At 62.7% G+C, this 50707-nt stretch overlaps 2 protein-coding genes across 2 annotated transcripts; one reads left to right on the plus strand and one right to left on the minus strand.

Moving 5' to 3' along the window:
• The first annotated feature begins 5764 nt into the window (after positions 1-5764).
• CCR6 (C-C motif chemokine receptor 6) lies at positions 5765-19746 on the plus strand. Its single transcript, XM_081093603.1, has 3 exons — positions 5765-6017; positions 18163-18233; positions 18330-19746. Exons 2-3 carry the CDS (start codon positions 18225-18227, stop codon positions 19422-19424), a joined length of 1104 nt encoding a protein of 367 aa, XP_080949729.1. The 5' UTR covers positions 5765-6017; positions 18163-18224; the 3' UTR covers positions 19425-19746.
• Positions 19747-28072: 8326 nt separating this feature from the next.
• Positions 28073-29017, minus strand: GPR31 (G protein-coupled receptor 31; the record flags this gene model as incomplete). Its single annotated transcript, XM_081094928.1, has 1 exon — positions 28073-29017. One exon carries the CDS (start codon positions 29015-29017, stop codon positions 28073-28075), a length of 945 nt encoding a protein of 314 aa, XP_080951054.1.
• Positions 29018-50707: the final 21690 nt, after the last annotated feature.

The following is a 50707-nucleotide window of genomic DNA, read 5'->3' on the forward strand; positions in this document are numbered from 1 at the left end:
CAGGCTCGATCCCTGCCCTGGTTGGGCATGCATGGGAGGCAATCAATGGATGTGTCTCTCTCACATCAATGTTTATCTTTCTCCCGCTTCCTCCCTCCCTTCCACTTTCTCTAAAAAAAATAAAAAAATAAAAAAGAAATCAATGGAAAAGAAATCCTCAGGTGAAGATTAATCAAAAATACAAAAGAAAGACGAAGCAGGAAGTCACAGTACTACAATACTTTGTTAACAGATAGCCATTGTAAAAAGATGCCAATTGTGAGATAAACATGTGGGGCAGGGATCTGGTGTGTGTGTGTTCAAAGCTGAGTGATTATCAGCTCAAAATAGACTGTTATAAATATACGGTGCTTTAGGTTTCATGGTTCCCACAAAACAGAAGTCTACAGCAGATACACAAAAGATAAAGAGAAAGAAATCTAAGCGTACCCGTCATGCAATCGTCAAATAAAAGAGACAGAGTGAAAAAGGGGAAGGAACAAAGGAATGCAAATCAACCAGAAAGCAGTTTCAAGAGTTATTAGCCGCAAGCACAGCTATTTCTGTCACTGTCTACAATCACTTTAAATGCAGATGGAGAAATTCTTCAGCCAAAGTCATAGAGTGACAAATGGATAACAAAATAAGACCCAATTCTATGTTGCCTACAGCAGACTCACTTCAGCTTTAAGGACAGAGGTAGACAGCGTGGAGGGGTGGGAAAAGATGCCCCATGTGGATGGAAATTTAAGAATAAAGCAGCCCTGGCTGGTGTGGCTCAGCTGGCTGGGCATCGTCCCTGCACCAAAAGGTTGCTGGTTCAATTCCTGGTCGAGGGGCATGCGTGAGGCAGCCTATCGATGTTCTACTCTCGCATTGATGTTTCTCTTCCTCTTTTCCTCTCCATCTTCTCTAAAAATCAGTAATATATATAAAAATCAGTAATATATATAAAATCAGTAATATATATATATATATATATATATATATATATATATATATATATACAGAGATAGCTATAATTATATCAGACAAAATAGACTTCAAGCCAGAGACTGTAACAAGAGACAACGAGGATTATTATATAACTATAGGCCCAGGGCACGAATTCGTGCACCAGTGGGGTCCCTCGGCCTGGCCTGCGGGATCAGGCCGAAACCGGCTCTCCGACATCCCCCGAGGGGTCCCGGACTGTGAGAGGGCACAGGCCAGGCCGAGGGACCCCACTGGTGCATGATTAGGACTGGGGAGGGACCGTGGGAGGGCTCCAGGGCATGCCCGGCCTGTCTCACTCAGTCCCAATCAGCCAGACCCCAGCAGCAAGCTCACCTACCAGTTGGTGTGTCTTCCCCCTGGTGGTCAGTGCACGTCATAGCGAGCAGTTGAGCAGCTTTAGCATATAATTAGCATATTATGCTTTGAGTGGCTGAATGAACAACCGGACGACCGGACACTTAGCATATTAGACTTTTATTATATAGGATAACTAGAGGCCCAGTGCACGACATTTGTGCACTGGGGGGCGGGATCCCTCAGCCCGGCCTACGGCCTCTCACAGTCCGGGAGCCCTCAGGGGATGTCCGACTGCCATGGAGGCGGGAGAGGCTCCCACCACCACCACTGCACTCGCCAGCCACGAGCCCAGCTCAGGGCTCTAGCTGAGCGGCACTCCCCCTATGGGAGCGCACTGACCACCAGGGTCAGCTCCTGCATTGAGCGTCTGCCCCCTGGTGGTCAGTGCACGTCATAGCGAGTGGTAGTTCCACTGTTCGGTTGACTTGCATATTAGCATTTTATTATATAGGATAAAGGGGTCAATTCAACAAAAGGATATAACATTTATAAATATTTATGCACCCAGCATAGGAGCACTTAAATATATAAAGCAAAATTAACATATCTGAAGGGAGAAATAAACAGCAAGACAGTGATAACAGGAGATTTCAATACTCTGCTTTTAACAATGGATACCTCATCCAGACAGAAAATCAATGAGGAAAGTGAGACTTGAACTGCACATCAGATCAGATGCACCCGAGAGAGAGACATACTCAGAGCCTCGCACCCCAACAGCAGCGGACACACAGCTCCCGGGTCACATGGAGCGTCCAGAACGGGTGGGCAAACTTTTTGACTCGAGGGCCACAATGGGTTCTTAAACTGGGCCGGAGGGCCGGAACAAAAGCATGGATGGAGTGTTTGTGTGAACTAATATAAATTCAAAGTAAACATCATTACATAAAAGGGTACGGTCTTTTTTTTTTTTAGTTTTATTCATTTCAAATGGGCCTGATCCGGCCCGCGGGCCGTAGTTTGCCCACGGCTGGTCCAGAACCTGAAATCACATCAGGCCCTGCTCCAACCACAAGCGCAGCTCTGAGAGGGAAGTGATCCACACACACATTCAGAAAAGAGAAAGATCTCGAATAAACAGCCCAGCTTTACACCTCAAGGAACGTTACACCTCAAGGCCCTTTACACCTCAGAGAACTTTACACCTCAGAGAACTTGAAAAGCAGAACAAATGAGACCCCAAGTTAGCAGAGGGAAGGAACCGGGGCAGACGTAGTTAAATAGAAATGAACAAGGAAATAGAAAAGACCAGTGAGACTAAGAGCTGTTTTTGAAACAATAAGTAAAATAGACAAACCTTTATCCAAACGCACACAAAAAAGTGGAGGGGGTGGGGTGGGGGCTGAGAGAGGACTCACTAAATAATATCAGAAAGAAAGAGTTGTTACAACTGATTCTACAAAATTACAGAGGATCCTGGGAGACAACTGTGAACAATTATTCACCAAAACCTTGGACACCCTGGAGGAAATAGATAAACCCTAAGCCGCGCCCCCCTCCCAAGCTCACAGCGGCATTATTCACGTGGGGCGAGGCCGCAGGGCGTGGACACACCCAGGCTCCCTCGCCAGGGGCGTGCACACGGGATTTACAGGAAGGAAGTCCCGTCATTCGCTCTCGGAGGCCCTGTGTGAAGTGCGGGAATCCACAGAGACCAGCACCGTGGCGTCACGCACACATGGGTCTAAACATGCTTCTCACACACAAACGCCACAGAAACCGTAGGAACGCGGCTGCCGGGGGTGGGGCTGGGGAATGGGAGGCAGTTTCCAATGCCAGGAACTTTCCGTGAGAAGATGGACAAGGACTGGGCACGGGCGCGGCGTGGCCACGCAGCCGGGTCTCTGCTGTTCCGCTGAAGCTGGCGGGAGGACTCACCGAAAAGAGAAAAGAAGCTGGTGTGTGAGGAGGCGGAGCGTTCCCGCTGGGACGGGCCCTCACAATCACAAACTGCAGATGGCGTCTCGCCCTTCAAACATCTCACCGTCTGTCCGTCTGTCCGTGAGGCCGGGGAGGCCGGAGGGACAGGGCATGGAGCTGGCTGCTTGCCGGTGCCGCTCCGAGCAGTTACCTCCCCCCCCCACCCCCCCAAATGCTCAGGGAAACATGTACCAAACGGTACGTCCTACGATGGCGCTGGGGTGCGCAGTCCTGACCCGTCTTGTCCCCGTTTCCATTCTTTCTCGCTGTTTCCTCGGAGCCAGGACACGTGTCATTGTTCCTTCTGTGGACACGCTTCCCCAGAGTGTCTGCGTGGCACCCGCCCGGGCGGGCAGGACGCTGGGACCCCCGGGGCGCCCCAGCAGGGAGCCCGTCCCCGTCCCCCGCCCGGCCCAGGCTCTCCGTGGAGGTCACATTCTGTGAGGCCAGCTGTGGTCTCGCTTACGAAAGGGAGGAAAGGTTTTGCTGGAACGTTCGGTAAAGGCCAACCCCTTCCCCTTGCCCATGAATCAGACCGGACCCCTGCACCCACGGGCCCCCTCTGCCCAGGTCTGCGCCCCAGCCCACCTGCCATCCCGCTGCCTCCGATGGACTCACCACGCCCTTCGTGCCGTGACCTTTGTGGCCACGGTCCGGAGGTGGCCTTCTCCGCCTTCTCCGCCCACAACCGCCCGGCCCGCCTCCCTGCTCCCGGTTGCATCATGGGAACGGGCGCGGGCAGGACGGCTGTGCTGCGTGTCCGACGCCAAATAGTGATGGAGCCTCAGTGAGCTGGGGGCTGGCTCTCCTCTCATATGAAGCCCTGTAGGCAGCCCGGCCAGCGTGGCTCCGTGGCTCCGTGGCTCCGTGGCTGAGCATCGACCTAGGAACCAGGAGGTCACAGTGCAATTCCCGGTCAGGGCATGTGCCCAGGTTGCAGCCCGATCCCCAGTGTGGGGCGCGCAGGAGGCAGCCCATCAGTGGTTCTCTCTCATCATGGATGTTTCTCTCTCAGTCATTTTTTTGTGCTTCCCTTTCTCTCAAACCCCATCTCTAGTCTGGTAGCACATTCTGTCCACTTGATCTCCAAAACAGACCATCTCCTGCCAGGAGGGTCCTAGCTCCTCCTGACCCACCTGAACACGCCACCAGAGGAATCGCCTTGAACGGAAGGCAGAGGATGCGGCTCGCGCCCTCCACGGCCCCCCACGGGCCCTGGGGAGAAGGGAAAGCCATCCTGAGGGACGGCAAGGCCCCCAAGCCTGGCCCCTGCCGCCTCCCTGACCTCAGTCCCCCTTGCACTCCCTCTGGCTCCCCGCAGCCGCACGGGCCTCGAACATGCCTCGGGGACGCCGCCCTTTACCTGAATGTTCCTCCTCCAGGTGCCCGTGGCTCACTCCCACCTCAGGGCTCCACCTAAACTTGCCTCAGCACCACCCACCCGACCTCCCGCGTGACTTCTCTCCAAAGCCCTATCACCGTCTACCATGCTGTACATCTTTTTGTTTATGTTATTTGTGGCCCAGCTCCCACGACTGGAATGTAAACCCCTGGGGTCAACGCTTTTGTCCATTTTGTTCACTCCTGTAATGCTTTTGCCTAGAGAAGTGCCCAGCGCACAGTAGGTGCGCAGTAAGTTTTGCTGCAGGAACAAATGAACGGGGGGCGGGGGGGGGGGCGGGGAAGGTCTCATGGTGGCACCCCTGTCTGATCCAGGCACCCCTGCCAAGTGACGTCACCTCTCCATGTGCTCGTTTCCTTTCAGCTGCAAACGTTTTACCAGAACCGTCTGTCGGTGTTAAATGAGATGATCGATGTGAAAAGTACGTTTTCATTGGTATCACCAGGGTTGATGAGCACCAACAACGCTGCTTCCGATCATGAGACAAACCACAGACGTGTGCAGCTGTGGGGGTGCTGTGCCGAGGGCCAATGTGGGACTTTTCTTGGGGGCCTTTGTAGCTTGGCTCGGGCTTATGTGGGACTTGGGTGGCGGAGGTGACCCAGCGTCCTTCACAGCACAGGGCTGTTCCCCGAACCAGGCAGACGGTGCCCGGGGCCCCGGACACTCGCTCAGCACCCCTGGAGGGGTCAGCTGACTCCAGTGGCCACGGCTGCGCAGCTGCTGAAAGCAGCAGCCGGACCCCAAATGCGCGTTTCTCCCTCACAGCCGGCTCGGCCTCCACAGGGTCGCGGGCCTGCCTGACGGTGGCTCGGCTCCTGTTCTGTCACCTACAAAAGCCCCAGTCCGGTCGCTCTCCGGCTTTTCGCCCCTTTAAGGACTAGAAATGGGGGAGCTGGCGATCGAGTGGGCTAGGGAAGACGGGGAGCTTTTCAGAGAATCTCATTATCATTCTAGTGATTTGGGAATTTCCAAGAAGCAGCAAAAAAAAACACATTCCACAGACGCATAATTCTGAAACATACAAAAAAATGTCTATCGAAATTGAAATGATCGAGTGACCTAGTTACATAAACCCGCCTTCCTTCCTCCGCCTCTGAGCCCCGCTCTGATCTGAAGAGCGTGTGGAGGCACTGACGCTGCGGCGAGGCAGTTCCCCGGCCCAGCGTGTGGGCGCAGGACCAGCAGGCTCACGGCGGTCGGGCAGGCGGGCGGCGTCCGGCCAGGAGCCCTGCGGGCAACACCGTCCACCCCGGCAGCCAGGGGGACCCGGGGCCACCCTCGGGGAGAGAACCTAACGATTTTGTCTCTGAAGCTGGAGGAGAGCTCGGTGCCGCGTCTGTGACGACACCTGCTTCCCAAGGTGAGTGTGGGCTTCGCCGGGACCTGGCGGTGCGGCCCCTGTCCTCTCCCTGCTGCTTCGCCGCGAAGGCCAGACTGCGGCCGGGAAGGCCAGACTGCGGCCGGGAAGGCCAGACTGAGGCCGGGAAGGCCAGACTGCGGCCGGGAAGGCCAGACTGCGGCCGCGAAGGCCAGACTGCGGCCGAGGCAGCCGCCAGCCCGACCGGCTGATGCTTCTCTGCTGGGCCTCCTGGGGTCCCGGGGGCGGCAGGGCTCACCCCTGGGGGCCTGTTCCATGGGACCCGGCCGAAGTCCCAGGAGGCGGTGTGAGCAGTTAGAGGGACGCGTCGCCCACCTGCGTGGAGGGTGGAGGGTGAGTCCAGCCCGTGGGAGGCCTGCAGGCCTGCCTCACGCAGCCATGAACTCCGACCTGCAGCCCCTGTGGCCTGAGGCGGGCTGACCGCGGGGGAGAAGCCGTAGGGACGCTGCTCACAGGGCGCCCGGGGGGCCGAGCCGCTGGGAGCAGGTGTCTGTGTGAGGCTCGGCGACAAGGGGGAGCGCAGGTCCAGGAGCCCAGCCGACACGTCCCCGGCCCCACTGGTCGCTGTGGGGGCGCCTGCGATCGTGCGAGGGGCCGCGGCCTGAGTGCCCGGGACACAGGGAGGTGATGGCTGGGGGTGGGGGACACATCTGGGTGAGCAGAGCGGGTGGGCCGGTCCCCGCGGACAGGCCGGGCTCGGACAGCGGGGACCCATGTGGGGCGGGGGGGACGGCCAGGAGCCCGCTCAGCGAAGGTGCGAATCCCACGGAAATGCCCCCGGCTGTGCTCTCTGCGCGGCTCATGCTCGGGCTGCGTCCACGGGACGTTCTGGCGACACCGCCGTCTGGCAAGTGAAAGTGCTAGAAGGTAACACCTCACTGTGTGCGGCTTGTCGCAGGCACAGCGCAGGCACCAGGCCGGTTAGGAGTCGCGTCCCCCCCACCCCCGCGCCCTCACCGATCCGAGTCTGTGTCTGTGACGTGAGGACAAACCGAGAAAGAGGAACCGGCCACGTGGACCCCACGAAGCCCGCACGGCCCCGAGCTTCAGGGGGCGGGGGCTCAAGGACACCTCGAGGTGCTGACCCCTCTCCTGGGGGCTCCCAGTGCCCAGGGGAGCGGGGAGGAGGTCAGCCCGGGGTCAGTCTCGGGGAGCCCAGGCAGGACGGAGGCCCCGCCCTCAGACGTTGGGAAGGGACCCCCCGCCCCGTACAGGTGGATGCAGTGAGCTCCCTGGGGCAGGAACGCAGCCCGAGCAGCCGGCGTCTGCGGCCCTGGGTGGGTGGGGGGCTGGTGCCGTGGTGACCGGGCTGCAGGCAGGCCCGCGAGGGACCGAGCAAGCTTTTCATCAGCCACGGCTCCGGTTTTAAAGGATCCAACGTGCCAATGCTCAGCCTCAGTGGCAGGAGCCCCGGGGACTCTGTCCCACGAACGAGCCGGCTCCCTGGCTCTGCTCCCCTGACGTGTGCGAGCGCCTGGGCGGGCCGGGGCTCAGGGCCCATGACAGCTAACGGGGACCCCACGTCAGGGGCTGCTCCCCCACACCCTCCGCGTGGTGGAGCCTTCCCACTGTGGGGCGAGAGAGGAGGTGGCACAGGCAGGGGGAGGATGGGGAGAGGGGAGAGGGGAGAGGGTCCGAGATGGGGGAGGGAGGGGGGAGGGAGGGAGGGAGGAGGGAGGGAGGGAGGGGGGAGGAGGGAGAGATGTGAGGGCGACCAGCAGAGAGGGGGGAGAGGGCGGGGGGGGGCAGCTCCGGGACTGAGGAGGGGCCAGGCCGCCCTGTGACCGTGGCCCTGGGCTCAGTGGACTCCCACGTGGCAAGTGGGCACCACAGCCTGGGATCCTAGAACTGGGGTGGGCCAGGCCCTTGGCCCTGCAGGTCGGTTGGCACCTTTCTCATTGGACGGAGTTGCGGACCCGTGTCCGGCGCTGCCCCTCCTACTGGCCACGCCCAAGCACCCCGGGTGCTGGGGGCGAAGGGAGGATGAGCTTAGGGGTTAGAAGTGGCGTGCACTTTGCTGAGGCCTTCGAGGCCCTTCTGCCCAAGGCGGTCTCTGAGCGGGGCCTCGGCGGCCCGCGCCCCCGGGAGGGGTCTGTGTGCACCGGCAGCGTGGACCCCCCTCCAGGCTGGGGGCCGTCCAGGGAGGCCCGTGCTCCGCGCGTTGTCAACCGGCTCCGGGCCGCCCGCCGTGGCTGCCGCCGCATCTTCACACCCGCATCCCTGTGGCGCCTTTATCGCTGCCACAGGCTCCCGTGACACAGAACGAAAGGACCCACATCTGGGTCATGGGAGCCACTGAGTCAGCGGGCGGGCCCTCCGCTCGCCACCCCGCCCCCCCCCAACCTGCCGTCACGGGGCGCGTGGATTCGCGGTGGGTTATCTCTCAGCCATCGCTCAGTGGGCCCCAGCACCCACGGAGTGCGGCTTTCACATCGCTTTCCGGGAGGTAAACAGATACTTTGGTGACTACAAATCACTGCTCGTGTGTGTGACCGAGCGCAAGGAACACGCCCGTGTCTCTGGGTCTTGCTTGTCACTGTGAGCCGCGGGCTCCGCAGGGCGGGGCAGGGCGGGGCAGGGCGGGGCAGGGCGCTCAGGCCCCCCCTGCGCCCCTGAAACGGGCTGACCCGCGAGGCACCCCCCTCCGCCCCGCTCTGGTGACGGCAGCCGTGCCTCATGGGAGAGGCTGAGATGCCGCAGTGGGTCCGGGAGAGCCACGTCCACGAGGGAGCGGGCTCGAGCCTGGAGCTGTTTTACTGATGCAGCAGCCGGTGGGGTCAGCCACGCGGACGCCGGGGCCTGGCTTCTGTGCTGAGCAGGGCTCCCCCCTCCCATTTCCTGTATCTGCCTCTGAGGCGAGAGAATGTGTTCTCCGTTCTGGAAACTGAGAGAAGGAAGTGGGGGGCCTGGGGCCCCTGGGGGGACGGCCAGGAACGGGCTGGCAGGGGTATGTTTCCGGCCGTGAACACAGGCGACCCCGGAATCCGCCCGTCGCTGCTCTTAGAGGCTCCGCTTGGTCCCACGGTGGCCCCGGCGTTCAGCGCCCGGGAGGCAGGAGATGGGACAGAGCAGCTCCCCCCCCGCAGCCCCCCCATCGTGTCCACTCAGCCCCCTGCTGCCTCGGAGCGCCCATCCGGCGAGTTTCACGTTGACTTTTAAATTCCGGTCGCACTGAGGCCCGTCTAGCGTCGCAGGGAGGCGGGGTCACAGCTTGACCTGGGGCCTCGGGTAGGACTGGCCGAAGGGACAGCCCCTTTCATGGCCGACTCACCACCTGGACACGCTCCCCCGCCTCCGGGCGGAGGCCCCGCAGGACAGCACGCGGGCACCGCCGCCCCCACTGTCGCCTCCATCACCGTCCGCTGCTGGTGCCCAGCACTGTGGGCGATGCGCGTGGGGCGTCTCCAACGTGCACACGCGTCCTCCCAAACCTCCAGTCCTCACTCTGCCGATGAGGGGCAGCCGCCCGGAGGGAACCTGAAGGACAAGTGTCCGACTCAGCTCTGAGGTCGCATCAGGAGCCTCCACGCACACCGTCCCTGTCCCCTCGCATCCGTGAGCCTCCACTCACTCCGTCCCTGTCCCCTCGCATCCGTGAGCCTCCACGCACACCGTCCCTGTCCCCTCGCATCCGTGAGCCTCCACTCACTCCGTCCCTGTCCCCTCGCATCCGTGAGCCTCCACGCACACCGTCCCTGTCCCCTCGCATCCGTGAGCCTCCACTCACCCCGTCCCTGTCCCCTCGCATCCGTGAGCCTCCACTCACACCGTCCCTGTCCCCTCGCATCCGTGAGCCTCGGAGGGAGCGCGTCTCCTTCCCCGTGGACCGGCCTCGACGGCCCCTCTGTGGACCCCTGTGCAGAGGCCCAGGGTGCGCCCCCAGTCCCCGCGGCCCCGTTCTGTCGGGACGGGAATCAGGCATCGTCTCCTCCTCCTTCCCCGTGACCTTTCTGGGCCGGGGACGTGGCTCTCCAGGCGGGTGGAGTTGAGGAAGTTGCTTTCCCTCTGAGTTTCACAGTGAGGACACCGACCTGTCAGGGGTTAGTGAGGCAGAATAAGGGGAACCCCAAATGTCACCCCCAGGCCCCCAGAGAAGCCTGCCGCCAGCCCGCCCACGGCTGCGACCCCCGCCCCACGCCCTGGCCGCTCCTCGTCTGTCTCCTGTGTCTCCCCGTGTTCCGTGAACCTGCTGCCCGCCAGCCACAGCCCCGGCCGCCCGCGTCCAGCCCGCACCTGCTCGGTGTGGCCGTGTCCCCACTTCCCTTTGGTCACGCTGCGGCCTCCACCCCTGCCCACTGGCAGGTTCCTGCGTCTCCTGGCTGAGCCACCCCGCCCAGCCGCCCCTCACAGTCCCAGTGCGGCTTCCCAGCAGCAGCCCCGGGCAGCCCGGTGTGGCCGCCTGGCCTGGCCCCGCGTGTGCTGGCCCTCCCACCGTGTGGGTCCCTCAGGCCGAGGCGCGCTGCCCGCTGTGGAGCCGTGTGGGGAGCGGAGCACGGGGTGGTGACTGAACCATCGCTGTATAACGGGGGGTTTCACCTTGAAATACAGAAGGAATATTGGGACATAGAACATTCCAGACCCCGCGCAGGCCAGTGAGTCCAGAGCAGCAGCCTCAGGCGTAGAAGGGACAGCAGCGCGCAGGGCAGGGCTGGAAGCCTCTCCCCGTCTCTGAGGCCCTCCCTCTGGCGGCAGCGAGGGCGCAGGTGGAGGGGGTCACCCCTCTGAGCCCCCCGCCCCCGGTCCCTGGTCGTCCAGGGGAGGACCGGCCACTGGGCCGCTCAGCCCGCCCTCCGCCACGCGGCCACACAGAACTGCTCGCGGGCCGCTCCCGTCTGCTTCTCTTCTCTCGGGCAGCGCCTCCTGGGCCGTCATTCCTGCCACAGGCTCACGTCCCGCCGTCACGCTAAATAAATGGGAGGGGGGCTGGGGGGCCGGGGAGAGAGGGGTCTGGACTGTGTGGTGTACCCCTTCCTCCCCCCGCATCCCTGGCGGCACCCCTGCTGGCAGCCTCCACCCTCAGCCCAGGCCGGAGCCCAGAGGAGGGTGGAGGTCCCGGCCACAGTCCCTAAGCCAGACAGGGGCCAGGGAGGGCAGATGGGGACCCGCGGCCAGTGCGGGGCGGCCGGTGCGGGGTGGCCGGTGCGGGGCGGCCGGTGCGGGGGCGGCCGGTGCGGGGCGGCCGGTGCGGGGGCGGCCGGTGCGGGGGCGGCCGGTGCGGGGTGGCCGGTGCGGGGGCGGCCGGTGTGGGGGCGGCCGGTGCGGGGCGGCCGGTGCGGGGCGGCCGGTGCGGGGTGGCCGGTGCGGGGGCGGCCGGTGTGGGGGCGGCCGGTGCGGGGTGGCCGGTGCGGGGGCGGCAGGTGCGGGGCGGCCGGTGCGGGGTGGCCGTGGGTCTGCCTGGAAAGGCCCGCTGTGGTCACCGGGCCCAGAGCAGCGACAGGGGACGCCGCACCTGTGCTTGGCAGGCGTGGGGGCGGCCGGGCTGGGCCCGTGGGAGGGAGGGAGGAGGGGGGCGGCGTGTGAACACCGGTCCCCGGCGGGAAGGGCAGTGGCCTGAGCAGTGAAAGCTGGCGTCTCGGTCGCTGGTCCCTCGGTGGTGACACTTTCGGTGTTTCCGGGCCTGTCCCAGCCACACGCTGCTCTGTGGCAAAGCCTCTCCTCCACCGTCTTTCCGCTGACAGTTCTTGGAGGCCTGGCCCTGAGCACGGTGCCCGGGGGGCTCCAGCAGCTGCTCCCCCACCGGGGGTGCCATAGGGGGACCAAGTCCCCGCTTTGGGGCTTGCGTGTGCGTGTGTGTGCGTGTGCATGTGTCTGCATGTGCGTGTGCGTGTGCATGTGCGTGTGCGTGTGTGTGTGCGTGCGTGTGTATTGTGACGTGACTGTGTCCGACATGGACGCTGCAGCATTCTAGGCCACAGCCTGCGGGAGGGACACCTGCTGTGACACGGTGGCCGCCCTCAGGGAGCTGTGCACTCAGAGCCGCGCAGGTGCTGTCTGAGCCGCCCCGCCCGCCCCCGGGCGCCGAGGCTGGGACTGTCCCGTCTCCAGCGCAGGAGGAGGGCGCGGTGTGGGGAGGGTCGGGGACCAGCTCGGGTGGCCTCGGCTCAGCGCTTCCTCGCCGCCCAGACAGCCCGCCAGGTGCCCCTGCTGACAGGACACTTGGGGGGAAGGGCGGGCCCCCCAGGCCCCCACTCCTGGCTCTGCCGGAGTCACATGACTAGGCTACCCCCTCCGGGTTGCAGATGGTTAACATCTGCATTTGGGCAGATGGGCGTTGCTTCTAAGTAGGAAGTGGTCTGTGCTCGGGCCAATGTCAGTCTCGCCCCGAGGTTCCCTCAATGACCAGGAGCCCCGTCCTGTTCTCAGTCCGGGCGGCCGACGTGGGAGCCTGGAGCGTCGCCGGGCGCGTGGCCGGAACGCCCTGCGGATCGCGGCGTCGCTAAGGTAAGCGGGCGACCGGGCCTGTCCTTTCCGGCCTCCTGGCCTCCGCGCGCTGCCCCTGGTCTGAGGGACCCGAGACAGAACCGCTCACTCCGGCTCCGGGTGCGGCGGCCGACCGTGCGCATCGGCAAACGCCCGCGACAGACGTGGGCCTCTGGTCTCAGCGACCTCCGTCCTGTGCCCAAGGCCACGCCTGGGAGGACGGGGACTGCTCCGTCCGCTTCGCCCTCCCCGGAGCCCGGTGGTCCGGGCCCTGCTTCTGGAGGGACGCGCGGTCTCTATTCAGCTGAGCGCAGAGTTGGCCAAGCTGACAGCTGAGCTCGGAGATGTTGGGGCGATGCGAACGGTGCCCTGTTCACCGCCAGGCACGGAGCCCGCCTGGGGGGGGGGCGTGGCGGGCACCAGGGGGAAGGGGCTCCTCGGGGAGGCTGTGGACCAGCCGATCGGTGGGCGTGTTCTAGGCTCAGTGATCCAGGAGCAGCTCTGCTCACACGCAGGTGCCCCAACGAGGCGCCAGCACCTGCGGCCGTGAAGCTACACAATGATGACCCCTGAGAGCCTGGCAGCGTCCCCCACGCCTGTGGGGGCAGAAGTGCAGGCCGGGGGCTCGTGCTGTGGAGATAGACGCAATGTCCGAGTTAGCGCGACTCTGAGAGGGTCACACAGATGGTTTCTGTAAATGAAAAAGAACTTGCAAAAGCAGCATCCGAAGGAGCCGAAGGAACCAGCAGGAAAAAGAGAGAGAGCACACAGCCCTCGACCCAAGTCGCGGAAAACACCTTCTGGCCGCGGCCGCACTCACCCAAAAGCAGAAGGAAGCAGCGAGTTTCAGCCCCGCCGCCGGGTCTAAAAACGGCCGCGGCCGAGCCCGGCTCAGAGGCGTCGAGAAAGCACACGCTCCCCGAGCACAGGCGGCGGCCGGGGGCCCGGCCTCAGAGCCAGGGTTTAAACTGCGCTCCGTACAAGGTCTCGGGCGCCTCGCAGCCCCCGGAGGCCCTTGGGCACAGGAGGTGGGTGGGGATGGCAGGAGCCCTCGGTCTCTCGGAGGGGATGGTGTCCTGGCTACAAGGCGGTGCACTGCCCACCTCAGGGGGGGTGCGAGGTTCGAGACCACGGTGAAGAGCAGTGGTTCCCGGTGTCCAGGATGCACTTAGAATGTATGCACACACGCATGCACACACATGCACACACATGCACACACAGGCACACATGGGACATGCACAATCCACACAAACACATGCACACTGCACATGCGTGCATCGATTGATGTACAACACACGTGCGCATAACTCATATTCTTTCCCAGTCTTGTCCCTTGCCCTGCAGGCTTCCCTATTTATGAAAATAAGCACAGATTTTAAGTCTCCGCTTTGATTTAATTTTAACGAACTTAACCTTGTGACTAGATTTGTTTGAGTTAAACTGTTAGCAGTTTTCCTGGCTGGCAGTCTCTCGATGCTGTCACGCACGACGCTTTCCCGCGTCAATTGTCTTGGGTAAGTCTGCCCTGGCCAGTGGCCCAACGATCGGAGGGCCCGTCGGCCTCCCCGCCTCTCCAGCCTCCTCTGCTCTGGGATCTCGCTGCCCCTCCCCTGGCCCCACCGGGACCGGCCACTACTCCCTGTGGGCTCACTGTCTGCTGCCCGATACCGGCTGGGACGCCAGTGCGGCCCACCTGTCCTGGGCACCTGATGAGGCCAGAGACGCCCAAAGCCTCCGCGTCGAGCAGCGGTTTCTGAGGAGGCGCTGAGGTCTCTGCGATGGGTGTGGGCGTGTGGGTGTGGGCGTGTGGGTGTGGAAGGCCGGCACCGCCTGGCTCTCCGGGAGCTGCTGTGGACGCCATCCCCTCCGTGGCTCCCTGCCTGGCTCTGTTTTTTTGTTTTTGTTTTTTAAATATATATTCTATTGGATTTTACAGAGAGGGATAGAGAGTTAGAAACATCGATGAGAGAGAAACAGCCGTCAGCTGCCTCCTGCACACCTCCTACTGGGGATGTGCCCACAACCGAGGTACATGCCCTTGACCAGAATCGAACCTGGGACCCTTCAGTGCCCAGGCCGACGCGCTATCCACTGAGCACACCGGCCAGGGCCGACGCTCTGGTTTGTAGGGCACCTTCTTTTCGCTGCTAGTGTCTGAGATGTGTTTTGCTCGTGCTGCCTAAACAAAAACGGGACCAGGAAGCCACATTATTTTATTGCAAAGTGTACGTTAATATTGTAACATGTGACTCTAAGTAACGCCGAGTGTTTCTCCAAGTAACACTTTCCACGTGTGGCAGCACAGTCGGCAACGTTGAGTCGAAGGGCAGAGGCCTGGCCGCCGGCCGCCGGCCTGCGTTTCGCTCGGGTGCTGCGTGGACTTGCTCTCCAGCCCGACCTGCAGTCCCAGGAAGGGCCAGTGTGGCCTGTGTGCGGGAAGGGAGAGCCGCGGGGTGCAGCGGGGGAGGGACCTGCAGGAGGCCAGCTGCTGCCTGAGCGCCGGCACCTGTGCTCCTGGCGTGGCACCGAGTGGGTCCTGAGCAGCCCCGGTCTGGCTGTCCCGTGTCCAGGCTGTCCCGTGTCCCGGCTGTCCCGTGTCCCGGCTGTCCCGGTCCGGCTGTCCCATGTCCCGGCTGTCCCGGTCCGGCTGTCCCGTGTCCCGGCTGTCCCGTGTCCTGGCTGTCTCGGTCCGGCTGTCCTGTGTCCCGGCTGTCCCGGTCCGGCTGTCCCGTGTCCCGGCTGTCCCGTGTCCTGGCTGTCTCGGTCCGGCTGTCCCGTGTCCCGGCTGTCCCGTGTCCCGGCTGTCCCGGTCCGGCTGTCCTGTGTCCCGGCTGTCCCGGTCCGGCTGTCCCGTGTCCCGGCAGCTCTGGGCGGGGAGGGACGGGCCACCCTCGAGCACAGCTCTCAGGGCACTGGCCTCGGCTCTGCTAAACGTCCAGGAAGAGGAAACCCTCAGCGTTTCCCAAACTCACCTACCCCAGGGCACGCCTCCCCCTCCGCCACAATCTTCAGGACAGAAACAGTGTTTCTCCAAAGAGCTGAGCTGGGCGGTTCACGTGAGCAGGCGTGTGCAGGCCCCCTGACGTGTCGTGGTGGCATGTGTCACCCACACCGCTTCCCTGAAATGGTCCACGGGATGTTTGTGGTGACACAGTGGCCTGGGCCGGTGAATCACCTCCAGCAGCGGCAGGTGCCGGGAACACACGGACGGGCTGCGGTCTGGGCTGCGAGATTCTCAGCCACATGCGCGGACTGGGCCTTGTCCGCAGGTGTGTGCCCTTTGAACCCCGCGGGTCCCGGCCACCGTCCCCAAGCAGCACGGAGTCACACGCCAGGGTCCCTGTGCTGAGTCCTGAAATCCTAATCAAAGTAGGAATCAGAGGGGATTAAACAGACACCCTCACCTCGGAGCGCTGACCAGCAACTCCCGCGGCCCCACCTCCCGCAGGCCCCTCCCCGGCCCGCAGGCCCACCCGCCCCGCCCGCCTCCCCCAGGCCCCCTGCCTCGAGCCACGATAGGGAGGCGGCCACAGGTGCCTGCAGGTGCCAGCTCCCGGCAACAGGAGGGAGGGGTGAGGCCACCCATCGTGCGTTCGAGGGACAGAGCGGGGGGGCACACGCGCAGGAACCCGTCAGGCTCCCTCCTCACACGCGGACACACACTGGCTGCAGGTGAGGACGGACTGGCAGGTGGGAGCCGTGTCCCTGCCAGGCACCCGCCACCTGCCTCGACCGTGTCTCCCTCCTGACCTTTCCTGGCCACACGGCAGGGGCTCGGCGAGAGGATGAGAACGAGTGAGTGGCAGGGAGAACTCCAGGCCAGGGGTTGAGCGGGGGTTGGGGGGGGGGCATGTGCGAGAGGAAGGCAGGATGAGGACACAGCGGAAGGCGGAGGATGGGCACGAAGGAGCAAAGCCCCTTCCTCCCGGTTTTGTCTCGGGATGGAGTCTCCTTCACTCCCAGACAGTCCCGCCCTCACTCACCTCCTGGTGGACCTCTGGAGCCAGGCTCCGCGCGGCGCCCCCTCCTGGCTTCCCCAGCACCTTGCAGCTCGGCGAGCGCTCTAACAGGTGGGTGGGGGGCTGGTGGCGGACACCCAGTGCTCCGAGCCCACTTCCCGCAGGCGTGCCCCTCCCTGTCGCCCTCGCTGCGTTCCCCACCACCAAGCGGGTCTGTCCACGAGCCTTTTACAATCACGCCCTCTGAACCTCCTCCACGGGCGAGTTCTGAGGGTCGTGCCATGTCTGCCTGGCAGATGAGTGGCTGTTAAGAAGTGTGAGCATTGGAGACACACACACACACACACACACACACACACACACACACACTCACACACTAGAGGCCTGGTGCATGAAATCCGTGCACTTGGTGGGGGATCCCTCAGCCTGGCCTGCAGCCCAGGAGCCTTCAGCTGGACATCCTTAGTGCTGCTGTGGAGGCGGGAGAGGCTCCTACCTTGAGCGTCTGCCCCCTGGTGGTCAGTGCATGTCATAGCGAGCAGTTGAGTGGCCTTAGCATATCATTAGCATATTACACTTCGATTGGTTGAACAGCCAACCAAACGACCGGACACTTAGCATATTAGGCTTTTAGTATCACTCAACTGCTCACTATGACGTGCACTGACCACCAGGGGGCAGACGTTCTGGTAGGTGAGCTTGCTGCTGTGGTCCAGCCAATCGGGACTGAGCGAGATGGGCCAGACACACCCTGGAGCCCGCCCACGGCCCCTCCCCGGCTGGCCAACCTCCCGCGTCCCTCCTTGGCCCGGATGGTGCACCGGTGGGGTCCCTCGGAATCCTGGATCCCTCAGGCCAGGCCACGGGACCCCACTGGTGCACAAATTCGTGCCCCGGCCTCTAGTGTCGATGTACGTATTCCTGCTGCCTTTCCCGGCCATGCAGGCTGTCAGCATATCCTGAGGACGGCCCTCACGTTCAGTTTAAAGAAACCCCATGGCCAGCTCTCATGTGCGGCGCGTGAGCACCCTGAGCTGCGCCGCGAGCGCTTTGCAGGCTAGCCCTGCGAGCTGTCAGTTCTCGGACCGATTCCTCTGCACAAAGCTCGCCAGGGGGCCTGGTTGCCTGCGCTTCTGCTGGGTTTGGCCTGAGGGGTTTTGTAAAGATCAGAGTCTGCGGTTTGCTGGCATCTTCCGAGTTCACCCTGTGGATCAGGAACCGGCAGGTCGCAGCCCACGGGCCACGTCTGGGCCAGCCCACTCGTGCGTGTGACTGTCCACAACCACTTCCAAGTCGTGTGGCAGAGCCGGCTGGCGTGGCTCAGGGGTTGAGCATGGACCCATAAACCAAGAGGTCACAGTTCGATTCCCGGTCAGGGTACATGCCCCGGTTTTGGGCTCGAACCCCAGTGCGGGGGGTGGAGGGGCGTGCAGGAGGAGGCCGGTCCATGATTCTCTCCCATTGATGTTTCTATCTCTCTCTCCCTCTCCCGTCCTCTCTCTCTAAAAAAGTAAATGAAAACCTATTTTTTTTTTTAAAAAAAAAGTATTGTGGCTGAGACCCTGTGACCTGTCGAGCCTGAGCCTTCTGTCTGGCCTCCCAGGAGAGGTGCTGCCCCCTGCTGGCGTGTTTGTGTGGTGCACCTGTGTGCCCTCCTGTCCTGGCAGGGCGGGCGATGCCCTGGACTGTCTGGCCCTCCCAGAATACTTGTCTTAACTCCCGTGTCTTTTGCTTCCTTTCCTGCCCAGGGTCCCTCCTCTCCTGTCACCCCCGTGGGCGGGCCCACGGCTCGGCGGGAACCGGCGGCACCATGAGTGAGGTGAGTGCCCCGGGTGTTGGCTGGGAGCACACGTTCCGTTCACTGTGGCTCCTTGAAAACTGCCCGGCAGCTAACTCTCCCTCCGCCCGTTCCCAGGAGTCAGGGAGCTACCCGGACGCCTACGACGACTACAACGCCACGGCGGACTACGCTGCGGACCCCACCGGCCCGTGCGTCCTGCAGGACGTCCGCGACTTCTCCCGGCTCTTCGTGCCCATCACTTACTCCTTGATCTGTGTCTTCGGCCTCCTGGGCAACGTCTTGGTGGTGCTCACCTTCGCGTTCTACAAGAAGGCCAAGTCCATGACCGACGTGTACCTCCTGAACATGGCCCTGGCCGACATCCTGTTCGTGCTGACCCTGCCCTTCTCGGCGGCGACGCACGCCACGGGCCAGTGGGGCTTCAGCGGCGCCCTGTGCAAGCTGGTGCGCGGCGTCTACGCCGTCAACTTCCACTGCGGGATGCTGCTGCTCGCCTGCATCAGCCTGGACCGCTACGTGGCCATCGTGCAGGCCACACGGTCCTTCCGCCTGCGCGCCCGGATGCGGGCGCACCACCGCGCCATCTGCCTGGCCGTGTGGGCCCTGTCCATCCTCATCTCCACGGGGACCTTCATCTTCTACCAGAAGTACCGGCTGCAGGGCCGGGAGGTGTGCGAGGCCCGGTACCTGGGGGTCTCCGAGCCCCTCCGCTGGAAGCTGCTGCTGCTGGGCCTGCAGCTGCTGTCGGGCTTCTTCCTCCCCCTGCTGTTCATGACGTTCTGCTACCTGTTCATCGTCAGGACCCTGCTGCAGGCCCAGAACTCCAAGCGGCACAAGGCCATCCGCGTGATCGTCGCCGTGGTCCTCGTGTTCCTGGCCTGTCAGGTCCCTCACAACGTGGTGCTGCTGGTGACGGCCGTGAAGCTGGGCAAGGTGGGCCGGTCCTGCCAGGGCGAGAGGGCGCTGGGCTACCTGGAGACGGGCACCGAGGTGCTGGCCTTCCTGCACTGCTGCCTCAACCCCGTGCTCTACGCCTTCGTGGGCCAGAAGTTCCGGAGCTACTTCCTGAAGATCGCCAAGGACCTGCTGTGCGTGGGGCGGCGGCGCGCGCCCGGCCTGGCCTGCGCCCGGCTGCACTCGGAGGCCTTCTCCTCCCGGCAGATCAGCGAGACCGCGGACAACGACAACCCGTCCTCCTTCACCATGTGACCCGCCCCGGGTGCCATCCTCGTGGGAGTGGGCGCGGTGTCTTCCCCAGGGACGGGGACCGCGGCGGCCTTGGGCTGTGGACATCTGGGGCGGGGGGGGGAGGGGGGGGCTCATGCAGGTAGCGGTTTCCAAATTTCCTCCACCAGGAACTCTGATCCTGCCGCCTCTGACGGCCGGCATCCTCGAGGCAGGCTCCAGGCCGCGTGCATTTCAGGGCAGGGCTGACCAACGGGAGCCCCAGGGAAATATTCGTGAACCGGCCCTAGACCACCGCTCCTTCAGTCAGAGCAAAACAATCACACGGTTTGAAAAACCAAGACAGAAAAACAAAAATGAATAAAAGCCCTGGTGCCACGCATTCTGGTCAAACACTCCATCCAGCCGATGCCCGCCGGGCGCCAGGGAGGCCGGAGCGGCAGCGACGCCCTGGAGGCGGCGGGCCGAGGGCAGGCCGAGGGCGGGCCGAGGGCGGGCCGAGCTGCGTGGGGGCAGCAGGGGAACCAGCCCGAGCGCAGCCGGAATCGCTGCGGACAGACGGGCGGACAAGGTGCTGGGCGAGCACCAGAGACGTCGTCACACGGATCAGGCGCCTCGGGCTGTGAGGGGCATGGAAAGCGGGCGTTCGCTGTGCTTCCCTGGAAGTGGCCCCGCTGGGAGCCGCCAGCCGAGTGTCCGGGGCCGGGGCCGGGGCCGGGGCGTCCTAAGTTCCGTTCAGAGGTCAGAGTGAAACGGAGGGGCCGTGCCGCTTACAGTGTGAGGTGTTACATTTTTAAAAAATAAAAATACTTAAAAACAAGGACACTGCCGAGGAAACACGCAGGGACTCTGCCCCTTTGGGTGGGAACGGGCCAGGAGGAGGCTCCGTCCCTCGCAGGCCCTGTGCCTCCGGGCTCTGCTGTGGACGCTGGGGAGGTTTTCCCGAGTCAGCGGTCCACTAGCAATCAGGTTTCCTCCACTCTCTCAGCTTCTAGAAAGTTCCTGGAACTCGTGTTTGGAAGGGCCGTGCACAGGTAGGAGCACAAGAGGAGAAAGCTCAGCGCGTCCCGAAGGACAGCCGCGCTGGGGACACGCTGACAGGGTGCCCGGAGGCTGTGCGTGCGGTGCGGACGGGACGGGCGTGTCCTCTAAGCGTTCTCTCGCTCTCACCGGCGTGACCTGCGTCTCTGCGTGAGATTCAAAGTGACATCTCAGGACTTGAGTCTGCGTTTCATTAAAAACTTTTTTAAAGCCACTAGTTTTTTAAAAAAATTTTAAATTGATTTCAGAGAAGAAGGGAGAGAGGGAAACATCAACGATGAGAGAGAATCACTGATCGGCTGCCTCCTGCACGCCCCCTGTTGGGGACCGAGCCCACAACCCGGGCCTGAGCCCTGACCCGGAGTCAAACCATCACCTCCTGGTTCACAGGTCGACGCTCAACCACGGAGCCACGCCGGCCGGGCTTAAGTTTGCATTTAAAACATGGCGTTGGCTTTGCAAAACGGAACTGGTTTGCGTGTGACGTAGAGACGGTCTTGCAGCCTCGGTGTGCCGTTGGCAGTCGCCTCCAGGTATCAAAGCGAGGGAGAGGCCCCCAGCGGCCTCTTTCAGGTGCCTGGCACGGACAGGACCCCAGGTGGCACGGAGACGCCGGGTGCCTGGCACTTGGAGATGGGCACTTCTGCGTGATCGGAGTCCCCGGCGGAGGCTCACCTCCCTAAGCAGCAGCCCTTCCCCACTCAGCCGCAATGAATAAAGATGTTTTCAAATGCCCTGAGTGCTTTGCTTCGCCGAGTGGCGTCTGCGTCCTCGCTGCGCGGGCATCAGGTGGGTCAGGCCCGCCCACCGCGTTTGGCGACACCCAGCGCCCACACCCGCGGGCACGAGCGGCGTGGGCTTCTCCCACAGGAAGTGCTCGGGCTGGCCCTGCCAGTCCTGTCCTCCCGCCACCGACATTCAGGCTCCGCGTCTGCCTTCGTCTCCGCACCGGCTTCCGCCACGTCCGCGAATGGCCATCGGCACCTGTGAGAACACACTCGCCGGGAGGGCGTCACACCTCGGCCTGTCGTTAGTGGAGTAGCCGCACACACACGCACACTCATGGCGTCACACGCGTGTGAGCAATCACGTCTGTCTGTGTGACCAGGGACGGTTTTCTTGGTTCCTGCTACAAAGTGGCTCAGAGGTTCCCCATCGGTTCTTTCTGGACAAAGGAGACTTTTCACCCACAAACCTCAGCGGGGGTGGGAATGCAGGCAGGAGTGTTACCCTGTCAGCGGCACACCTCGGTCAGAGGCACCGCGGTATCGTGCAAACTGCTCGCCCATTTGCTCCTGAGGCCGGACAGGCTGGTGTGCAAGGGAGGCCTGAAAGGTCCATTTTCAGATCTTAAAAACGTGTGGGGATGTGTGCACGTCCCCGGCGTCCGTGGGTGTCGGCACAGAGACCCTGGCCATGGGCATGCGTGTGGGCTTCCGTGCCCGGGCACCCTTCGCTGGGGCTGCCGGGATGAGAGGCCGGGGTCCGAGACCCGGGCCTGGGCAGGTGGGTGTTCCCGGGAACCTCACTCCTGGTGGGCAGACGGCTCCCCTCCGGGGCCTCACATGGCCACAGCCGGCCGTCTGTGCTCCCAAATCCCGTCTCCGCTCCTTAGAGGACCCAGGCGGGCTGGGTTAGGGCCACCCCACAGACCTCCCCCGCCTTAATCTCCCTTTACCACCCCGTTTCCAATGCAGTCACTTTCTCAGAAACAGCGGGGTTGTCAGCGTGGGCATCGGCACACGCCCTGTGCCCTGTGCCCTGTGCCCTGTGCCCTTCGTCCGTGTGGGATAAGGTGGCAGCGGCATCTCTCCTGCCCCTCGGCCTCTCTGCTGCCTCGGGGTCAGGCAGGCCATCCAGACGGTCAGCAGGGGGCTGGGCCCCAGGCCGATCTCAGGGGCCCAGAGGCTGCCTGGCTCCTGCCGTCACCGAGGAATGCCTTCCGCCGGGTACCCTGCGTCCTCATGCCCAGAGCAGCGGGGTCCCCCGGGCGCGGGAGGGGAAGGCGGGGGCCGCACCCCTCGCCTCGGGGAGAACGGACTGAGGGTCTCAGGAGCCAGTTCAGCTGCACTAAATGTGTGAGAACACAAGCCGCCGGGGCCTCCGCTGAGGCGTCTGGGACGAGGCCAGAGGAGGGCCAGGGAGACAGGCCAGCAGGATGGGCCCCCAGAGCCCCGACCGGCACCGTGGCTGGGCCTCCCCCCGTGACTTGCCGGGCACCCCACAGTCCCCGGACCCCGTCAGTCAGAGTTTTCAGACTACATTTGGAATTTATTTATTATTATTTTAATCTATTTTATTGATTTCAGAGGAAGGGAGAGGGAGAGAGAGAGAGAAACATTAGGAAGAGAGAGAGTCATTGATCTGCTTGCCTCCTGCTCACCCCACACTGGGGATGGAGCCCACAACCCGGGCACGTGCCCTGACCAGGAATCGAACCCTGACCTCCTGGTTCATAGGTCGATGCTCAACCGCGGAGCCACCTGACCAGACAGAGCCAGTAATTTTTTTAAAATATATTTTATTGATTTTTTACAGAGAGGAAGGGAGAGGAATAGGCAGTTAGAAACATCGATGAGAGAGAAACATCGATCAGCTGCCTCCTGCACACCTCGCACTGGGGATGTGCCCGCAACCCAGGTACATGCCCTTGACTGGAATCGAACCTGGGACCTTACAGTCCACGGGCTGATGCTCTATCCACTGAGCTAAACTGGTCAGGGCCAGAGCCAGGATTTCATAAGCTTCAGCTTCTGCTGGTGTTGGGGACTAACTGGGTTCCTGAATTCCAGGTGATGTTTGGGGACCTTTTCCCGAACCTGTTACGCGGGGAGACGAGGCGGCGGGCATCCTGCTGCGCGTGCTGGCATCACTGGGGACCTCATTCCTCTCTTCGGAGCCGCAGCCCGGAAGGGGACCTGCCCGCGGGCCGCCTGCCTCCTCGACGGGGCGCCGCTGCCCTCTGCTGGCCGCAGGCCGCCCCCGCAGGAGTGCTCCCTCAGCCACAGGCTCCCCAACCCCACGTGGCCAAGTGGCCGGGTGGCAGTGCGAGAACTTCAATACAATCTTCTACTGTGTCCTCTGGAAATTGGAATAAAACCCTTGGAGTAATTAAGTTCAAAAATCGGGCTGCAATTCACTCTCATTGCCTTTAATACTCACCTAACGGGAGGCCGGCTCCTTCGTGGCTTTTGCCACGTGACTGCCTGTGTTTTTGTGTGTTTGCTTCCGTGTTTGTTTTGTTTACAGCACATGCGTGTTTTTATGAATGTATGTATATGTATATGATTTGGGAAATAAGGTCTCTCTCTATATCTTTAGGTGCCTATTTTAGGACACAATTTTAAGGGCATGATAACTAATAAAAAAGAGATTTTACTTTCAAAGATGAGATATAATTGCCCGGCCAGTGTGGCTCATTGGCTGAGCATCATCCCATAAACCATGAGGTCAGGGTTCAATTCCCGGTCAGGACACATTGTTTGGTTGCAGGCTTGATCCCCAGTGTGTGTCGTGCAGGAGTCTGCTGATCAATGATTCTCCCTTATCATTGATGTTTCTCTCTCTCTCTCTCTCTCTCTCTCTCTCTCTCTCTCTCTCTCTCTTCCTCTCCCGTCCTTTCTCTAAAATCAATAAAAATGTATTTAAAAAAAATAAAAGATGAGATAAATCTACTTGCTAGGAACTTTCTGAAGCTTTAAAGCAGCGGTTCTCAACCTGTGGGTCGGGACCCCTTTGGGGGTTGAACGACCCTTTCACAGGGGTCGCCTAAGACCATCGGAAAACACATCTATAATTACATATTGTTTTTGTAATTAATCACTGTGCTTTAATTACGTTCAATTTGTAACAATGAAATTGGGGGTCACCACACCATGAGGAGCTGTACTGAAGGGTCGCAGCATTAGGAAGGTTAAGAACCAGTGCTCTAAAGGTAAGGCATCTCCTCTCTCTAACTTTCTAAATTCTGGGTCTTTGGGAGCTTGTCTCCCTGATGGTGAGGACGACGGAGGGGCTGTGGGTGTGGGTGAGTCAGGGTTCGTGGGGAATCGTTCCTGCCTCTGGTCTGGGCGGCGTGACGGATGGGGGTGGGGGGTGGAGACACCTGCCGAGGCCGACAGCCCACTGGGGGTGGACACTCAGCAGTGTGGCCTTTCTGTCGGGGAGAGCCTCCTCCACGAGCTCGGTCAGCGACGGCCCTGCCTCCCCCTGACTCCCGTCCAACCGGCAGCTGCACATGGCCCTGCACCCAGGCAGTGCCGAGGGCTGGGGATCCGGGGCCCTGAGGGCTGCAGATGGGCCAGGATCTGGCCAGTGTCAAGAGCTGGGGATGGGCCGGGATCTGGGCGGTGCTGAGGGCTGGGGCTCAGGGGTTGGGCGGTGCCGAGGGCTGGGATGGGCCGGGATCTGGGCGGTGCCGAGGGCTGGGGCTCAGGGGCAGGGCCTGGCACCTGCTGTCCAGAGGGCACCCAGCAGCAAGGAGGCTGAGGCTCGCTGGGGAGGCAGAGCTGTGGTCGGAGGCCCGTCGTCCACCGTCCGCCTCACTTCCCTTTCGAGCCATTTCCTTGCTCAGAGGAAACCATTCGGAGGAGGGTGAGCATCTCGTTCCGCCGCCTGTTTAAGGAGGAAGTGTCTGGGCGCAGAGCTGCAGGCGTCCGCGGGCGCGGGGACCAGGCACCGAAGACCCCCTCAGACGGGCACTCGCGAGCCTGGCCCTCGTGTCTGAGCTCTGGTCCCGCCGCACACACGTGTGGAATTAAACTTGATGGGACAGAATCCTTATGAAGGTCTCAAAGGGTTTGCAGGAGAAAACAGTCACAGACACCCGTGGAGCAGATTTCTCTCCACCCGTCTCACGGGCTCCCTGTCGGGCTCACGGGCTCCCCACCAGGCTCTGCATAGACCAGCCGTGGGCAAACTACGGCCCGTGGGCCGGATCCGGCCCGTTCGGCTGTTCTATCCGCCCGCGGAGCCAAAAGAGCGGAGGGTTCTCTTGCTCTCCCCTCTGCGCCTTCACCAGCAGCTGTGTTAACGTGGCAACGTCGGGAAACATGGCCCCAGCTCCTTCTTCTGAGTCCAGTTTAAGAACCCATTGTGGCCCTCGAGTCAAAAAGTTTGCCCACCCCTGGCATAGAGGGTGCGTAGGGAAAAGTAGGTCCCTAAGGAGCCCCCGTCCGGCTGGGACGTCAGCAAAGATACGAGCACACGCTGATCACTTGCACCAGCAAAGTGACAGCCGCTGGCTGCGTTCGACGGGCAGGCGCTGTGCTCAGCCCCCCAGCCGGTGCCGTGTTCAGCCCCACACGCTCCCCGCTGGCCTGCATCACCCCCGTGTCACGGTAGAGGACAGGCCGAGAGGCGTGGTGATGTGTTTCGGGTCACGGAGCTGGGAAGGGACAGAGCAGGGCGTGGACCCCAAGGCCCCGACCGCGGCCACTGACCCGGCCTCGGCCCTGGCTGCACGTGGACAGTCGGGAGGCGACTCCAGGCCCCGCGTTGGAACCCGGTTGGCTGAGGCCCGTGTTTTCTAGAAGCTGCAGGTCCCCACCGGCCGCGCTGAGCTGGCTCAGGGCCGAGCAGGAGGAGGGCCGCCGGCTCTGCCCACGAAACAGGCAGCGAGACCCCGAGAGGCAGCCGCACTGGGATGTGACGTCCCCATTTGCCCGGCTGACATGTGAGCTGGCGGGGGGCGGGGGGGGGGGGCAGCTGCAGCCTCCTGGGGTCACGGGAGGGCGGAGGGGCCGTGTCTGGGAGGCACCTGTGCCTGGGCAGCTCTGCCCACCTGGGCCGAGTGGGCAGCTGTGGGGTCAGGTGGCCTGTGACCGCGGTCAGTGTCCCTGGGCAGGGAAGCGGTTAGGAAACGTCACCGGAGAGACGACCGGGTAACCCAGGAAAGAAGCCTGTGTGGATGGAGGGTGGCCTACGGACTGAAGGGTCCCGGGTTCGAGTCCCAGCCAAGGGCACAAGCCCGGGCTGCGGGCTCCATCCCCAGTGGGGGGCGTGCAGGAGGCACCGGTCCATGATTCTCTCTCATCACGGATGCTTCTCTCTCCCTCCCTCTCCCTCCCCCTTCCTCTCTGAAACCAATGAAAATGTAGGTCCCTTTGAATTGCCCGGGGGGAGTTTAGGGACGTGGGGATGTCGATGTGAAAGGGTGGCTTTTCCAGGCAGCACCTGAGGCTGCAGAGCGGGGAGCTCCGGGGGGAACCAGGGGCGGTGCTTTCAGCGAAAGGGAGCACAGCCCTGGACGCCCCGCGGGGGGCGGGGGGGGGGTACCGGCCTTCCTGTCTGCGCCCGCTCGCTCTCCCTCAGCCCTGAGAGTCTGTGCACCTGGGAGGGAGGAGTCGGGGCAGCCTTGGCGCTGCGGTGGGAACCAGGCCCCAGGACCCTGAGCCCGTTCTTCTCCGGGGTCAGGCGTCAAGGTCAGGTCTGATCAGGACCTCCGTCCCCCCTCCCCGTGGGCAGGCAGGTCCGAAGGCAGTGGTTGTGCCATTTCTATTGCCCGACACCGTGGGTTCCAGCCTTAAATGTTACACGGGTCACGGGACCACCCTCGGGAAGGCAATGCTCTCTCTGTGGGCAACGCAGGCCTGGCTCCCGCGGAGGCCGCTGGGGAGGCGGCCAGGTGAGCAGCCGCCAGGTGTGGCCGCGGGGACCCCATCATTACAAAGCAGCCCCTGCGCCTCCGCTGAGCACGTGGCTGAGTCCCTGTGGGGACCCCACGTCCAGGTTTGAGCAGGGAATGAGGTGAGGGGTCAGGAAGGCGACTCCCACACCTTTTCGTCACCATCCTGAGCTACATGTTAGGGCCGTCCTTTGAGAGGAATGACGTGAGGCGATGCGGCCGCTGCCCGCGTGGCCAGGGCTGGGTGCAGCCGCCCACCTTCCCTGCAGGCCCCCGGGCGCCCTCTGCCCTGTCCTGCATGGCATCGAGTGGGATCCCCCTCCACAGCCCTGGCCCCTCAGCCCGGCTCCCGCCCGGGGCCCCCAGCACCGCGGAGGGTTAAAGGCATTTGCAAATTCACATTTAGAGCACTGTTCCGGAGGGATTGCGAGACATTTAGTGAGAAAGAGTTTGTTACAATGACCAGGGCGCTGGGCTGTCTCTGACGTAACGGACAGTCGTGCAGACAAAGCAACGAGCATGAACCTGGACCGACCGGTGCCCAGCCTGCTGGGTGCAGACCTCCCACCCCAGCCCGCCCTGGCCCGCCAGGCCCACCACCCCGTGCGCCTGCGCAGCAGGCGGGAAGCGCACACACTTGCATTTACCAACAAGCCAAGAGGAGAGTGACTCACGGAGACGAGAGGGAGTGAGATTGACAGGGCCTCCGGCTCCTCCCCCACAGGGGCCGCCTGGACAGCCCTGGGGGGCTGCGGTGTGGCCATGTCACGGCAGCCACGCACACAGGGACCGGGAGGCCCCGCGTCCTGTCTGATCTGCGGCCGTTTTGTGTAGCAGCCGAAGGAAGTGCTGGCGCACAAGACGAAGAAGAACGTCCGTTTTGCTGACGACTGTGGCCTCTCCTTGCAGCGCAGTCTCGAGGTTTCTCTTCGCCCAGATCCTGACAAAGGTCCCGGGGCGCCCAGGAGCCAGGGCGGGGGTCCCACAAGCCCGGGGCGGGCCGTGCTCAGGAGTCCGAGTCCCTGAGGTCACAGGTTGGGGCCTGGGTGCCCGGCCCTCGGCCCCGGAGGCTGAGGAAGACCTTGCGGTAGGAGTGCCGGAACGCGGGGTTCGAGAAGCAGTACACCACGGGGTTCAGCACGCTCTGCAGGCCGGTCAGGCTGCTGGCCACGTCGGCCGCGAGCACCAGCGCCCGGCGGGCCCCGCAGCCGCCCACGCCCCGGCACACGGCCAGCGCCGCGTGGGCCAGGAAGCTGGGCAGGAAGCAGAGCACAAACAGAACCACGACGGCGGCCAGCAGCGCCCGGGCCCGCTGCAGCTTGGGCTGCTTGCCCGGCGCCCGGAGCCGCCCCCGCAGGGCCCGGATGATCGCCGCGTTGCAGAACAGGACGAGGCCGAAGGGCAGGATGAACTGGGCGAAGGACAGCGCCTCCTGCCAGGCGCGGCCGGAGGGGCTGCCCGTGCTGGGGTCCGACGCCGGGCACTCGGCCTCGGGCACGAGCAGGCTCTGGTGGTTGAGCACGGCCACCAGGAGCCAGACCAGGCCCGAGACCCCCCAGGCCGCCCGAGGGGACAGGAGGTTGACCCTGAGCCGCGGGTGGACCACGCGGAAGTAGCGGTCCACGGCCACCGCCGTGAGGAAGGCCACGCCCGCCCCGCGGCCCAGGGGCCACAGGAAGAACAGGGCCCGGCAGGGCGCGCGGCCGAGGCCGCAGGTCTTGTGCCGCAGGAAGAAGGCGGCCAGGAAGGGCAGGCAGAGGGTCAGCAGCAGGTCCGCCAGGACCAGGCTGACCAGGTAGACGGCGGGCGGCTTCCACGCCTTCAGGCGGAAGAGGAGCGTCCACAGGGCCACGGCGTTGCCCAGCAGGCCCAGCCCGCACTCCAGCGCCAGCAGCGAGGCCACCGCCGCCTCCGCCCCGACGCTGTGCTCCGAGCAGTTAGCTGGCGGCATGGCCCGCGTCCGCGGAGGCTCCCAGCGCGGACAGTCAGCCCGGGGGATGCTCTCGCCGAGGGGAAGGGAAGCCTCTCCTGCGGGAGCTCCAGCTTCTGCATTTTCTCGGCAAGAAAAGCGCTGAGGCAGCGCCGGCGAGTCAGGGGCAAACCGAAACCGGCCTGGGAACGGCCGGAGCAAAACCCCCGCGTCTGCTTCGGTTTTGTTTTGCCTGAAGAAGGGGAACTTGTGGTCACCCCCCCCCATGAGGTCCAGCTGCTGCCCGAGGCCGCCGGGGCCTGCTCCGTCCTCAGCTGCCCGGCACCGGGGAGCCAGGTGCGTGGACCCTTCTCTGTCTTTTTAGAATGAAAGGCTGGGCTCTAGGGGAGCGTGCTGCCTGGGAGCCGGAGCCCACTGCGCCCGCTCGGTTCCCGGTGGTCAGGCCCGGCTCCCACCTCCGCTTGTTTTACTTTCACGTTCGCTTGGAGCTGGAGCCAGAAAAGCACTCACCACTCTTTCTTTTCTCTGGCTGCATATTTCGTGTTCTTTCCTAGTCCAGCCCCGAGAGAATGTGAAAGTAAAAGAAGCCAACTCACCTTGGTCCCCGCCCCCAGCTGACCCCAACTCACCTTGGTCCCGGCCCCCAGCTGACCCCAACTCACCTTGGTCCCGACCCCCAGCTGACCCCAACTCACCTTGGTCCCGGCCCCCAGCTGACCCCAACTCACCTTGGTCCCGGCCCCCAGCTGACCCCAACTCACCTTGGTCCCGACCCAAACTCACCTTGGTCCCGGCCCCCAGCTGACCCCAACTCACCTTGGTCCCGACCCCCAGCTGACCCCAACTCACCTTGGTCCCGACCCCCAGCTGACCCCAACTCACCTTGGTCCCGACCCCCAGCTGACCCCAACTCACCTTGGTCCCGACCCCCAGCTGACCCCAACTCACCTTGGTCCCGGCCCCCAGCTGACCCCAACTCACCTTGGTCCCGGCCCCCAGCTGACCCCAACTCACCTTGGTCCCGACCCCCAGCTGACCCCAACTCACCTTGGTCCCGACCCCCAGCTGACCCCAACTCACCTTGGTCCCGACCCCCAGCTGACCCCAACTCACCTTGGTCCCGGCCCCCAGCTGACCCCAACTCACCTTGGTCCCGGCCCCCAGCTGATCCCAACTCACCTTGGTCCCGACCCCCAGCTGACCCCAACTCACCTTGGTCCCGACCCCCAGCTGGCCCCAACTCACCTTGGTCCCGGCCCCCAGCTGACCCCAACTCACCTTGGTCCCGACCCCCAGCTGGCCCCAACTCACCTTGGTCCCGACCCCCAGCTGACCCCAACTCACCTTGGTCCCGGCCCCCAGCTGACCCCAACTCACCTTGGTCCCGACCCCCAGCTGACCCCAACTCACCTTGGTCCCGGCCCCCAGCTGACCCCAACTCACCTTGGTCCCGACTCAAACTCACCTTGGTCCCGGCCCCCAGCTGACCCCAACTCACCTTGGTCCCGACCCCCAGCTGACCCCAACTCACCTTGGTCCCGGCCCCCAGCTGACCCCAACTCACCTTGGTCCCGGCCCCCAGCTGACCCCAACTCACCTTGGTCCCGACCCCCAGCTGACCCCAACTCACCTTGGTCCCGACCCCCAGCTGGCCCCAACTCACCTTGGTCCCGGCCCCCAGCTGACCCCAACTCACCTTGGTCCCGACCCCCAGCTGACCCCAACTCACCTTGGTCCCGACCCCCAGCTGACCCCAACTCACCTTGGTCCCGGCCCCCAGCTGACCCCAACTCACCTTGGTCCCGACCCCCAGCTGGCCCCAACTCACCTTGGTCCCGACCCCCAGCTGACCCCAACTCACCTTGGTCCCGGCCCCCAGCTGACCCCAACTCACCTTGGTCCCGACCCCCAGCTGACCCCAACTCACCTTGGTCCCGGCCCCCAGCTGACCCCAACTCACCTTGGTCCCGACTCAAACTCACCTTGGTCCCGGCCCCCAGCTGACCCCAACTCACCTTGGTCCCGGCCCCCAGCTGACCCCAACTCACCTTGGTCCCGACCCCCAGCTGACCCCAACTCACCTTGGTCCCGGCCCCCAGCTGACCCCAACTCACCTTGGTCCCGGCCCCCAGCTGACCCCAACTCACCTTGGTCCCGGCCCCCAGCTGACCCCAACTCACCTTGGTCCTGTTCAGCCTGATTTGGGCTTTGGAGTGAGGTGGACTTTGGTTGTAATTCTGTGTCCACCGGCCGCACTGAGTCGGGGAAGCAGGTAAACGCGTGCGCCCGCCCGTCACCTGGGGGCAGAGCAGGGCACCCGCCCGGGGAGCACGTGCCGGGTGCATGGCTGTGGCGTGTGCTCGCCGAGTGGCTGCAGGACCCGGCGGCGGGGGGTGAAGCGGGCACAGTTAGGCTGTCGTTGGGGTAGGAAGGGGAGAACAGAGAGGCTGGCCGTTTGCTCCAGGCCGCGGGCCGGGAGGGGGAGCAGGACCTCCCGGCCCAGGTCCCACCGGACCCAGGCTGCGCTGCTCAGCTGCTTCCCAACCCGCACATCACCCGTCTCAGCCACGCGGGTTCAGCTGCCTCTTCCTCTTGTAAGAAAGTCCCCCAAGCGCCTGGAATCGTTGCTCTAAACCCCCACACACATTTGATTCCATTAATTTCCCTTCCCAGTTTGCTTTTACATCTAAGAATGGCCGGAAGGGAGAGTTTGTCATGATCGGCTGCGTACTCTGAGGTTCTCCTGAGCTCGGGGAAGTTTGCAGGGAGGACCCTCCCCCACTCGCCCCTCCGGACACCAGGTCCCGGTCTGAGAGGCCCAAGGGGCTCAGGGAGCCCGCTACACGCAGTCATGTTCACGGTGTGTTTTATTATAGAGACGGGCACAGGTCGGCACCAGCCAGGGGAGGAGGGATCGGCCGTCCCGGCAGGCGGTCCGTGTGGAGCATCCGTGTGGGGCATCCGTGTGGAGCATCCGTGTGTGGAGCATCTGTGTGTGGAGCATCCGTGTGTGGAGCATCTGTGTGTGGAGCGTCCGTGTGGAGCATCCGTGTGGAGCATCCCTGTGTGGAGCATCCCTGTGTGGAGCTTCTGTGTGGAGCATCCGTGTGTGGAGCATCCGTGTGGGGCATCCGTGTGGAGCATCCGTGTGGAGCATCCGTGTGTGGAGCATCTGTGTGTGGAGCATCCCTGTGTGGAGCATCCCTGTGTGGAGCTTCCGTGTGGAGCATCTGTGTGTGGAGCATCCATGTGTGGAGCATCTGTGTGGAGCATCCGTGTGGAGCATCCGTGTGTGGAGCATCCGTGTGGAGCATCCGTGTGTGGAGCATCTGTGTGTGGAGCATCCCTGTGTGGAGCATCCCTGTGTGGAGCTTCCGTGTGGAGCATCTGTGTGTGGAGCATCTGTGTGTGGAGCATCCGTGTGGAGCATCCTTGTGGAGCATCCCTGTGTGGAGCATCCCTGTGTGGAGCTTCTGTGTGGAGCATCCCTGTGTGGAGCATCCGTGTGGAGCATCCGTGTGGAGCATCCATGTGTGGAGCATCTGTGTGGAGCATCCGTGTGTGGAGCATCCCTGTGTGGAGCTTCTGTGTGGAGCATCCGTGTGTGGAGCATCCGTGTGGAGCATCTGTGTGTGGAGCATCCATGTGTGGAGCATCTGTGTGGAGCATCCGTGTGGAGCATCCGTGTGTGGAGCATCCGTGTGGAGCATCCGTGTGTGGAGCATCTGTGTGTGGAGCATCCTTGTGGAGCATCCCTGTGTGGAGCATCCCTGTGTGGAGCTTCCGTGTGGAGCATCTGTGTGTGGAGCATCTGTGTGTGGAGCATCCGTGTGGAGCATCCGTGTGGAGCATCCGTGTGTGGAGCATCCGTGTGGAGCATCTCTGTGTGGAGCATCCGTGTGGAGCATCCGTGTGGAGCATCCATGTGTGGAGCATCCGTGTGGAGCATCTGTGTGGAGCATCCGTGTGGAGCATCTGTGTGTGGAGCATCCGTGTGGAGCATCCGTGTGGAGCATCTGTGTGTGGAGCATCCGTGTGGAGCATCCGTGTGTGGAGCATCCGTGTGGAGCATCTCTGTGTGGAGCATCCGTGTGGAGCATCCGTGTGGAGCATCCATGTGTGGAGCATCTGTGTGGAGCATCCGTGTGGAGCATCCGTGTGTGGAGCATCTGTGTGGAGCATCTGTGTGGAGCATCCGTGTGGAGCATCTGTGTGTGGAGCATCCGTGTGGAGCATCCGTGTGTGGAGCATCCGTGTGGAGCATCCGTGTGGAGCATCCGTGTGTGGAGCATCCGTGTGGAGCATCCCTGTGTGGAGCTTCCGTGTGGAGCATCTGTGTGTGGAGCATCCGTGTGGAGCATCTGTGTGTGGAGCATCCGTGTGGAGCATCTGTGTGTGGAGCATCCATGTGGAGCATCCATGTGGAGCATCCGTGTGTGGAGCATCCGTGTGGAGCATCCGTGTGGAGCATCCGTGTGTGGAGCATCCGTGTGGAGCATCCGTGTGTGGAGCATCGGTGTGGAGCATCGGTGTGGAGCATCCGTGTGTGGAGCATCGGTGTGGAGCATCCGTGTGTGGAGCATCGGTGTGGAGCATCCGTGTGTGGAGCATCTCTGTGTGGAGCATCGGTGTGGAGCATCTGTGTGGAGCATCAGTATGGAGCATCCGTGTGGAGCATCCGTGTGTGGTGCATCCGTGTGGAGCATCTCTGTGTGGAGCATCGGTGTGGAGCATCAGTGTGGAGCATCCGTGTGGAGCATCTCTGTGTGGAGCATCGGTGTGGAGCATCCGTGTGGAGCATCCGTGTGTGGTGCATCCGTGTGGAGCATCTCTGTGTGGAGCATCAGTATGGAGCATCCGTGTGGAGCATCCGTGTGTGGTGCATCCGTGTGGAGCATCTCTGTGTGGAGCATCGGTGTGGAGCATCAGTGTGGAGCATCGGTATGGAGCATCCGTGTGGAGCATCCGTGTGGAGCATCCATGTGTGGAGCATTTGTGTGGAGCATCCGTGTGGAGCATCCGTGTGTGGAGCATCCATGTGGAGCATCTGTGTGTGGAGCATCCTTGTGGAGCATCCCTGTGTGGAGCATCCCTGTGTGGAGCTTCCGTGTGGAGCATCCGTGTGTGGAGCATCCGTGTGGAGCATCTGTGTGTGGAGCATCCGTGTGGAGCATCTGTGTGTGGATCATCTGTGTGTGGAGCATCCGTGTGGAGCATCTGTGTGTGGAGCATCTGTGTGGAGCATCCGTGTGTGGAGCATCCGTGTGGAGCATCCCTGTGTGGAGCATCTGTGTGTGGAGCATCCGTGTGGAGCATCCCTGTGTGGAGCATCCATGTGTGGAGCATCCGTGTGGAGCATCCCTGTGTGGAGCATCTGTGTGTGGAGCATCCATGTGGAGCATCTGTGTGTGGAGCATCCGTGTGGAGCATCCGTGTGGAGCATCCCTGTGTGGAGCATCTGTGTGTGGAGCATCCATGTGGAGCATCTGTGTGTGGAGCATCCGTGTGGAGCATCCGTGTGTGGAGCATCTGTGTGTGGAGCATCCATGTGGAGCATCTGTGTGTGGAGCATCCCTGTGTGGAGCATCTGTGTGTGGAGCATCCCTGTGTGGAGCATCTGTGTGTGGAGCATCCCTGTGTGGAGCATCCATGCCCCACTCGCTGGCCCCGGAGGGAGGGCCTAGGAGAGGGAGCTGGGGCCACTTACAGAAACAGGCGTCCTGTCGGTAACGGGAAGTGGGAGCACTGTGGAGGGAGGACGTGGCACAGTCCCCAGCTCCCGCGCTCGCCGAGCCTGTGGGTTGGAGCCGAGGAACCTAGCCCCTCCCCCGGGCATAGTCCCGCCCCGCACACATCACCCGGGGCTGGGCTCCTAGCACGCGCGTGCTGCAGGCAGGAGGCATCACTTGAAATTGCCATGTACTGCGACAGGAAAACTTCAATCCTGCAAAACTGAACTTTCAATGCACAACAAATAATTGTCCTCAAGCTCCAGCCCGGGGTCGAAACCATGATGTGCCGCCTGTAAAAAAGCTGTTTTTTCCTTCATTTTTTAGTGCAGGTTCAACTCACACACAAACTCACAATGAGGGACGCCCCCGAGTGTCTTCCAGAGTGAACACACGAGGAAGCGGGTCGGAGGGGGGAGGTGGCCCGGGACCGAGGGCTCCGCGCCCGGGACGGAGGGTTCTGCGCCCGGGACAGAGGGGGGAGGTGGCCCGGGACCTAGGGCTCTGCGCCTGGCCGGGCCCAACTGCACGGCTGCAGGACAGACGGCGGGACGTCACAGGGCGGGGCCCATGCCCCGGGCACTGGCCGCCTTGGGCCAGCAAAGGCCCGTCCAGGACACACATGAGCCGGAACCATGAGGAGCTGTTCTGGGCCCTGAGGTGGGGGGCTGTGCAGAGGCTATGGCCAGAGGTTCAGGGTCACTTTTTAAAAAATATATATTTTTATTGATTTCAGAGAGGAAGGGAGAGGGAGAGAGAGATGGAAGCATCGATGATGAGAGAGAATCACTGATTGGCTGCCTCTTGCACGCCCCGCCCCCCCCCATGTGGATGGAGCCTGCGACCAGGGCCTGTGCCCTGACCGGGAATCGAACCCTGACCAGCCTGGTTCATAGGTCAACGCTCAACCACTGAGCCATACAGGCCGGGTTCGGGTCACTTCTTACCCCGTGTGGGCTGCACGTGTGCTCACCTCCTGGATCTCTGATCGTCTCGAGCATGGAGCAGCGCCTCCCGCGCACCTGGCGTCACACCCACACGGCCGGCCGCCTGCAGGCCCTGTGACGTGAGAACCCGCGCGTCCGCTCTCCTCGGGAGCGCCTCTCCGCAGGCGGTTTGTTCGGACGCCGGAAGACGGTTCTAGCTCCTCGGGAACAAGTGCGGGGTGGGGGGTGGGGGCGGGGGTCTCACTGTTCAGGTCACATTGAAGGCCTGGCACCGAGCTTTCCCTCCGGGTCGTTGGGAGGGATTTGCGTGTCCGGCTCCCGGTCGGGGTGATGGACGGCGCGCTTCCGAGGCTCCCGTCGTGCCAGCGACCACGGAGTTGCACCCAGTCGTGCGCGTCCTAACGCTGGGCAGGCGCCGGGAAGCGGTCGGGAGGGTCCCTTTAAGCCAGGGCGTCGGTTTAGAATCCGGCCACTGTTCCCTGGCATTCTGGGGGGGAGGGGCGGGGGGCGAGCGGGCAGGCCCCGGGCCCAGGCCGCCATGGACGGGTGAGGGGGCAGCCGGTTGACGCGCTGAGGGTAGGGCTCCTAGACTGAGGGTTGAAGAGTTCGGGGCCAAAACACAGCCAGCCGTTCCCTGAGAGAAACGAGGAGAACGTGGCCTTTTCGGGGCCCCGGGAACGAGAAAGGCAGCCAAGTTCTGCGCGAAACTTCCGTAAAACCCGCCGAGGACGTGAGGACCGGATTGTTCGGTTGTTTTAGTTTTGTTGCTGGAAGATTCGAGCCTCCTCCCTGCGGAAAATGACGCTTGAACCAGCTCACCTCTCTCTGTGATAAATTGTCCATTTGTTAAATTTTTAAACAATTGATTTTAGAGAGAGGGAGGGAGGGAGGGCGTAGCATCGATCGCTTGTGTCCAGTACGAGCCCCGATCGGGAACCAAAGCTGCAGCCTTTTGGGGCGCGGACGCTGCTCCAGCTGCCGGGTCCCGGGCAGGGCTCAGCCGCTGGGCTGCAGCCGGACGTTGGTGACAAGTGCGTTCTGTTTCGATCTGAGCTGCCGCCCAGGTCCCCGCCCCCCCCCCCCCCCCCCCCGTGTCTGTGCGTGACAGCGTCCGGACCTCCTTCCCCTTCGGCCTCAACCCTTTTGAGGAAGAGCCCGGTCTCCTTAGGACGGACAGACGGATGAGGACGGGAATCAGCGGGGGTGGGGAGCACGCCCTCCCCTCTCGGGAGCTCAGCTTTCCTGTTTTGCTCTGTTTCCAGTTGCCCTGAGCCTCCTGGGACAGGCGAGACGGTCCCGCGTGTCCCCGCAGAGGCTGTGTGCTAACGCGGCCCTTGTCCTAAGGCTCCGCCCCTCAGAGCTGCGGGCGCCTGGGCCTGGAGCAGCATGGCCCCGACTCTCTAGGAGCCGACGCGTGGCTCCCCCATCCAAGCCTCTCCGCTCCCCTGGAGGCGCCAGAAAAGCCAGCCCTCAGCACAGCTGCTGAGTGTGCCCGGGTGTGTTAGGAGGTGTCTGCCCTGGTGTGTTTAGGGGGTGTCTGCCCTGGTGTGTTTAGGGGGTGTCTGATCTGGTGTGTTTAGGGGGTGTCTGATCTGGTGTGTTTAGGGGTGTCTGATCTGGTGTGTTTAGGGGGTGTCTGACCTGGGGTGTTTAGGGGGTGTCTGATGGTGTATTTAGGGGGTGTCTGATGGTGTGCTTAGGGGTGTCTGATGGTGTGTTTAGGGGGTGTCTGATGGTGTGTTTAGGGGTGTCTGATCTGGTATGTTGGGGGTGTCTGATGGTGTATTTAGGGGGTGTCTGGTGGTGTGCTTAGGGGTGTCTGATCGTGTGTTTAGGGGATGTCTGACCTGGTGTGTTTAGGGGTGTCTGATGGTGTGTTTAGGGGGTGCCTATTCAGCTCTGTGGACTGAGAGACCCTAAGATTCCACGGATGCAGCCCGACCCCTGAGCCAGCACTGACGGACGGGTGCCCGGTGAGTTTCTGTAATTAAAGCGTTTCTATGGGTTGCCGAGGAGAGGCCCCGTGTGGGCCATCCTGTGGCGTCCAGCCACCTGCTGGCCGTTTCTGGGTCCATGTGGAAGCACCGAGCAGGGAGGTGACCGTGGTGATGAGGGTCCCTCACACTCACCTGAGGAGGGGGTGGGGGGGCTGGCACCCGTCTCCCGCCTCCTGATGGCCCCTTCCCGCCAGGATGCTGGGGGCTCACATGGAGGCCGAGCCCCCCTCGGACACCGGCTGCCCCGAGGACCCCCTGGCCGGGGCCGACCCCCAGGAGACGGCCGAGCTCCCCAGGGCGGACAGCGGGGCCGCAGAGGTGCTGGTGAGCCAGGCGGTGGTGGGCCCCAACTCCGGGGTGGGGAACCCTGTCCCCAGCCGTCACCGTCCCGGCGTGCGGTCTCCCCGCCTCCTCCTCTCTCAGGGCTTTAGTGCTGCTCCGCGGGTCGCTGCCACCCGCCTCCGTGGGGGCCTGCGGAGCTTTACCTCCCGACGGGGAGAGGCAGCGCCCTGACTCTGCCGCCAGCTTCGTGCCCCATCTAAGAGGAGCGCGGCCTTAGAGACTGGGCCAGACCTGGCGGGGTGTTGACTGACTTCACTCGTCCCACCAGCCCCCCCCCCCGCCCCCCAAACTCTGCCAACGGCCCGCCTGACCTCTGAGCAGAGTGTCCGCGCCTCCCCACACGGTTTCTGGAGTGTAGACGACACCGTCGTCCCCGCCCACTGAGCTGCCTGTCCAGTGGCCGTGGCCACACCGGGCGGGACTGTCCCTCCTGGCCACGCTGTTTGTCCTCGGGACGCAGGGGCCGAAGCAGGGTCCTGGGAGAGCTGGTGGCGGGTGGGAAAGGCCGAGCTCCAGCCTCTAAACCGCGGCCGTTTCCACACGACCGGGGAGTCCGCTCCTGCTCCCGGGACTCGGGAAGCGCCGGCCCCGGCCGTGGCCATAACGGTGCCGAAGGCTCACGCGCACCCGCGATGGGCGAAGCCACGGGAGGCGAGCCCAACGCCACGGCCGAAGTCACCCGCCGCCCTCTGTGGAGTAACAACGCGAAACAAACTCTACTTAGTAACAAAGATGGCGCCCTGGCCGGTCTGGCTCAGTGGATAGCGCATCGGCCTGCGGACTGAAAGGTCCTGGGTTCAAGCCGGTCAGGGCACAGGCCCGGGTTTTGGGCTCGATCCCCAGCAGGGGGCGTGCAGGAGGCAGCCGATGAGTGATCCTCTCTCATCATGGATGTTTCTCTCTCTCCCTCTCCCTTCCTCTCTGACATCAATAAAATACATTAGAAAACAACAATAATAACGAAGATGGATGCAGGCATTAGCTCCACGCAGCTCCTCACGGCCGGAGCCCGGCTTTGGCTGAGCGGCCGGGTGCCACGGCCGGGCCTGTGACGCCGGCTGCACCTTCTCTTCCTGACAGCGGTTACGGCGGCAGGTGGCCGGGCTCCGGCAGCAGCTCCAGACGCAGCAGGCCCACTGGGCCGCCGTCCTCCGCGACCTGCAGACGCAGATAGACGCCCTGAAGGAGCAGGCCCCGCGGCCGCTGGGGCCCGACGCCAGCACATCCGTGGCCTCCGCTCGGCCGAGGAGACACACAGACGCTCCGGTAGGTACCAGGCTCTTCCGTTCGACCTGAAAGCAGCTGGTTAACGGGGCGGGTGCGTCCCTGCCGGGCGGGGCAGTGCTATCTCTCAGCTCTCTGGCCCCGTGGCCCCCGTCCTCATGAATAATTCATAGCCACCCCATGAATAATTCACGTCAGTCGCTGCCCAGATCGGCTCACACGGGCCAGCACGTCTAGTGACCAGGCATCTGATCACATGGCAGCCGCCACCACGGGGCTCTCCCCGCCGGGCGCGTGGGGCGCTCACTTGCTCACAGTGACCCTGTGAGACGGAGCCTATGGCCACGGCCACGCTGGTCCCGTGGCTGGTGGCCCCCAGCTGCATGTGAACAGCCTGAGACACCCCCACCCGAGGGCCTCGGGGCACGGGACACGGCCGTGTCCTCCTGTACCGTCTCCGCGAGGACACGCTCCTGGGGGCGAGCTGGGGTTGTTTCCTTTGTTGCCTCTGGGAACCAGGATATCGTGAGGTGGAGCATGACAGCGAGACACCCACGCCCACGTGGCCGCGCAGGACTTGGCGGCTTCCGAGAGGATCCTCCACGTGGAGGGGACCCCGGCCCAGTCCCCCCCTCCCCGGCCTCCCTCCCTCATCTCGGGCCGCTGCCATGACTGTCGCAGCCGCAGTGCCTGTGACGGCGGGACGCCCCCTGAATCCTGTGTGTGACCCATTGCCTTTCAGGCAGCGAAACCTGCTTGTGGAAGAGGGTCCCCTCCGTCGGCCGGTGAAGACACGACGAGGAAACATGCTGCCCAGAGCCGCAGCGCCCCTCTCCTCGGGCGGGCGCTGTCACCCCGGAGCGCACCCTCTTCCCAGGTGACCCCGAGCGCGCCTGCCTGCGACAGGAAGTGGAGGCCCGGGACCCGTCAGGAGCCCCCCCCCCCCCCCCCAGCTCCTCTCCAGCTCCCGCCTCCCGGGGTTGCAGTTCCCCCCCTGCCCCCCTCCCCCGCCCGTCACGGCCGCCCAGGGTCATGCTTGCCCGAGGCCGGCTTTTAAAGTAGCAAAAAATATATATATATATTGATTTCAGAGAGGACGGGAGCGTGAGAGAGGGATACAAACATCAATGATGAAAGAGGATCAGGGATCGGCTGCCTCCTGCACGCTCTCCACGGGGGATCAAGCCCGCAAACCAGGCATCAGGCCGAGACCTCCTGGTTCATAGGTCAACACTCGGCCACTGGCATTGCACACCTTTAAGCCCAGTTCTCAGGGCTCCATGTTGCTGCGATGGCCCATCTCCTCTCCACGTGCAGCCATGACTTTCCCGAGTCCGACAGCCGCTGGGCTGTCAAACGGGCAGAGGGGGCTCCGCGTCCTGTGTTCCCGGCGCAGAACCAGCGCTTCGTAGTGGAGCTCCCGGAGGCCCAGCCGGGCCCGCGCTGGCGTTTCTGGTAACAGATGGCTCCTAATGAGGCCCACGCTTGTTTCCAGCCGATCGGTGTAACGGTGGAGAGAATCGAGTCGGGGAAAATGGTGTCCTATGAGGGTGGAGACAAGGCCGTGTCCATCCGCCTCCTGATCCGAAGGGCAGCACCTGCCCGGCCGGGGCTCCGCGCGGAGGGGAAGCCGGCTCCCCGGGAGGTCGCCAAGGTACCGTGAGAAAACGGCTCTCATCGACACGGTTACAGGCAGAGCTTGGGTGTAGGTGACATTCCACTTTGGTCTCACACGAATCCTTCGTTCATTACGCAAAGTTTAATTATTGGGATAATTACACTCCCATAGCATTACGCTGGAAAGATGAACTGGCTGAACCGATCTCCGTGGGCTCGGCCAGGCTCTGTGTGTTTCTGCATTTTTAAACCGTGACTTTCCGTGCAGCGCCCAGCGCGGTGCTGTGGGCCAGGTCCTGGGGCGCCTTGAAAGCATTTATGGCCTGGCCGGCGCTGCCCTGTGAATGTTGAGCATCATAGGGGCTGAGCGTCGACCTATGACCCAGGAGGTCAGGGTTCGATTCCCAGTCAGGGCACAGGCCCAGGTTGTGGGCTCGATCCCCAGTGGGGGGCGTATAGGAGGCAGCCGATCCGTGATTCTCTGTCATCACTGATGTTTCTCTCTCTCTCTCCCCCTCCCTTCCTCTCTGAGATCGATAAAAATATATTTAAAAGCGTTCATCATTGAAAAGACAGGATTAGATTTGCATTAGAAAATAGATTCATTTGAAAAAGAAGAAGATGCTGGGGATGTGGCTGACCCGCTTGCTCCCGCTCCTCCCGTGTTCCGTGCGACCTCCTGAGACGAGGACTGCATTCTCTCCGCAGAACCTTCTGGTAGAACCAGCATCTTCCCCAGGCACAGCCCGGCCCATGGGCACCGGGACAGAGAAGGAGGGAGGACCCAGGCGCCCGGCCGGCCAGGTGGGTAGGCGGCCCCAGACACGCCCTCCTGAGCTGCCCGCCTGCCACCCGGGCCAGGCGCCCAGCGTCTGCCGGCATCGCTAGTGCGAGGCCAGCAGGTGTTTCCAGAACCCGGAGCCCGAGCCACAGGCTTTCCGCCGCCTCGGCCCCCACGCTCAGCCCCGGGGAGAGCGCCCTCTGGAGCAGGACACGCCGGTGGTGGGGCCCGGGATGGGCCGGGGGAGGGACGCGTGGCCGCCAGGGTGGTAAGGTCTCAGGAGCGCCCGCTGGGTGGGACCGGGACACCAGCTCCCTGGGCTGCCTAACGGTCCCCTCCCTGGAGCCCGAGGGCGGGTGGAAGCCTCCTCACTCCCGCCCCCGCCCCCGCTCCCCCCCCCCCCGCTCCCCGCGGCCTGAACGAGGCGCATTCATGCTCTTGGAGATGGATGTTTAGTGAATGGACTGCGGGAACGCTGCTTGGGGAGCAGCTGGAATCGGGTAAACGAGTCCTTTTTCTTTGGTGGAGTCGTTATCGGTGGTAAGGTTTTGGTGGGGGGGGGCTTATGTAAGTCGAATGCCTGATCTTACATCTCAAGAGGAGGAGGATGAGAAACAATTCGTGTCCCCTAAATATTTGGGTGCCTGGGTGGACCTGTCACTCAACCTCGGCCCCCTCCTGGGCTGTGGGCACAAAAACCAGTGCCTCTCTGCTTCCTCCTCTGAGCCCACCCACCTGCCTGCCCCCAGGTTCTTGCCTCACCCCTGCCCCCTCCCTGCCCTGCCCCACCCCCTGCCTCACCCCTGCCCCGCCCCCTGACCCCTCACCCCCTCACCTCTCCCCTCTGGCTCCCCTTCACTGGATGCGAAGCTGAAAGTCTTTGTTGCTCATTTGCATGTTTCTCTCCTTACAATGAACCCCCAAACACTCCTGGTTCATGGTGTTCCCATGAGAACATTGAAGACGTCATTTGTGCCTCTTCATTTCTGAGGGGAAACCAGCTCTTTACGCCTCACTGGGGGTCACTGTAGGTTAAGCCCTTAAGCCTCTACGACCGAGGGACACACCTTTGCGTCATTTATCTGGTGGGTTTGGGGTGAACTTGTGGTCTTGGTTCAAACCTCAGGCTGATGGATGGCTGTTGTGGGCCAGTAGGGGAGGCCGGCGGCCGGGGGGGGGGGGGCCAGCGGGGGGGCCAGCGGGGGGGCCAGCGGGGGGGCCAGCGGGGGGCCCGCCATCGACCTGCCTGGTGGGTGCAGGGGACACTCAGAGCCCAGCGTGGGGGTCAGGCCTGTGCGTTTTCCCGGTGGCCTCGGCTCGGCCCCTGAGCCGTGTGGAGTGACAGACGTGGTGGAGTGACGCTCAGTCCCCGATAGTCGCCCGTCGCCTCTCAGAATCTCCTCGTGTGGCTTCCTCTCGAGTGTCGCCGCGTTTCTGTCAGCGCCTCCCTTTGGTGTTTCCGTCACCGTCTCCCTTTGTTAACCTGACGGGCATTTGAAGGCTTTTTCTGACTTCCTAGCTCAGCGCGATGCCCGTGCAGCCACGTGAGACTTGCCTTTTGTAATAGAAACCATTCACCTCTGGACACGGTGGGGGCGTGCGGCCAAGGGCCTGGGGTGGGAAGGAAGGAAAAGTACACGAAGGACAAGTCTACGTGGAAATCACCGTTTATGGGGTCGAGGTTTCCAGCTCCACCAGCGCCAGGAGCTCGGATACCCAGGCCGCGGGCTGATAGGCTGGTGAGCTGCATCGCGACCTGGAGGAAACGCATTTGCGGGGCGAAGGATCGCATTCGCCCCTCGTGGGCAGGCCCCGGGGGGGCGTGGGGCCGGTGGGTTAGTGTCTGTTCACGGAAACCACAGGCGGGCCCACGGCCACGGCACAGGCCAGGAGGGCGTGGAGGAGGAGGGAGACACCGGGTCGTGTTCTCTCCAATTGGGCCTTCGTGTCTCCGCGAAGGTGGGCGAGACGCGCGGCGCGGGCTGCAAAGACGCCGCGGACGAGGGTCTCAGGACCACCATCGTGCGGTTCTCCAACGGGGACGTGAAGAAGACGCTGCCGGACCAGCGAGTGGTGCGTGCGCCCGCGGACCCGCCTGAAAAGCAGCGAAGCCGACCAGTCAGTGGGACTCTCCCTTGGGGGAGGGGTAGCTGGGCAGAGAATGGGCCACTTGGGCCTCCATTTGCGAGTCGAGGTGAGGATTCCCTGGGCCCCTGCGGAGTGGCTCCTGCCCGTCTCCAGGGCCGCTCGCTGGTCTCCAGGGGACACTGGGGCCTGGGAGGACAATTCCTGCAGCGACAGATAATGAGCACTGTCTGCATTCATCTCACTATGGACCATTACTCCCGCACCCCGTCCCCGCCTGTCCCTGTACCCCCAGCCTGTCCCTGCACCCCCTGCAGCCCCTGTACCCCCAGCCTGTCCCTGCAGCCCCAGTCTGTCCCAGCACCCCCTGCAGCCCCTGTACCCCCAGCCTGTCCCTGCACCCCCTGCAGCCCCTGTACCCCCAGCCTGTCCCTGCAGCCCCGGAATCTCCAGCTGCCAGCGGAGGGTGGGACAGCTGTGGTTCAGGGTCGCAGGGCCCATGGGTCGCGCTCACTGGGAAACAGTGGGGTCTGGATCTGCTACAGGCGAGGCCACCAAGGTCAGGAGGCCTCAGGGGCCAGGGCCCGTCCAGGTGAAGGGCCAGGGCCGTCCAGGTGAAGGGCCAGGGCCGCGCCACGTCCGGCGACCTCTCCCACTGTCTTGTTTCTGGGGCTTTGAGGACGATCCTCTTCAGAGCCCACCTCCCTCCCCAGGGGCAGGCCCTCCCCCCGTCCCTCCACCCCCCGACGGGCAGGCCCAGCCTCTCCACCAGGAAGCAGGAAGTGCTTCCCCAGAGGAGACCCGGGCTCGCGATGACAGCACGGCTGCCCCGATGCCATGTCTCTGTGCCCGCAGGTCCACTACTGCGCCAGCACGGGGACGACGCGCACCGTCCACCCCAGCGGCCTGGAGGTCGTGCGCTTTCCCGACAAGCGGACAGGTCAGTGGCGTCACCCGGGGCCTGTGGACACCTGCCTGCCGCGGGCGTGCCATGTGCCGGGCACCGTGTGGGGCCGTGAGATACGGGGGCCTGTTAGCCAGTCCTCCGTGGGGCCTCATCCGGTGACTCGGGGCTTGAGCTGTTTAATGAAAACCCAGGCGCGCTTCTCTCCCGGTTCTTCCCATCACGGCGAGCCCGCGGCTGCAGGGCGCCGAGTGCCTAAGGGACGGCACCAGACCCCCCGGCGGGTCAGTGGTTTGGCTTCTGCTCATCAGCGAGGGCCAGCGTGTGCGCCGTGAGTGTGGGCTGGCGTGTATGCTGGGAGCTTGAGCTGCTGTGTGCGCCGTGGGCCGGCATGCGCGTTGTGTGAGCTGGTGTGTGCGCTGTGGGCTGGCGTGTGCACCGTGAGTGTGAGCTGGCGTGTGCGCCGTGAGTGTGAGCTGGCGTGTGTGCTGTGTGTGTGAGCTGGCGTGTGCGCTGTGGGCTGGCGTGTGCACCGTGAGTGTGAGCTGGCGTGTGTGCTGTGTGTGTGAGCTGGCGTGTGCGCTGTGGGCTGGCGTGTGCACCGTGAGTGTGAGCTGGCGTGTGTGCTGTGTGTGTGAGCTGGCGTGTGCGCTGTGGGCTGGCGTGTGCACCGTGAGTGTGAGCTGGCGTGTGCGCCGTGAGTGTGAGCTGGCGTGTGTGCTGTGTGTGTGAGCTGGCGTGTGCGCTGTGGGCTGGCGTGTGCACCGTGAGTGTGAGCTGGCGTGTGTGCTGTGTGTGTGAGCTGGCGTGTGCGCTGTGGGCTGGCGTGTGCACCGTGAGTGTGAGCTGGCGTGTGCGCCGTGAGTGTGAGCTGGCGTGTGTGCTGTGTGTGTGAGCTGGCGTGTGCGCTGTGTGTGTGAGCTGGCGTGTGTGCTGTGGGCTGGCATGTGCACTGTGAGTGTGAGCTGGTGTGTGCACCGTGGGCTGGCGTGTGCACCGTGAGTGTGAGCTGGCGTGTGCGCTGTGGGCTGGCATGTGCACTGTGAGTATGAGCTGGTGTGTGCACCGTGGGCTGGCGTGTGCACCGTGAGTGTGAGCTGGCGTGTGCACTGTGAGTGTGAGCTGGTGTGTGCACCGTGGGCCGGCATGAGCCTTGTGAGTGTGAGCTGGCGTGTGCACCGTGAGTGTGAGCTGGCATGTGCGCTGTGAGCTGGCGTGTGCACCGTGAATGAACTGGCGTGTGCGCTGTGGGCTGGCATGTGCGCTGAGTGTGGGCTGGCATGTGTGGTGTAGTCCTCCCTCCATTCGGTGTGGACTCCAGGTCGCAGCTCCCTGGCTGGAGCCCGGGCTCCCAGCTCCGTGCGTTCGCTTCGCGAGGCTTTAGTTCTCCCCGTCACTGTGTGGGGTCCCCATGGGGTTCATGTTGGTGGTGATTGTCCTCAGGGCCAATCACCTCTCGGTGCAGACGCATCGGGCGGCCCCCCCCCCCCCGCCCCGTGGAGGGCTCTTGGCTTCCGCGTCCTCCACATCCGTGTCAGCACCTCCCTCGCCCCCAGGAACCTCGCGTGAATGTGGCCTCTGGGGCGCGTGCCTGGGAGCGGGCACACGCAGTGGCTGTCTCCGCGTCCCCTGTCCCCGTGGTCGCCTCTGTCTGTGTGAGGGAGGGATTCCGGCTTCGAGTGTCTGCCCTCTTTGCTGAAACTAACAGAGCCCTGGTCCTGGGTGAGCTTGGCGGTTTCCCAAAGACCGTGCTCGGGGCCCAGCAAGCCTCCCCCGACCATGGGCCTGTCTGCCCTGGGGCTGCTGGCATTCAGACGTGCCAGAGAGAGGCTGGGACCTGCTTCCTTCGTGTGAGTGTGTGTAGCCCTGGCTGTTGGCTCAGTGGATAGAGCATAGACCTGCGGACTGAAGGGTCCTGGGTTCGATTCCGGTCAAGAGCACATACCTTGGTTGCAGGCTCGATCCCAGGCCCTGGTCAAGGTGCATGCGGGAGGCAGCCAATCGCTGTGTCTCTCACATCGGTGTTTCTCTTGCCCTGTCTTTCTCCCTCCCTTCTGCTCGCTCTAAAAATCAATGGGAAACTATCCTTGGGTGAGGATTAACAACAACAAAAAGTGTGTGTGTAGGGACAGAGCATGTAGGGTTTGGTGCTGTGTGCAGGTCCAGGCATCCTCTGGGGTCTTGGGGCGTATCCCAGAGACAAGGGGACGCTGGAACATGCATTAAAAAAAAAGTTTAAAGGTGGCCAAAGGCAAAACTTCCAGTTAGAAATAAGTCCCAGGACGTCATGTGCCTGGAGGGTGACTGTCTATATATCAGAGGCCCGATGCATGAAATTTGTGCAAGAGTAGGCCTTCACAACCGCGGCTTCATCCGGAAGGTTGTCGAGAAGAGTGTCCGGATGGTCGTTCCGCTGTTTGGCCGTTCGGTCAATTTGCATATTACACTGTTATTATTATACTAGAGGCTGGGTGCATGAATTTGTGCACTGGTGGGGTCCGGTTGGCCTGTCCCAATTGGAGCTGATCGGGGTGGGCTGGCCAGGGAGAGGGGACACAGGAGGTTGGCCGGCCAGCCCCGCCCTCAATTGCTGTGGGGAAGGGGTGATTGGGGGTGGGGCCCACAGGCGATTGAAGGACCAGCCCCACCCCCTGGTCAAACTCCCGGTCAAACTCCTGGTTAAGGGGACAATTTGTAGATGTATAAAAACCTAATATGCAAATTGTCCCCATGGGAGTTTGACCAAGAGTTTGATCGCTCGCTATGATGTGCGCTTACCACCAGGGGGCAGCGCGGAAAGAAGGCCCTGGCCAGCAGCCTGAAGGCCTCTATTGGCCCTGATTGCCGGCCAGGCCTACGGACCCTAACTGTGCACGAATTTCATGCACCGGACCTCTATTAGTTAATAATACTTATTGCATATTTGCAAGTGGCTGAGAGATTAGATCCAGGAATTCTCATCACAAGAACAGACATCTTTGTAACTATAACTCTGTGTGGTGTGGAGGTTAACGAGCCTGGGTGTTCTGCGACCATTGTGCCTCCATAACGAAGCGTGTTCTGCAGAGAAATTCCACCCCGACGGCTCGAAGGAAGTCTTGTTCCCGGATGGGACAGTGATGCGTCTTCACGACGGACAAGAGGAGACGGTGTTTCCCGACGGGACGTCGGTCAGCGTGGCCAGGTCGGTGCTGGGACAGGCGATGCCAATCTGACTTTTTGGTTTGTGTAGTCAAGAATTCGTTTAGTGGGTGAGCATCGACCTAGGAACCAGGAGGTCACAGTTCAATTACCGGTCAGGGCACAGGCCCGGGCTGTGGCCTCGATCCCCAGCGTGGGGCATGCAGGAGGCAGCCGATCCATGATTCCCTCTCATCATTGATGTTTCTCTCTCCCTCTCTCTTCCTCTCTGAAATAAATAATAAAAATATACTTTAAAAAAGAGTTTATTTCGATTAATTTTTTAAAAATATGTTTTTAATATGGTACATAGGTCGACGCCCAGCCACTGAGCCACACCAGCTGGGCGCTTTAGAGTAATTTTTGTGAAAGCCTAGGTGTTCGTCCCCATTTAGTAATAGAACACGGGGCCACTGGCCCTGAAGTTTGGTGTTTTGACCTGAATTCCTTCGTGGAGAACATGGGTTTAACACTGATTTTTAAAAAATATTTTTAATTGATTTTTTTACAGAGAGGAAGGGAGAGGGATAGAGAGTTAGAAACATCGATGAGAGAGAAACATCGATCAGCTGCCTCCTGCACCCCCCCCCCACTGGGGGTGTGCCCGCAACCAAGGTACATGCCCTTGACCAGGATCGAACCTGGGACCCCTCAGTCCACAGGCCGATGCTCTATCCACTGAGCCAAACCGGTCAGGACTTAACACTGATTTGTAAGTGTTCTCTTCACCGGCGTTGGTCATGCCTGAATTGTAACCACGAAAACAATTCCACTCTCGGGCGGGTGCCCCCTGAGACCACGCTGTCTGGAGGCCCAGTCCAGAGCGGACACACGCAGATACCGTGTAAGACACGGAGGAGGGCTGTGGGCGCTTCTCCTGATGCAGAACGTGCAGCGCCAGACCCTGGACCCCCCTCCCCAGGCCCCCTGCAGGTGGGAGGTTTCCTCTCGCTGCCCCTTCACCCCGACAGCCACAGGCCCTGAGGATGTGGGACATGCACCCCCGGCTCCTCCCCCCCTCCCCCTCTCCCCCTCTCCCTGCATCTCACCACCACCAGCCTCGCCCTTTCTCTCCCGGGTGACTGCACGGCCCCCCTCTCCCCTCCCCTCTCCCCTCCCCACCTCTCCCCCTCTCCCCCATCTCATCACCACCAGCCTCGCCCTTTCTCTCCCGGGTGACTGCACGGCCCCCCTCTCCCCTCAGCATGGGGTCATCTTGCTTTCCTCTGGGGTCCTTGGTCCTGAATGATGACCATGAAACCCTCCAGTCCCCTCCTCCTTCCAGATGACACTCCCAGCTCGGGAAGTAGGGTTCCCCATGACCAGGCCCAGCTGGCCCAGCCCGCCTGCCGGCATGTCCCCTGGCTGACCTCCTGGCCCAATGTAGGCCTTCACTGCCCAGCCTTTGTACGTGCCCCCCCCGCCCCCCCCACACGCACACACACACACACACACACACACGCACACACACTGCTCCAAGACCTGGAGGGGCACCCAGGCCCCCCTCCTGCCACACTCGTGGCTCTGGGTCCCGCCAGGAGAGCTGACGCCCCCTTCTCCTCCCCCAGGAACGGCGACAAGACCATCATGTTCAGCAACGGGCAGCGGGACATCCACACGGCCGAGTTCAAGCGGCGGGAGTGCCCCGACGGCACCGTCAGGACCGTGTACTGCGACGGCCGCCAGGAGACCAGGGACGCGTCCGGGAGGGTGAAGGTCAGAGGCGAGGCCAGGAACCGTGTCCTGGACTGGAAGTAGGGCACCCACGAACACAGCACAGGCGTCCAGTCGCCGTTTTGTTAAAACAAAAGCAATGAACGGATGACACGGTCGCTGCCCGGAACGATGGCCCCACAGGAACTCTCGGGTCCCGAGGCGCCTGGAGGCTGCGAAGGAAGAGACGCCTGCCTGGCTTCCTGGTTAGAGAAGCCTGAGGCCCCACCAGCCAGGGGTCCCGCGAGGGGCCGGGGCCCAGGAGGCTGCAGGCCGGCCCCGTGGACCGTGTGGCCTCGCGCACGTGGCCGTCTGTCCGCGTGGTCCCTCGGTGGCCCTGGGTCCTCACGGTGTTCCCGTCCCTCCCATCCGGGCACTCGGCCTTCTCGCGGCCCCGGGTCCTTGCCTGCGTCTGCAGACACACCCGTCTCCGTAAACAGACCTAGAAGGAAGGCAACCACATCCCTGCCACTGAAGGGAATAAAATGGGGCGTCTCCTGGTACATTCTTTGTGTTATAACTATTTTGTATGGTTTATATTAACTTTTTATTGAAGATCATTTTGACTCATAGACTGGAGAGCAGGCTCAGACCTCTTCATCTCTGTCCTCTCGTGTTTCTGGGCTGTGGCTGCTAGCACCTGGTTTGATATACACGAGGCAAAACCACCCACCCACCCTCCACCCACCTACCAACCACCCTCCAACCAACCCACCAACCAACCACCAACCAACCAACCAACCACAACCACCCAGCAACCACCCACCCACCCACCAACCAACAACCACCCACCCACCATCCACCAAACAACCAACCACCCACCCACCCACCAACCAACAACCACCCAGCAACCACCCACCCACCCTCCACCCACCTACCAACCACCCTCCAACCAACCCACCAACCAACCACCAACCAACCAACCAACCACAACCACCCAGAAACCACCCACCCACCCACCAACCACCACCCACCCACCATCCACCAAACAACCAACCACCCACCCACCCACCAACCAACAACCACCCAGCAACCACCCACCCACCCACCAACCACCACCCACCCGCCATCCACCAACCAACCAAACAACCAACAACCAACAACCACCCCCCCACCCCCCACCCACTGCCTCACCCACCAAACACCCACCCACCCACCCACCAACCACCAACCACCAACCACCACCCACCCA

This window comes from Myotis nattereri, assembly GCF_964212035.1.
Source record: "Myotis nattereri genome assembly, chromosome: 6".
Classification (NCBI taxonomy): Eukaryota; Metazoa; Chordata; class Mammalia; order Chiroptera; family Vespertilionidae; genus Myotis; species Myotis nattereri.